At 34.7% G+C, this 60,948-nt stretch overlaps 4 protein-coding genes across 8 annotated transcripts in view; 2 read left to right on the top strand and 2 right to left on the bottom strand.

Moving 5' to 3' along the window:
* Nucleotides 1-914: 914 nt before the first annotated feature.
* LOC132111290 (protein-tyrosine kinase 2-beta-like) lies at nucleotides 915-22,930 on the top strand. 5 transcript variants are annotated; one of them, XM_059518454.1, is made up of 32 exons: nucleotides 915-1,065; nucleotides 1,773-1,860; nucleotides 2,661-2,886; nucleotides 3,240-3,418; nucleotides 4,609-4,696; nucleotides 4,881-4,960; nucleotides 5,605-5,667; nucleotides 5,748-5,802; nucleotides 6,410-6,550; nucleotides 7,549-7,623; nucleotides 8,047-8,148; nucleotides 8,276-8,390; nucleotides 8,606-8,645; nucleotides 11,373-11,410; nucleotides 11,524-11,568; nucleotides 11,657-11,754; nucleotides 11,895-11,973; nucleotides 12,051-12,151; nucleotides 12,948-13,063; nucleotides 14,071-14,171; nucleotides 14,285-14,374; nucleotides 14,720-14,924; nucleotides 15,907-16,003; nucleotides 16,102-16,158; nucleotides 16,667-16,756; nucleotides 18,444-18,590; nucleotides 18,951-18,986; nucleotides 19,114-19,138; nucleotides 19,636-19,685; nucleotides 20,840-20,974; nucleotides 21,063-21,143; nucleotides 22,471-22,930. In XM_059518454.1, exons 3-32 carry the CDS (start codon nucleotides 2,689-2,691, stop codon nucleotides 22,684-22,686), a joined length of 2,943 nt encoding a protein of 980 aa, XP_059374437.1. In that variant the 5' UTR covers nucleotides 915-1,065; nucleotides 1,773-1,860; nucleotides 2,661-2,688; the 3' UTR covers nucleotides 22,687-22,930. The 5 variants fall into 5 exon arrangements, with proteins under 5 accessions (XP_059374437.1, XP_059374434.1, XP_059374435.1 ...); XM_059518451.1 differs by having other exon boundaries at nucleotides 11,892-11,973; XM_059518452.1 differs by having other exon boundaries at nucleotides 916-1,065; nucleotides 11,376-11,410; nucleotides 11,892-11,973.
* Nucleotides 22,931-24,529: 1,599 nt separating this feature from the next.
* chrna2a (cholinergic receptor, nicotinic, alpha 2a (neuronal)) lies at nucleotides 24,530-31,518 on the bottom strand. Its single transcript, XM_059518450.1, has 6 exons — nucleotides 31,389-31,518; nucleotides 29,593-29,747; nucleotides 29,302-29,346; nucleotides 28,882-28,991; nucleotides 25,682-26,720; nucleotides 24,530-24,655 (listed from the first exon to the last, which is right to left on the bottom strand). Exons 1-6 carry the CDS (start codon nucleotides 31,456-31,458, stop codon nucleotides 24,530-24,532), a joined length of 1,545 nt encoding a protein of 514 aa, XP_059374433.1. The 5' UTR covers nucleotides 31,459-31,518.
* A 1,267-nt stretch (nucleotides 31,519-32,785) lies between these two features.
* Nucleotides 32,786-50,708, top strand: LOC132111288 (bifunctional epoxide hydrolase 2-like). The gene is made up of 20 exons (XM_059518449.1): nucleotides 32,786-32,918; nucleotides 33,064-33,204; nucleotides 33,454-33,538; nucleotides 33,659-33,815; nucleotides 34,584-34,774; nucleotides 34,872-34,994; nucleotides 35,457-35,525; nucleotides 35,627-35,722; nucleotides 36,445-36,523; nucleotides 38,427-38,461; nucleotides 38,552-38,578; nucleotides 40,621-40,706; nucleotides 40,850-40,961; nucleotides 41,601-41,675; nucleotides 43,466-43,502; nucleotides 43,747-43,849; nucleotides 44,602-44,671; nucleotides 44,915-44,995; nucleotides 45,525-45,583; nucleotides 50,331-50,708. The coding sequence occupies exons 2-20, from the start codon at nucleotides 33,107-33,109 to the stop codon at nucleotides 50,413-50,415; spliced, it is 1,668 nt and encodes a 555-aa protein (XP_059374432.1). The 5' UTR covers nucleotides 32,786-32,918; nucleotides 33,064-33,106; the 3' UTR covers nucleotides 50,416-50,708.
* Nucleotides 50,709-59,307: 8,599 nt separating this feature from the next.
* LOC132111988 (phospholipase A and acyltransferase 3-like) overlaps nucleotides 59,308-60,948 on the bottom strand; it is a 1,890-nt gene continuing 249 nt past the window's right edge. The window contains exons 2-4 of the mRNA XM_059519587.1: nucleotides 60,845-60,948; nucleotides 59,984-60,237; nucleotides 59,308-59,869 (exon numbers count right to left, since the gene is read on the bottom strand). The exon at nucleotides 60,845-60,948 is cut by the window's right edge and continues 26 nt beyond it. Of these exons, the coding sequence (XP_059375570.1) occupies nucleotides 59,804-59,869; nucleotides 59,984-60,237; nucleotides 60,845-60,948 (424 nt within the window). The 3' untranslated portion in view covers nucleotides 59,308-59,803. The remainder of the gene's footprint in view (nucleotides 59,870-59,983; nucleotides 60,238-60,844) is intronic.

Genomic DNA, 60,948 nt, shown 5'->3' with positions numbered 1-60,948 from the left:
ATGCTCTGACAATTATAGTAAAATGTTGACAGACAACTTTTGAGGACATCCAGAAGGAAAAAGTAATAATAAAAAATATAGTAAAATGTCAAAAAACAGCTTTTGAATACATTAATCTGAAAAAATATCACAAATATAGTAAAATGTTGAAAACCAACTTTTGAGGACATTCATAGGGAAACAGTCATCACAAATATAGTAAAGTGTTGAAAGCCATATTTTGAAGACATTAATTGGGAAAGAATATCACAAATATAGTAAAATGTTGAAAATCATCTTTTGAAGACAATCATAAAGAAAAAAATATCCTCACAAATTATAGTTAAATGACAAAAATCTGCTTTTGAGGACATTAATTGTGAAAAAAATATTACAAATGTTGAAAACCAGCTTTTGAGGGCATTATAAAAACATTCATAAAAAAAGGGGGAAGTTGTGGCCTAGTGGTTAGACCGTTTGACTCCTAACCCTAAGGTTGTGGATTTGAGTCTCGGGCCGGCAATACCACGACTGAGGTGCTCTTGAGCAAGGCACCGAACTCCCCGGGTGCCGCAACATAAACGGCTGCCCACTGCTCCGGGTGTGTGTCCACTGTGTGAGTGTGTTCACTGCTGTGTGTGTGCACTTTGGATGGGTTAAATGCAGAGCACGAATTCTGAGTTTGGGTCACCATACTTGGCTGTATGATACATCACTTTCACTTTAATTGGGGAAAAGAAATATCACAAATATAGCTAAATGCTGAAAACCAACTTTTGAGGACATTCATAAGGAAAACAATCATCACAAATATAGTAAAATATTGCAAACCAACTTTTGAGGACATTCATAAGGAAAACAATCATCACAAATATGTGTGTGTGTGTGTGTGTGCAGCAGCAGCTGCTCTGATGAAGTGGTGTGAAGTTTGAGGAAGTCAGTGACACGCGTGGGGTGTGTCCAAAACACTCACGTCAGGTCTTCAGCTCTCTCTCTTTCAGTTTGGATTCGTTTGAATTAAACAATCACCGGACGAGAGACAGTGAGAGTGAGAGAAAGCTGCACTGAACATCAGCTCATGCTCAGGTCTGTGACACATTTACATTTTCTTATTTCAGAAAGAGATTCGGACCATTTCAAAACCATGAAGACACAGTGTAACATTAAAAAGGAAGTTCAGTAGATGCTGATGTGTTGCAAATATCATTATGTTTCCATTTTTCGCTTGACTTTATTTTAATTGTTGTGTGGGCAAAAAGAGACAAAAATATGAGGCATGTCTGATCAAGTGATGATTGTTTGTATGGATTTTGTGGGATGATCGTTGTTATCATGATTTATGAATATTCAGCTGATGCATTAAAAATATGGTAACAATATTTTGCCATTTGACTACCGTTTTAGTAGTTTAATAGTAAAGCAATGCTCAGGATTAAAACAGTGCATTTCATTTAAAAAGAAACTTTCAGTAACACTTCTATTTGAGGTACTGTACACAACAGTTTATGTCATGGCAAAGCCTGAATGCTTAACACTTTTGCAATTTCCAACACTTCAACATCTCTGAATCTAAAACCACATGACAGGAAACCAAAGTTGAGGTAGAAGGTTTTGATGAGTTTAGGAGACTTAAAGTTAAGATAGTTGATAATATAAAAATCAAACATTTTCTAGTAGAAGTCTCTCAGTGGAGCTTAACCAAGCAACATTTCACTTCCTATTTTCTTTGGTATAGTAAAAAAAACTATTGCTTGTGCTTGACAACATTTTTGTGAATTTCATCAATATTTTAGCCTGTCAGGTTGTCTGTCCTGTGACTCAGAGATCATATGGTAACGCAGGAATAAACTGGTTCACTCATCAGAGATGGAGCATGAACAGGTAGGATGTTGCATTAGTCTCTCGTGTTCTGACATGTTGAAATCTAATGTGTTTGGTCATGAACATCATGTGCTTTTACTACTGCGCTTTGTAATAGAATTTAAATTTAACAGAATGCTATTTTAGAATAAAACTAAATTTAAGCTGTCCTCAAATATGTTATGCTCAAAATATAATTCTAATAATTTTTTAATAATTATAAAATGTTTTAATGGTCACCAGGCTATAATAATAATAATAATAATTGGATGCATATTGTTATTATTATTATCTTCAATTTATTTACTTCATAACTTTTATTTGTTTTAAGCTTTTTTTGAATCAAACTTGCTGTCAGAGTAGTTCTAGGATTTATACAGTTCTAATAATTATTAATTTAATATAATTATAATTTGAAATGGTCATCACATAATAATAATAGTAGTTATAATATAAGTAATAATAGTCTTCAATAAAACTACATTTAAGCTGTTTTTAAGACAGTTAAGCCTAGTGTCAGATTCTTGGATTTATATAATTTTAATTATTATTAAATATTAATTATTTTATGTTAGCTTCTGATGAGCATTAAAATTTCCTTTAGTTTTTAATCATAACATTTCTTTTTTTTTATGTTCCCAGATTCTGTTCTTTGACTGTGATTATCATATATCAGGACATGAAGCTTAGAATAAAAGGATTCATCTCTTAAAATCACAATTTGTCATGTTCTCATAGTTAATGTATTGAGTCACTTGTTAATTTCCTTTGGCTCCTGCCTGAACTTGAATGGATTATTTCTCCTCCGTCTCATCACACAGCTGATAGTCAGTTGAGGAGATCCATCTCATGACAGCCTATGTAGAGATGTCAGGTGACACCAGTATGTTGTCATGGAAACCGCCTCCCCCCGGTCCACCGCAGGTGTCTGCCGAGAATCAATGCAGGGGGACGGTGAAAATCCTCAAAGTGTGCTTCATAAGCAACAGCGCCAACCTGGGCAAGAACTTCAAACTGGTCAAATGTGAAAGTTCCTGGAATATCAGGGTGAGAAGATTAACATGCATTTTTACACTTCGATCATGAATGCAATATGACACTCATGTTATCATGCCCATCAGAATAGCTTCCTGTTTTTATAACAAAGGATCATGCTGAGCATTGCGATTTTTTGCATGATTATTTTTCATTTACTTCCTGATGAACGTTAAATAAAATCTAAAATGTAAAAAAATTTATTTCATTAGTATGACATTCCTTTTAATGAAAAAAAAAATGGCAAAAAAGCTCTAAATATATAGGCTTAAACATATATTTTCGTCTTTCTTTCTTTTTGGGGGGTGAAATAAATCCACAAATGTTTAAATGTTTGATATCTGAATGATGTTTTCATTGTCCAGAGAATTACTCAGTCCATCTTGGACAGCGGGCGACTCGGTCCTAACATCAAGTTCTCAGAATGCTACGGTCTGCTGCTCAAACACCTCAAATCAGACGAGGTTCACTGGCTGCACCCGAACCTCACCGTAGCAGAGGTGGAGCAGAAATATGAACAGCAGCACGTCGAGGCTGAGTGGAGGTGTGTGTGTGTGTGTGTGTGTGTCTCATATGGCAAAAAAGATAGATAGATAGATAGATAGATAGATAGATAGATAGATAGATAGATAGATAGATAGATAGATAGATAGATAGATAGATAGATAGATAGATAGATAGATTGAATTAAATTAAACTAAATTAAAATTAAATGCATGCATTTAGCAGACCGCTTTTATCCAAAGCAACTTACAGTGCATTCAGGCTATCAATTTTTACATATCATGTGTTCATGATAGATAGATTTTAAACTATATTTGCAGAAATATATTTTCGTTATGTTTATATTTCATTATATTTTCTATTTTTGGCCATTTCTTATTATATTTTCAATCTAAATTTATTTACACTACCTTTCAAAAGTTTGGACTCTGTAAGCTTTTTAAAAGAAGTCTTTTCTGCTCACCGGGGCTGTTTTTATTGGATCAAAAATCTGGTAAAAACAGTAAAATTGGGAAATGTTGTTACAATTTAAAATAACTCTATTTGAATATATTTTAAAATGTAATGTATTCCTGTGACGCAAAGCTGAATCTTCAGCATCATTCCTCCAGTCTTCAGTGTCACATGATCCTTCAGATATCACTCTAAGATGCTGATTTGCTGTTTAAGAAACATTTATTGTTCTTATCAGTGTTAAAAACAGTTGTGCTGCTTCATATAGTTAGAAACTGGATTCTAAGTTTAATAATACATTTTGCATTTACCCAAAATTTATTTTAACACTGGTAATGCATTTTCTTGCCACTTCAAGTACATTTTGTAATATATTTAGGCTTAAATAAAATATATTTAGGTAAAAATAAAATAATTTACCAAAAATGAAAATTCTGTTATCATTTACTTACACTCAAGTTTTTGCAAACCTGTATGAATTACTTTCTTTTGTTGAGCTCAAAAGATGATATTAGCAAAACCCATATGACAAAATATATCTTCTGGGCAAACTATATCTCAGATATTATATTTTCAAAATGAAAACGTTTGGTAAATAAACAGTTGATAGCCATAGTATGAAACCATCATTGGTTACCAAACAGTTTCATTTTGAAAACATCATATTTGAGATATAGTTTGCCTAGAATAAATATTATATATATATATATATATATATATGGAAGTCAGTTTTTGTATATGTTCCTAATCCTGTTTTTGTTCTGCCGTCATGATCAGATATGACTTGAGGATCCGTTACATTCCTCCTTATTTCTTGGAGAAGTTAAAGGATGACAAAACTACAATGCTCTACTTCTACCAGCAGGTCAGTACCTGTCACATGGGGAGTGTTTCTTCACAGTTACCACTCCATATCCTGAGAAGGCACGCAGAATAGTGAAGGAAACATGAGTCACAGGACTTATGAGTGTTTGATGTAGCGCTGAAGTGATGGTGGTTTGCACATCTAAAAAGGTGAATGAAGGTGTGTCATTGCTGCTGTTATGCAGGTTCGAAGTGACTACATGCAGCACAGCGCGAGGAGAGTTAGTGACGGGATGGCGCTGCAGCTGGGATGTCTGGAGATCAGGTGTGTTTATACAGATGAAAATTCATAATAATGATAATAATAACATTTATTTACTGATATAGGCCATACAAGATGTAGATGAGTTTGTTTATTCATCAGATTTGGAGAAATGTAGCATTATATGACTTGCTCACCAATGGGACCTCTGCACTCTGCAGTGAATGGGTGCCGTCAGAATGAGAGTCCAAACAGCTGATAGAAACATGATAGAAACATGATAGAAACACACGATGTTAACTGCTGGACTGGAGTGGTATGGATTACTTGTGGATTATTGTGGTGTTTTTATCAGCTGTTTGGACTCTCATTCTGACGGCACCCATTCACTGCAGCGCATCCATTGGTGAGCAAGTGATATAATGCTACATTTCTCCAAATCTGATGAAGAAACAAACTCATCTACATCTTTGATGACATGAGAATGAGTACATGTTCAGCAAATATTTATTTTTGGGTGTACTGTTCCTTTAAAGGGGAAACCTACTTTATAATGACAATAAAAGATGATAAAATAGGTTGTACACATAAAATGCATAACAAAAGATGTCAATTTAAACCAAGTAATCATAAAAGACAACATAACATGTATGTACATAATACACAGAATGCTTCAAAAATTATTATAATTTTTTCTATTCTAACAGGAGGTTTTATAAAGACATGAATGCCAATGGCTTGGAGAAAAAATCTAACTTTGAGCTGCTGGAGTAAGTAGTTTGTATTATGCTTTAGATAGTTTTACCCAAGATTATGCACAACGCATTGATGGCATTTCTGCTCCTTTCAGGAAAGAAGTTGGTCTGGATTTGTTCTTTCCTCAAGAATTAATCGACAGTATGAAGGTGAAAACATTTTCTTGACTTCTATGAGAATAAGGCAGCAAATACATGCTAAAAGCATTTGTGATTTATGATTAATAATAGTGAAATCAAGGTGTAAAGAGTACCTGAAAACCATTCTTTGATATAAAAGTACAGATACCTTCCAGTGAAAAAGACTCCATTAAAAGTAACCGTTTACAAAACAACTTGAGTAAAAGTCTTAGAGTATCTGAATTGAACAGTACTTAAGAATTTTACTCACACTGAATGTTGTCTCAGAGATACATTATTCTTCAACATCCAAGAGAAATGCAAGTGAAAAACAAGAAACAGTTGAGTTGTGAGGACAGCAATCATGTTTATTGTCTAAAATCAAAATAAAGTATCCCAAAATTCCAAGAAATCAGTGTCAATTCAATCATCTCTTAAACATCTACAGACACTCAAGTCCTCATCTCATATACGTAAAACACCTGCGATTCACAACTACCTGCTAATGCACTCGCATTCACATAAAGAAAACTACAAATAGCCAAAAAGATACTAAAGTACAGTTACTAATTGCATTTACTCAAATACTTTACACCACTGGATGAAATATTGTTCATATGTGTCTGGTGTGAAACAGCCGAAGCAGCTGAGGAAATTGATCCAGCAAACGTTCCTGCAGTTTGCTTTGCTGAAGGAGGAGCAGTGCATCATCAAGTTCTTTGAGACATTATCTGTCTTTTCCAGTTTTGATGAAGAGGTTTTTCCGTGTGAGCTGGTGGTAAGTTGCCCATATTGGTATTTTTTTTATTTGTTATGTTAAAGGAATAGTTCACCCAGAAATTAAAACTTGCTGAAAATGTACTTACACTCAGGTCATCTAAGATGTAGATGAGTTTGTTTATTCACTTGCTCACCAGTGGATCCTTTCCACTGAATGGGTGCCGTCAGAATGAGAGTCCAAACAGCTGATAAAAACAACACAATAATCCACAGCACTCCAGTCCATTAGTTAATGTCTTGTGAAGCCAAAAGCTGCGTGTTTGTAAAAAAAAAAAAAAATTATTATAATCCATAAAACTGCTTTCTCCAGTGAAGAAGTCATCTCACCTGGATCTGGAGAGAAATATGCACATTTCAAGCACCATTTACTGTGCAAGTCAAAATGATGGATTTCTTTCTTACAAACATGCAGCTTTTTGCTTTAAAAGACATTAACTGGGGGACTGGAGCGTGTGGACTACTTGTGGATTATTGTGATGTTTTTATCAGCTGTATGGACTCTTACTCTGATGGCACCCATGCATTTTCTATTATGAGTGAACTATTCCCTCTGAAGTAGTGTGAGAACTAGTTGTGAGTGGATGGTTAAATTCAGTGGCCCCAGAATGTCTTTAGACACCGTGGGTATGTATACAAATGTGTGATAACAGTTTTGAAGCAAATCTCATTAGCAATTAAATCCTGCAAAAACTTCACTTTTGCAATGACTTTGAAGTCAGTTCAGTACTTTTCTTCTTCATTTTCATTACTATGTCTGTTTATTTTCCATTATCTAAAACGTAACAAACGTCTTTTATAAAGTGTTTTATTTGAAATTTGTGCATGTATTATCTTTCTGCGGCATAGATAGTATGTTGCTTTGCTATTTTGTTATCTAGTGCATGGCATTGATATGAATGTGGTTTAAGTGTATACTACAGATATTCACCTAGCAACAGATGTTTTGTAAAATCTGCAGTTGTTGCACAGTGTAACTGAGTAACCGTTCTTCTGTAGCAAGGATGGAGTGTATCTGTTGATATGGTCATTGGGCCCAAAGGTATTCGCCAACGTACAGACAAAAGCTCTGTGGTAAGATGAACATCCCCTCTCGTATGTTTCTCCCACCACTTGACCTGTTCACTGGAAACGCAGCACTCACATTAAAGCGACAATAACCACTTTTATTTGTCAGTTAACCACAATGGAAAATGTTTTTCATCTACCAACGTAGTTGTTGGTGACAAATAGAGTGCTTCAAACACACATTTATCAGACGTTTTTGTAATAATATCTGTTTTTGATCATGCGTCAGTCTTATTTTAGTGTCATTGAGATTGAATACTTATACTATTGAGATACATTATATTTTTTATTAATGTTTTAAATAAGCTTGTATTTTTATATCTTCTATTTTTATTTTTATTTAAGTTTTAGGTTTTTTTTGTTTGTGTGTGTGTGTGTGTGTGTGTTTTTTATGCAAACATGTATTTTTCTTTGATATGTCCTTATTAGCCAGTCTCTCTAGCCACATTTGCACAAATTCGAAGTATTAAATGCATGCCTCAGAATGACGGAAAGACGCTGCTACATATAGATATAGAAGGAGCTAAACAGGTAAATGCATCTACACATATCTTCTTGAAATGAATGCTTGACTACTGTATGAAAATAGTTTACCTTTTCTTATGAAGAGTTTAATTATGCATATTAAAAGATCTGATCTCTTTCTTGTCATTTTCAGCCTTTGTCCATCAGCACAGCCTCTGTGGCCATCGCCGAGAACATGATGGATTTAATTGATGGCTACTATCGTTTGGAGCATGGAAATGAGGCGACTTTAATAGTACGGCCCAAAGGTTTGTGGATTTCATTATTTTGTATTACCAGGTCATGTAACCAACATCATCATGCATCTAAAATTAGTATTCTCTAATAAAAACAATTCAAGCAGTTCCTCTGCCTAAACTATTTCTGACCTGCATAATAAGTGCATTACCCTTAACAGTCTAGAAACACAAAAAGTAGTGTGCACTGTGTTTGCCACCTTAACACTACCAATTATGTTTACCAGACAGAGAAGCTAGAAACTCTCTACCTCCTTTACCTAACAGGTGAGCTGGTTTTTTGCTTTTTCTGTACTTTGTTCTTTTATACAAAGTATGTACTTGTGTATATATACAAATTTATTCTGTTTTATATATTAAAACTCATACACTGCCTATCAGAAGTTGTGTAATGATTCAAAAATGTTTTTTGTTTTAAAGAAGACTTTATGCTCACCAAATTTGCATTTATTTGATAATTTTTTTTGTATTGTTAAATGTTATTACAGTGTAAGATAATTGTTTTCTAATTTAACATATATTCAAATGAATTTATTCATGTGATGCAACACTGAATTTAATGTATAGAATTAATAAATATTAATGCTGTCAAATTATTAATCACGATTAATCGCATCCAAAATAGATGTTTTTGTTTACATAATGTATGTATGTGTACTGTTTATATTTTGTAACGGGGCTGACGAATCGTGCTGATCCATGTGTGAGCTCTTATTAAACAGAGACATGATCATAACAGCATGGGTCAAACACTGGAAAACAGGTATATAGAGGGCAAGACACAAGAATAATCCTAGGGCAAATGTGGGTCTTTGATGAGCGAACAAAATCCAGAGGGTTAGACAAGAGGGGTAATCCACTAACCAGAGCAAACAGGTCAAAACACAAGAAAGATGGCAGGGCCAGGAAAAGACTATACTATGAAAACTATAAACTGAAACAAGACTAAGAAAACTATACACTGAAACGAGACTATGATAACTATAAACTGAAACAAGGCTATGAAAACTATACACTTAAACAAGACTATGATAACTATAAACTGAAACAAGGCTATGAAAACTATAAACTGAAACAAGACTATGAAAGCTATAAACTGAAAAAAGACTATGAAAAACTATAAACTGAAACTAAACTATGAAAACAAACATGGAATGGCTTGATATTGCAGCAATCGCTAGGAGAGGGATATATGCAGAACAATACTCGGCAGTGTGTGAGAAAAAGTCCAACACTTATAAAGTGTGTCTGATGATGTTCTGTGTGTGTGTCAGTGTTGCCAGATTGTAAATGTCCAAGTATCGTACCAGAAGTTCAAAATTATCTTATTTGGAAGAAAATTATCGTACACGAGTCAAAAGAGTTATCTATTCTAAACCAACTACATTTTAACACGGCCTGCAAATTACCAATAAGCGATAAGCCGTATGGTTGGATGGAAACAGTACAACAAAATACTATCCCATTATTTTCAGTGACTGTCTGCGTCGCGGCGCATATTAAAACATATTAAAATGATTTTAACATTTGCTTTGTCGTGTCCAGTGTAGGCGGAATTTAGCTGTTGCAGTGTGGCGCAGTTAACCCATAACTACACATCTGAGCCGCTTTCATTGGAAGACTGCGTGTTGCCAGATGTTGAAGGATTTCTTGCTGTCATGGACCGCAACATAGTGCTCGTTGGCTTTAAAGTAGGGCACCCACCCTCCCTGAGGTGCACACGAACGCATTTAGAGTGTCTGTAATGAGCCGATTTCGTGTATGAGTAAAGAAGCCCTATGGCTGCAACTGTCATCATTTAACTTTCCATAAAATTCTGAAATTATCGTACATTACGGGATTTTTTTCATTATTGATTGTACATCGTACAGAGGTAAAGATTATCGTACAAATACGATAATTATCCTACGTCTGGCAACACTGGTGTGTGTGATTGGTGGCAGCTGTGTTTGATAGTTATCAGGTGAATGTGATTGGTGCAATGGAGCATGGGAAATGTAGTCCAGCGTGTACTGTGTAGTGTGAGAGTCTGTGTTGTGGATGATGACCTCTGGTGGTGAATAAATGGAAGTTCAGTGACCAGATCATGACATATTTATTATGTATTTATAAATACACACACATACAATATATATTTAAAAAAAATATTTACATGTATATACTAAGGGTGGCATGGTTCGCTGAAAAAAACCCCGAACCGTTCGGTTCTCCACACACGGTTCGGCATGCGCAGGGACCGCAGTTCAACTTAAATCTGACATAGCATCTGTAATATGGTTTGCTATAAATAGCACGTAAAACAAACAGGGTTCAGCTAATATATGTTTCTGTTGATGCATGCACATTCTGGATTCCCAGACATTACAACAACAGCGATGAGAGCAAAAAACAAAACAAAAAATCACTCACTGCTCCAGATTAAAAGCTTTTATAACTTTAATGAAGAATAATATTTAATTTATACAGTCCAATATGCAATGCTGTTTTACATTTGATTACTTTATTCAATTTCTGTAACTAAAAACTTATGCTAGACCTACCTACCTAACAAAAAATAACTATTTTTTATTTTTTATTAGAAAGTATAGTTTTTCTATAAACATAGCACATACCGAACTGTACCAAAACCGTGACTCTAAAACCGTTGAACAAACCGAACCATGAAAAAGTTGAACTGTGCCACCCAAAGTATATACATTCAATATTTATATTTTAAATTACATAAAAATATATTTAATATATACAACATAATTTTCTTAAATATATACATGATTGTGTTTGTATTTATATATACATAATAAATATGCACAGTATACACACATATATTGTATAAACGAAAACTTTTATTTTGGATGCGATTAACTGCAAATCATTTGACAGCACTAATAAATAAATTATATGAGTATAACTTACTAAATTGATAATTATTTGATTTATATTTGATTATTGAAATGGTTCTGTCTTACTGACCCTTTCTAATCTTATATTGCAAAGCAGTATGCAAAACACCAGATCTGAAAGGGGAAGCAAAAGTACGTAAAGCAAAATATATATTGCGTTTAGTATATATAATATACACCATTTAATAAAAGATAGATTATTCGATATATAATTTTTATCTTTTCATTATATTAATTGTTCACAGGTTCAGATATTTATGCAGAGATACCAGAGGAACCACCAGTTCAAAGTAAGAACCAAATAATATTTAAAAAGGATAGATTAATTGTAATTTCTTTATTTATTAGACATTTTGACCTCAATTCCTTGTTTTCCAGCATGTAAATTCAGCATCTCACGGAACGATATTGTCCTCGGCCGGATTCTGGGTGAAGGTTTTTTTGGTGAGGTGCATGATGGGATTTATAAAAGCAAGGTTAGTGCATATGTCACACACCTACAGTTCCAAATATTCAGCGAAACGGATCACAAGGATTTAGAAGAAATCACTGGAAACATATTCAAGTTAAGCTTTTAGGACAGAAAGCTTATGAATCTCATGTCTTTATCCAGAAGGGCGAGCGAGTGAATGTGGCTGTAAAGACATGCAAGGACTGCTCAGCTGATGTGAAGGAGAAGTTCATGAGTGAAGCTAGTAAGTAGATTCATCTTCCCACTGTATAATCAGATAAATGCCTGAATAGAATGATAAAAGTCATTGTTTTCATGCAGTGATCATGAAGAATCTGGACCATCCGCACATCGTGAGGCTCATTGGAATTATTGAAGAGGATCCGGTTTGGATTGTCATGGAGCTTTACCAGTATGGAGAGGTGCGATTTATTATTATTATTTTTTAAGATGTAGATGAGTTTGTTTTCTTCATGAGAACAGATTTGTAGAAACATGAAAAATGATTTTTTTCTTGCTCACCAGTGGATGCTCTGAAGTGAATGGGTGCCGTCAGATCATCACAATAATCCACATCATTCCATTGTTGTGAAGCCAAAAGCTGCATGTTAATGCATTTGAACTTTAAACCTTCACTTCTGACCAAACTAGAGTATATAATCCATAATATCGCTTCTTTCAGTGAAAAGGTCCATCTCCTGTTGTCCCCTCACATCAAAATCCACCAAAATATTTGTTTTGAACAGTGTTTGATCCATGCATATTTCTCTACTGATTCAGATGAGATCACTTTATCTCTGGAGAAAGCAGGGTTATGGATTGATGACTCATTTTAGACAGAAGCAACAGTTTGAAATTAAAAAATATATAAATGATGGATTTGTTTCTTACAAACATGCAGCTTTTGGCTTCACCAGATGTTAATTGATGAACTGGAGTGGTGTGGATTACTTGTGGATTATTGTGATGTTTTTATCAGCTGTTTTGGCTCTCATTCTGACGGCACCCATTCACTGCAAAGGATCGATTGGTCAGCAAGTGATGCGATGCTACATTTCTCCAAATCTGTTCCTATGAGGAAACAAACTCATCTACATCTTAATTTTTTGGGTGAACTATTCCTTTAACAATCATGTTTGCCTATGTCACAACAAGGATTAAATCTGACTCATATTACTCAGACTTTATTATCATCCTGGTTTCTCTGTGTTTCTTCAGCTAGGAATTTACCTGATGGAGAACAAGCACAAATTAAGCACTCTCATGAAGATCCTGTACTGTCTTCAGATCAGTAAAGCTCTTGCTTACCTAGAGGGTGTTAACATGGTACACAGGTACATCTTCTGACCAGATTCAGTGTGTCTTTGCTTAAATAGTTCATACAGTTATTGTGAATCATTACCTATATGGTTTAAAAATTTGGGCATTTGGTGTCGCTTGGTTATGGCTTTAAAGTGTGAAGAAACTTTAAGGCTGCTTATAAACATCTCTTCCTCTTGACTTTTCCCTTTACTAACTTTGTTAGCTAGAATAAACTTTTTACTGCTCACTTTGCTTGTTACGTCTAATGGTTCTTCAGTTATTGGCAGTCTTGTTCCTGTAGAGAAATTTATTTTTCTAAACAATAATCTAAATTATAGAGCCTTATACTCAAGTTTTACGCGTTCACTAACAATGTGTAATACAGCTGTACATAATGATAGAAGAATTCTGTTGTCTGTCATGAGTATGCCAACTACATCGCAAATTATATGTTGATTAATAGCATTTTAAATATTTTTGGATTAAAGCGAGTGATGCCTTTTTCTTTTGCAAATTTCATAGCTAAACTTTTAGGAATACTAAATGCATATCATTTTCACTTTTTAATGAGTGATATTTAGCTTTATCATTTTTTTTAGTCACTCCAGTCTTCAGTGTCACATGATCCTTCAGAAACCATTCGAATATGATGATTTGCTGCTCAAGAAATATTTATTATTATTATCAATGCTGAAAACGGTTGAGCTGCTTCACATTTTTGTGGAGACCAAACTCTTTTTTTTCAATGGAATAGCATTTCTTTGAAAAATAAATATTTTATCACATTAAAATATCTTTACTGTCACTTTTACTCAGTTGAATGTATCTTTGCTGGATAAAATGATTAATATAGTATTGACCCCAAAATATGCACACGCCATTCTGTATATTAAATTTAGGACACACAACTCCCACATGCATTTAAAACTAAACCACATCTCCTCGTGGATAATCATGTGTATCTCACACGTGTTGCTGAACAGAACCAATTTTGTTGGTGCATGTGATCAAGTTATTCAGTTCAATGTTTTTCCATCAGGGACATTGCTGTGAGAAACGTGCTGGTCGCCAAACCAGACTGTGTGAAGCTGGGAGACTTCGGCTTGTCCCGATACATAGAAGAGGAGGAGTATTACAAAGGCAAGACTAAGGCTGACTAGTCTGTTTAAACTTATCATGCAGTTTGAGTCTAATATTTCACTCGTTTCTCATGCCTAATGCTGTCAAATGACCTGTTTGTTTTCTCTCTGAAGCCTCTGTGAGTCGATTACCTATCAAATGGATGGCGCCGGAGTCCATCAACTTCAGACGCTTTACCTCGGCGAGTGATGTCTGGATGTTCGGTTAGTGACTTTGAAGCATGACGTGGTGAGATTAATGCGTTTAAACATGCATGATGTGTTATGTCACTTCTACAGAGCGTAATGCTGTCTTTTCAAAGCTGAATCACTGTTTTGACCACATTAGGCAAAAGATCAATTCAATCGTGAGGATTTTTCAAGCTGTCATCATAGTGTGAATTCCTATCTCTTGTTATCAGTCTAGTTGATTCAGTGCCGATTCCTGTGAAGAACCATATCTTTCACAATGCCTTGCATCTTGAAGTTTTGCAATGACCGTCCAAAGCAGTTCAGAAGACTCATTTCTGGTTCCTGATTCTTGGTGGTTTCCTGTGCTTCTGTTTTCAGCTGTGTGCATGTGGGAGATCATGAGTGGAGGTCAGCAGCCGTTCTTCTGGCTGGAGAACAAGGATGTGATAAACCAGCTGGAGCAGGGCGTCCGTCTGCCCAAACCTGAGCAGTGCCCCCCGACCCTCTACTCCCTCATGACCCGCTGCTGGGCCTACAGCCCCCGCGAGAGACCCAGCTTTGCAGAGCTTGTGTGCAAGCTGAAGTACGTTACCTGAAGTATCAGTTTGAACACTTAAAGCAGTCATATGCATGCATTTCAGAGCTAAAAAACAGAGTGCTAAACCCAAACCAAAATAGAGCATTTATTAAAACTAAGCAATTAAAGCTTCTTCTGTATTTACACAAATTACCCACATGTACACATCAGCGGTGCCTATTGGCTCATCAGGAACTCATCATTAAAAAACTAATTATGATACTGTAAGTAGGGGGAAAAAATATTATTACGAAATGATAAATTTAAAATAATTATAAAATAAAAAATATAAAAGCAAAACAAATGTAAATTCTACTAAAAAAAATATATATATATATACTGTATTCAAAAGAAATTAAATTAAATATAAATAAAAAAAATTATAAAGAATATAAACATGGAAATAATAATAATACAAACTGACTGCCTGACTAAAAAAATCTAAATGTAAAATTAATATAAATAAATATTACAAAAGTAAAAAAGTTTTAACAAATTAAAACCGTTATATTAAAACATGTAAAAAGGAATAAAAGTATATGTAAAATATAGTAATATGGTATATTATATAGAAATAAAATAAACTGTAAAAAAAAAATTATTAATTAAATGTAAAAAATAAAAAAGAAAAGAAAATGATAATAAAATAATTATTAAAATAATAAAAAATGTAAATTATATGAAAATGTAAATAAGCATGCATAATAATAATAATAATTAACAGACTAACACTGTTAGTGGACATTGTGGGAAAAATTTATATTTAAAAATAAATTAAAATATAAATGATAAAAATAAGAATTATTGTAAAAATAAAATAAAAATTTGAAATTTATACAAACAAATATTAAAAAAATCTATAATAATCAAAAATACTAAACTTCTATATAAAAAAAATTGAATAAATATAACAATAAAAAGGTAGATGATAATAAACATTAAACAAATCATAAAAACAATAAAATCTGTTTCTGTTTGCTCCCCACAGTGATGTTCATAATATGGAGAAGGAAGTGGAGTCGGAGGAGCAAAGAGGCAGATCTCGCTCTAGAAGTATAACTCCGTTTACTGATGCTCCACCGAAGGTGTCTGTCTTTTCACTCTCTTTTTCTTGTACTGCTATTCTCGTACTATTTATCATTCTTGCTCTTTCTGTTCATCTTTATTCTTCTTTTGTAAAAAGCCGTCAAGAATGATACAATCAGGTTTCAGCACTCTGAATCCACGTCTACATCTCCAGGTATTTTTTCCTCCTATTAAGTCTGTAATTGTTTTAATTGCATAAAATGCAGCCTCTTTGTAGTGATAATATGATCTCAAACCTTTCTCATCAAATTCTCCCAAGATTAGACAATCTGAGCTGTGTGTCCACTTTCATCTCATAGCCTTATTTATGTCTATTTCTGATTCACCAAAGAATATTAAGAGAAACTTGATGACAAAGTTGATGGTTAAATGAAACTTCAGTTATGTCTCCTGTGCAATGAAAGAAAAAGCTATATATTTTACTCAGTTGGTGATGAATTTAAAATTGATAGACCATCACTATACACTATGAAGCAGGTTCATGTTGGTCAGGTCTATCTAGGTCAAGTCACACCATTTCCAGCAGCTGTGGTTTCGGCCTGCTTTTCTGCATTTGCGCTCAGAACCACCATGTTGTGCATATCATTGTGTGAATATGTGTTAGCATGTGGTTTAGTTGTGCTTCTCTGTTTGTGTTCTTGCTTGTACGCCCAACTTTCCAGCTGCCTGAGTCTCTTCGCTTTAGTTCGTCAGTCCTCGTGTCCGGCTGCACGCTGACCCTGCCGCCGTCCCCTCGCCGTGGCAGTATGGGGGTAAGAGCGCCACCTGCCTGCAGTACTGCGAACAAACATGCTCCTCTGTGTTTAAAGGAGTCGTTCACCCAAACATTTACATTTGCTCACAGTTGACTCACCCTCATTTACATTTTGGATGCTTTGAGGGTGTTTCTTCATCAAATTTGAAGAAATGTAGCATTGCATCACTTGCTCACCAGTGGATCCTCTGCAGTGAATGGGTGCCGTCAGAATGAGAGCTGATAAAAACATCACAATAATCCACAAGTGATCCACACCACTCCAGTCCGACACTTAACAACTTGTGAAGTGAAAGATGCATGTTTGTAAGAACCAAATCCACCATTAAGGCATTTATCCTTAAACCATCACTTTTGTTCAAAATTTGAGTGCATACTCCAAAATAACGCTTCCTCCAGTAAAAAAAAAAAAGTCCATCTCCTGTTGTTTCTCACATCCAAATCCAAATCCATATTTTTTTTAGAGCTGTTTTGACAAAACAATGTCAGAAACTACCCAATGAGATGGCTTGATGAGCAGTTTTCTTTCCTGTGTTGATGTTTTTATTATTTTAAGTATCAAAGTGCCATTTGTTAACATCACAGCAACCTGACAAAACAGCTCTCGACAGCTTGTGCCATAGACCAAAAAAAAAAAAAAAACTTTTCGCAATGAATCAATGTCAGCCACTTACTTTGCAACCTTTTTATGGCTGAGAAAGAAAATTATTAATATACATGAAGCGTGATTTGCTTCCTGCTATAATTAAGGATATTCTTATTCACTACATATGCATTTCTTTTTATGCATTCCAAGGTATATCAGTTACATTCCCTGGGAATCGAACCCATGACCTTGATGTTGCTGGTGCTTTGAGCTACAGGTTATTGACAAAATTTGGTGTAGTGCAAAACAGTGGCATTTTAGTATTATGGGTGGGTTAGTGTAATGTTGTACGTCTAAGCTTCAGTGCATTTATCTCTTCTTTTACAACATTTAAAAGAAGACCATTGGTGTTGAATTTAAGCAGAGGTGTCAAGTTATTGAACTAAACTGACTTTCTGGAAATGATGTCATAAATGTGTGTATATTAAAATCATCAACAGGGAAGTTCCTCTTGTGACGTTCAATCAAAGATTTAGACAAAAGCAATGTAAAGGACATAAATCTTGTTCTAAATGTTTTAAATTGTTATCAAATTATATTTGTGGTGTATTTGTGCGTCAAATGTTGCAATAATATTGTTAAAGTGCTATTTTGATCCAATCTTTGTCATCCCACTTTAGAAAAGGAGGTTTCAAAAGTGGGACAGTATGCTTTGACTAATATGGGACAGTCAATATACTGCTATTCAATTGATAAAATGTGCATTAAATGCCATGCATGTATTTTTTTATGAAATGTTAATGCAGGATTTTTTGTTTTAGTAATTTTGTTATTCTTATTAAATATTTCCATTAAGCTGTAATTTATATTCATCTTAGTCATTTTACTACTTGTAAAATGCATCGATAACAATACAAGCTTTTGGCCCGGTTTATTTTTTAAAGACTGTCAGGCGTAAATGCATATATTTTAAGTACTACCAGCATATTTATGGTCGTAATGATGACAAACATGAAATAAAAAACTTGCAAAACTCCTGTTTAATTCATGAGGTCATATTATTTTCTGCCATGAAATATTCTTGTGTGTGTTTGTGAAGGACCGAGGTTTCCCGGAGCCCAACAGTAAGGAGGACGCTCAGCGGCTGTGGGAAATGGAGAGGCAGTGTGTGCAGGACACTTTAAGGAGACAGAAACAGGAAATGCTGGAGGACAATAAGTGGCTGGAGAAAGAAGAGAAGCTTCTGGTTAGTCATCAGTAGCGTGCGTCTCTCGTCAGAGCTGTTTAGCAATCATCTCCAGGAACATTACTATGAGTTTAGAGAAACTATTCAAATGTGTTTGCTCAGCAGAGTGGAGCTTAAAAAGACGAAGATTAAAGTTATTATCAAGTACAAGTTTATCTTATTTACAGTACAGGCTTCTGTTATTCAGAAGAAGACAATATTAGCCTTTCTAATCTTTCATCAAAAAGTAAAGACTTGCTCTTCCCCTAAGGATCTCTGTTTTAAATGATCTTGTTTCTCTTTACATTATGAAACTAAACTGGGTTTCATCTTTCATGTTGACTTCAGACTCATCTTCATGTTGCTCTGGTTCTCTTTCAGGATCCATTTGCCAATGACGACACGAAGGCTAAAGTGGTAAAATACTCCTATATATGAAATATTAAATAATATAATTTTTATATGTTTGTCCCATCGTGACTTTTGTCTTCCCACTGTTATGCACTATTATTAAACAACATTAACATCCTTTTCTTTATTTTAGATGTCAAAAAATGAGACAAGCCAAGGTCAGTTCACTTTAAAAAGGAATATTTCGCCCAAAAGCAGTTACTTACCTACAGTACATCATTAAAACCTGTATGCTGTTATTTGTAGCTTTTCTGAAGTAATACAATTTTTAAATAATTTGTTATTGTTTCTATTTTATTTTTGATTCACATTATTAATTTGTATTAATATATATCTTTTTTATAATAATGATTTTATAAGATATTATGTTTTTATTTTTATTTATTCAGTTGTAGTATTTCATATTAAACTTAATTTATTCAGTTAATTCCCAATTTAACATTTTCATTTAAGTTTTTCATCTTATTTATTTTATTTCAGTTATGAAGTTATTTCAGTCATTTGTAGTTAATAATAACAACACTGGCGCTGATGCACTTACTTCTGAACTATTCTTTTACTCTTTCTTATTTCAGTCAGTAGCGATCTTGATGATCACATCCATATTCTATTCTCTGCTGTGTTTTGACTTTGTGTTTTGCTGTGTTTTTCTCAGCTTCTTCCCATACTGCTCCTCCGGAGAAGCCCCCGCGGCTGTCTGCTCAGGTAATTGCAGTTTTAATGTGGTTAGGGACGGGCTGAATGCCAGCAGAGACTTCTGATCTCTTTTTGAAGCCGCTCAGTAAAGGAGTCAGCCATCCTTTGGATGTTTCCAGACGAGCAGATGGAGGTTTTACTGGGAGCTCTGTGACTAAAACCTGATGAGCTTTGAGTCTTGTGAGCTCACCTTCATAATGGCTCAGTAGAACGAGGATGAGCAAGGGTTGTTTCTGAGATTCCCTCATCACCAATCTTCAGTCTCTGTGAAGCTGAAATGAAACAGTCTCCCATCTCCGAGCTGCTGCATGCAGTGGCACCAAATGAGAGTAAAAATGGCTTAAATAAAATAGAGAGACTGCTTTTTGACTGACTTTTCAACATACATAGTTCAGAGTTATTACAGTAAAAAAAAGTTTTACTTATAATTTACTTATAAATATAAACATTAACCGAAATAAAGCCAAATACTAAAATGTAACCTTATTTTATTTCAGCCAGTTGCCAAGGCAAAAGTTCTAATTTTCATTTATGTTCTAAAACAACCCAAAATAAAAACAAAACGACAATAAAATGAATATAAAATATTTTTATTAATTAAATAAGACCCCACATAACCTATGAAGAATATTTTATTCCATGTCTGTTATCATTAAGGCTATTAAAATGCTAATAATACTCCTAAAAGTTGAAATTGTCTTCAAATAATTGGAATTATTTCTACATTTACAGCTTATGAAAAGGAGAATGGGACAAAAATGTATCTTATTCAAAATGTTAAAATATTTTTTTTCCAAATAAAATGTCAATATTAGATGAAAAACTTCATCTAAAAGAAAAAGAAAATGAGAAATGTTCTCTTGGCAACTAACTGAAATAACTTGAAACTAAAATGCTACAATTACTAAAACGAATACAAATTTAAGCTTAATAAAAATATTTAATAACAATAACATACAAAATGACTAAAGCTTTAACTAAATTTAAAATGAAAACTGAAAATATTAAAGTAAACTGCTTAAGCTATGAAATCTGATTTCAGACCACTTTTTTACATAACAATGCAAGAAAGATTATTATTTCATCTGATAAAATCCATGCATGAACATGAATTGCAATGGTTTACTGCATGCATTAACACAGACTTGTTCTGGCCATCATAGCCAGCGCCCACAGCAGAACTGGACCGCACGGATGACATGGTTTATCATAACGTGATGGAGATGGTGAAGGTCGTGGTGCAGCTGAAGAACGACGTCAACATGTTACCAGCCTCAGAGTACATCACTGTGGTGAAGGTAGGGAGACTTTGAAGCAGTTGGTAATTCTTAATGTTTGGAGGGGAGTTTCTGTGTTCGATGAGGTCATTATTGTCTCATCTGGCAGTCGGTGGGACTGACGTTGCGCAGTCTGATCCACAGTGTGGATGACATCCTCCCGACTCTACACGAGTCCATCAGAACCGAGGTAAAGCATTTCAAAAACTCTGTTTTGAGCTAGAAATGATCAAATCACCATAAAAAGGTAATTTCAACTTTTTGTCTCACAATTCTGATATAAACTCTGAACTAGAACATAACTAGTCAGAATTGTTAGATACTCACAAACTGTGAGATGTTAATGAAACAATGCATGGTAAATTTTATGAGATTTGAATATGCTTTCGCAAAAAAAAAAAAACTAGTTTGTTTCCAAAAATAGAAAAGGGTAAATTGTGAGTTTTTATCTTACAATTTTGCCTATTTCATCTATTCCCTGGCAGAAACAAGATTAACTTATTTCTCACAGTTGTGAGTTAACATCTCGTAATTCTGACATCTTTCTCAGAATTTCAATTAAAAAAAAATCTAATTATAAACAAGATATAAACGCGCAGTTCTAAGAAATACAATCTAATTTTCTTGCGTATTTTGAACTATATATTATGGAAGCTTATTTTCAAAAATTAAAAAGATAATTGCAACTTTTTATCTCACAATTCTGATTTCTTTTGCTCGCGATTCTGATAATTTCTATAAACTAAATTTACAAGATATAAAATCAGAATAGAAATGTTAGATAAAAAGTCTCACTTTACCTTTTCTATTCTCACAAGTTGTGAGGTTAATGATAAATGTTCATTGGAAAATTATTATTTTAAGTTGCAGTTGTAAGAAAACAGTTCTATTTTTCTTGCAGTTTACCTTTTTTTGTGTGTGTGGCAGAAACAGGCTTGACTTTTTCTCGCAATTGTGAGTTAACATGCTATAATTCTGACAACTGTAAGATAAAAAAAGAATTGTGAAATATTAATTCATAACTGCAAGAAAAAAATCAGAAGTTTGACGTAAAAAGTCACAATTAACTTTTCAAATTTTAAAGCTTGAGTTTTGTTCTCACAGTTATGAGTTAACCTCATAATTCTGCTATTTCTTTTAGTCAGGGTTGCGAATAGAAAGTTATTTAAAATAGAAAGATTTAAACACAATCCTGAGAAAACATTTTTTTCAGAATTGTGAGATATTATTCCAAGTCTTGTCATTCTGAGTTTATATCGTACAAATCTGATTTTTTTTAGTTTAAATACTTAAACTCATAATTACAAGACAAACTCAGAATTGCGAGGAATTGTTAGATCATTAGTTAACATTTCATAATTCTCAGACAAAATGTCAGAATTGCGAGATAAAAAGTTCCAATTACTTATTTATCTATTTATTTATTTATTCATGTCCCATGGCAGAAACAAGCTTTAATGACATTTCTGTACATTAGAAAGTATAAAGTGTTGTTCTGGCTGCTCTCTGGTCGTCAGATTGAAGGAACTCAGAAGTTGCTGAATAAGGATCTGGCCGAGCTGATCAGTAAGATGCGTCTGGCTCAGCAGAACGCTGTCACGTCTCTGAAGGACGAGTGTAAGAAACAGATGCTGGCGGCCGCTCACACACTGGCCATGGACTCCAAAAACCTGCTGGACGCTGTGGACCAGGCCCGAGTACGAGCTAACGTGGCCAAACCCACCACACCCTAGATCTGATCCCTGATTGGACGTCAGACAGGCGGTTTCATCCAATGAGAAGGCTGGGGGATGAAATCAGTTGTAAATGACCTTCCTTTATTTATGCTTCCGAATGGTAATGAAAGCAGTGCTTTCGATGGTGAATGTTGTCAGATGGATTTTCACAAATGTCTGCTTGTAATTGTTTTCAAAAAGTTAAAGATGTCTGATCTCAGGAAAGTTTGCGGGAGGAAATAAATACAGACTTCTGAAGTTTTATCATGTCAGAGCATTTTTATTTAATTCTTTAAACGTTACAAGAATGTTGTATAGAAAATAAATGCAACATCAATATAATTTGTATTTCTATACAGTACGATTACTGTATTCAGTATGATACTGATTAAGAATCAGGAAAATACTTTGAATCACTTTGTGTTTTCAGTAAATTATCAGTCTTGAACATTAAAAATTCTGCTAAAATTTATCGAGTTCACCATTTGAGCAACCATGTCTAATTAATTTGGATTACTAAATAAAATTAGCAATATAATTTATTATATGAACTCACAATTCAGAGGAAAAAAAATCATAATTGCAAGATATAAACTTGTCAACAAAAACTTGTCAGACAAAAAGCTGCCATTACCTTATTATTATTATTATTGTTTATTTTTTTAATTTATAAACTTTTTTTTATATAACTTATTTCTGTATCACAATCCTGAGTATAAATCTTGCAATTCTGACTTTTTTCTCAAAATTGTGATTCCGTGAATTGTAAGTTCTTTTCAGCATCTCTATAAATTAGGAATTAAATATATATTTAAAATAAACAAAATATATTGGAAATTCTATTTATTTTGAATATAATCTTTTTGACCTTTTGACCAATGAAATTCCTTTTCCGATCAATTTGAATTACTTGATAAAGTAAGTTCAATTGCTAGCAAATTAAATATTTTTATTAAGATTTTAATTGTCTATTTAATTCGTAAATTGTTATTTTAATTTAATTGCCCATTTGAGTCCTGAAATTTAAATCCGTTGTTTTACACAACCATCAGTAGAGGGAGACATGGCTTACATCGGCTTCATTTATCATTAGTCAGTTAAGGACTTTTTTACACAGCTGTAAAATTGAGCTATTAAGCAATAGACTGGCAGATAGATTCAGTTATATTTAATTAAGAAGTCAACCGACTGAGACATTTTTATGTCCTGATCCATTCTTGATTTCATCAGATAAAGTTCTATCCTAATTGTTCCCAAACATTTTTTCTTTAATTGCTCTTCATGTTTTTGCAAAACAGTGTTTAAGTTCACTGGGTGAGCAGAATTTCAAGTAGTAAATGTCATTGTTCTCTCAGGTCGCATTAAAAAGTCACTGACCCACGTGGTTCACGGACCCGACTTTCATAATTGCACGACCTCCGCAAAATCAAAAGCATTGCGTTTTCAATGACTTGAGAAAGTTATAAATAAATAGGAATTGCCTTCTGACCTTGTAGATAATTGCTGTTGAAAGCAACGCGGAATGAGTGAACTGAATTGAACTGCCACCCGTCAGGGTCACATAAGCTTTGAATCTTTCCCAAAGGTTAATTTTGCATATTGCAGTGCTGACGGTTCTGCTCTTTATGCATGGAAACGATAAGACTCGGGCGCAGTTTGATAGTGGTAAATGTCAGGCATTCAGGGAGTTGTAACAATGAATCACATCGGCAGATAATCCCTGGAAGAAATAAAAAACATTTTTCATATAACAAATGTTTGTAATGGTCTCTGGAAAAGAAGCCTTGGCTTCCATCAGGGAAGTCTTTATAGGAGCTCTAGATGTCGGTCTGTACAGTATCTCAGCTCTTAAAGCGAGAGTTTAGATCATTCCTGATATCCAGGGAGGTAAGAAGAGGCCGACCGTCCCCAACAAGCACACGATGATGAACATCCACAGAAAGATACGGTCAAACACCATTGCCACGTATTTCCAGTCCTCCTTGACCTGTCCAAAAGCAAACACACAGTGTGGATCTAAAGTGGTCAAGCAGGAAAACTGTGCAGTGAAAAATGTCATGAAACAGGATTGTCTGTCAGTCTAGTTGGTGAAGAAACATGATATAACATTCACTCCAAAGGGCTCAGCATTTTATTAATAAGTACATTTCCACTTCACACTTTCTTAAAAGTGTGATTATACTGTCATAATTGTCATAATTTCAACTTTCGCAACTTGTTTTCTATAAATTATGTCTTTGTATCTCACAATTACATGTTTTTATTGGTTTATGTATTTATTACTTTATTTTTCATACATGTGACTTGACACCTTACAATTGCATTGTGTGTGTGGCAGGTTATTTTAGTTCTATATTCACATCTTATTTAATTTTTTTTTTTTTTTTGTAATTTTGTTATGTGTCCTTTTCACTGTAATTTTATTTTTCACAACTACAACTTGATAATTCACACTGTAACTTTATGAAGACAAAGTCATAATTCTAAAATTCATAATTATGACATAAATGTGAAAATTGTGAGATAAATAGGTGGAACCATGATGCAAGTAATAAATGTGAAAATAAATGAAACCTTTTGTCCTAATTTAGTTTTTTAATCTCATAATTTTGACTTTGGATATCAGTTTCTATTTATTTATTTTTTCATCTCAATTTTAACTTTTATGATTTATTATTTTTTTCTCACTTGAATTAGGTATTCATTTTTATTTAGTATGACATGATTTAAACTTTTCTAATAATTTTTTATTGCATTTTATCTCATGATTATGACTTGGTATGTTATACATTTGTATTATCTCATAATTTAGATTTTTTTTATAATTTATGTAATATTTCCACTTATTTAATGATTATGACTTCTGTGTCATAATTTTGACTTTTTAGGTCATATTTACTAATTGAATGTCATCATTAATGGTTTACCGATAATGATGATTTTTTCTTCTTCCTGTTTTGGAATTGAGTTTATATGGTCCCTGAACAATGGGTTGAATGTTTCAGACACTCACTGAGAAGTCTTCATCCTCAGCCCGCAGGTGATCAGCGATGTACTGAACCCCGTCCAGAGCTCGTAGGACACACGGTGAGAAGGTCAGTCTGGGGTCTGACACGAGATATGTAAGCTTTGCTGGATGCTGGTTCATCACATGTCCCACCTGCTGGAGTAAAGGCTCCGAGTCGGACAGATGCAGAGGCGTGGCAGATGGGGGCGAGATGGACGTTGATATTCCCATCCCTAACCCGAACTCCATGTCCTGACATTTCAGCCCATCCACATCCGTCTCCTGCTGAAGCCAGCTTTTGGACGTGCTGGGGTTGGCCGTATTGCGGCGTTTCTGATCAGGTTCCGGGCGTCTCATGAAGAGCCAGCGGGGAATGAGGTCCAGGAACACCGAACGGACCCAGCAGGGCATTTTATGTGTGCTTGGTGAACGATGGTGCACATTAAGCACAAAAACGGTAATGACTATAGAGAGGGTGACGAAGATCATAGTGAAGAGCAGGTACTCTCCAATCAGTGGAATGACCAGAGACGTCGAGGGAATGATTTCGGTGATGAGCAACAGGAAAACTGTGAGGGAAAGGAGGACGGAAATGCACAAGGTGATCTTCTCTCCACAGTCTGACGGCAGGTAGAACACCAACACTGTCAAACATGAAATGAGCAAGCAGGGAATGATGAGGTTGATGGTGTAGAACAGAGGCAGACGGCGGATGATGAAGAAGTAGGTGATGTCCGGGTAGATCTCATGACAACAGTCGTATTTCTTTGTGTTGTAGGTTCCCACGGCATTGACGATGGCCCATTCGCCGCTCTCCCAGTAGTCCTTCAGGTCCACGGTGCTCTCGATCTGCTCCAGGTCAATCTTGGCCTTGTCGTAGGTCCAGGAGCCGAACTTCATCTTGCAATTTTGTTGGTCAAATGGGAAGAAGGTGACATCAATGCTGCAGGAGCTCTTGTAGATGGCTGGAGGAACCCAACTCACTTTTCCTGTGTGGAACAGGTGGGCTTTGGTCATGTGGGTCACCGCAAACTCACCATCTGCACTGCAGACAAAACCACATGTGTTTACAGAACCATTAAATAATTTAGGTTCGGCAAGATTTTTTAATGGTTTTGAAGTTAGAAAGAAGTTACTTAAGCTAAGCATACACTGCGTGATTTCAGCAATGTTTTTGTTAAATACCAACTCTCACTCTATGAGTATATTGCATGTGATGTAAAGCCAAAGGTCAGGATTTATGTTCTCACACTATATGGTCTGATCGTTGAGCTGCAACTTCACTACTCACACTATACGAGTAAAATAAAAACATGAGACCTCCTGAGTCCAGAACTATGTCACCACGGTTTTGTTTCTGTTTTCAAACAGGTGCAATGAGCGTGAAAACACTTGAGTTTAGGACAGTTGGTTTGTTGCTTTGTTTCAACTGTGTGATACCTTCATGAGGGGTGACCAAAATTCAGACAAGTCAGAAATTCCTCTGACCATCAGCAGAGGCTAATCACCTCTCGTTTCCCCCTGTATGCTGCACGTCAAAAGATACATCAAAACTGAAATTTTGTCTGAATCAGAAATCGACTCAAAATCTTATGAAAATCGCACATTGTATGCACAGCTTTATGCACACCAAGGATGCATTATTCATAATTTCTCATAATTATGACTTTATCTCATAATTATAACTCATGTCATAATTTTGACTTAGAATCTCAATTATTACTTAGTATGTCATCATTTTGATATTTTATCTCATTATTTCAACATTTTGTATCATCATTTTGACTTTTTATGTCATAGTTATGACTTAGTATGTCATAATTGTGACTTTTTATCTCATTATTATGACTTCATCTCAATTATTATTTAGTATCATAATTTTGACCTTTTTTCTCATAGTTATGATTTAGTTTCTCATAATTATTACTTTGTATGGCATAATTCTTATTTTTTAATCACGTATGACTTAGCATGTCATAATTTCAACCTTTTGTCTCATAATTATAGTTTTTTTAATCTCATAGTTATGATTTGGTGTGTTGTAATTTTAACATGTTAATCTCATGAATGCAACATCAAAATTAGTAATTACCAAGGGATTTTTTTTTTCATATGTGGTGAAAATTGACATTTATTTTATAATATTGTGGAATATTATATATAAATATATATATAAATCCCTAAATATATTTAAGGCAAAGCTGGATTTTTAACAGCCATTACTCCATCCTTTAGAAATAATTATAATATGCTGATTTGATATTGAATATATATATATATATATATATATATATATATATATATATATATATATATAATTACTTTATCTCTTTATTATTATATATAATATTTATTATATTTATTATACTTATTATCTGCACTGTCAATTATTTATTTATAAAATAAACAAAAGCAACGAGTACTAAAGGGAAAGAAGCAAAAATTCTAAGGGACCATAAAAAACATAATTATGTCTTCTACTTTTTTGCACACACACACACACACACACACACACACACACACACACACACACACACACACACACACACACACACACACACACACACACACACACACACACACACACACACACACAAATTAACTGACTTTATAAATGGATCTCAGAAAGTATTAACCTTTTAAAAAGTGCTTTCTGTAAAAAATATGGATGAATTAGTGTCTTTGATGTTTCTGGGCTACAAACTTTATTTATGCCTCTAGGAAGATGTTACATGACAATTGCATTAATTACTTCAAATATCTACAGCACTTTCAGTTTTTTGCTCCAGGTATCTGATGATGCAAGAGGACCTCAATTTCTCATTTGTGGAGATCAAATATGCCTCCTAGATAAAGACAGACCTGGTGTTTCTGAAAATAGACGAGTCATTTGACATTTTATTAGGAGATTAAAACATGCACCTCTTTTTTAATAAGCTACAGCAGTGCTTAACATCTTATTTCACACCACGTCTGCTTGATTTCACATATTAATGTTACAGAAACCCCAGAGCACTGGATCTATGGCCTTCAGATAATAATAGAGCCATTAAGACTTGGACTGCCCTCTTTCTTCCATAATCTAAACAGGACATTGTGTTTAATCATAGCCTTTAATGTCCAAATAGACAGGACCACCTTGACCAAATATTACTGCAAATGTCATGTGTGACACAACCTTCTTAGAAATATACATCAATACTCACTTATTGTATAAGACAATATCAGGCACCCAAATCATCTCTGACGGGACTCTAATAGATGTCACATTATCAAATTCAGATGGATTCCAGCGCAGTTTATAATCATTCCATTCCTGCAGGGGTCAGATGTCAAAAAGTCACATTTGGTCATATATAGTAATTATATATGGAACATTAAAAAATATATAACATGTATACAATCTGGTAAATGATATATGAACAAAACCCTCTGTAAAAAACTGTTGGTGTACTGTATGTAAGCGCTACTGAGGTTACCCTTGAGGTTTAATGGACATTTTAAAATGTATATGGTATATGGTAAAAAAAAATTTCACCATATGGTTATCTGAATGGTTCATGAATTATATAAGTTGAGCTTTGACTTGTCAATAGATCAATACAATTAAATATAAAGACTGTTACCTGTTTCAGCCAAACGTTTGTTGTCATCATTTGATTTTTCTCATCCTGTAGAATATCAGAGGAGGAAGCAAGTATTCAAAATATTTAAATTTGGTCTGGTAAATAAATAAATCCCACAGATTTACACTAAAGGAGGGATTCAAGCTGAAGCACCACCCACATTCATCAGACATTTTAGGCCAAAAATGAATGCATTCAAGATGATTTATTGCACTGATGCTTTAAATTTAAATTTGTTTTCCACTCTATCATACCAGGACAGCATCAAAAACATGCAAAATATCAACTTACCACATCAATAAGCTGGGCAATCGACAGGCCAAATTTGACGATAACAACATCAGTGATGTTCCGCACCGGTCTGGACCACTTATTATATCCGATGAAGAGTTTTTTAAAGAGTTTGTCTTCTGCATATGCATGCTTCCAGCCGTCTGAGAATACCGCTAGAGATATTTAAAGACAAATAAAGAGTTTCTGACAGGTCTTGATCATGCAGCTTTATTCTACTCTGTGCCATTGCAACTTTCAGAGACATTTAAGATACTAAATCCACACACATTTTTCTACAGTTTGACATGTCTATATAAATGTAAAACCTTATACAATATGATACATAATATGCTTCTCAGTCTTAAGAGTCCTGGAGTTGGTCTGCAATTAATGTATTCTTTATAATTTGTTCAGATTTCCATTTATGTCAGGCATAGTGAAAGCTGTTTTAGCTGTTTTCAACCTCTGAATATTTTCTTCCAACTTCCACGTTCTCTGCTATTTGAGGTTATGGATGATTTTCGTCATATGACTTTATATGCAAAGTCCCTCTGGGAAATAATAATAATAGTAATAATATTTTCCTGGCAACTGAGATATATAGACTAAACTTACAATTGCAAGAAAAAAGTCAGAATTGTGAGAAAAAAAAGTTGAAATTACCTTTTATTTTATTTCATAGTATATGTAGTGTTTATATCTTGTAATTCTGCCTTTTTTTCTCAGAATTGCAAGAAAGAAAGTCAGAACTGTGAGATGGAAGTTTGTTTCCACCATGGGTAAAAAGTTGTCGCAGTAAAGTTGTTTTAGTGTTTGAGATTTTGGAAGAAATTTTTAATTAAAAAAATTAAAATTAAAAAATACACATTTTATGTGAAATACAAGGCTTGAAATTTGTTCAATAGAAATTATGCAGGGAACAAAATTACATTTATAACACAATTCTCATGTAATTCGACGAACTTGCAATTCAAGCCCCACTCACTTCCGATTTGATCCGAATACAGACAGTGATAGTAGAGATACAGACTGACTCCGCTGCACACCCCTAGTGACATCTGATTAATTCAGCATTATAACTGATTACAAAGTGTCTGATAAATGTTTTGGAAATGTATTGAAGAAGATGTACAGCACTGAATAGGTCACAGGTTAGGTCACTCACACTAACTGAGTTATAGCTGGGTAAAATAAGAGCCGCCTCCTCACTGTAATTACTATTTGTTCCTTAATCACTGATGTCAGCTCTAATTAATGCAGCCGTCCAGTGATTTGTGATGTTTTTTCTTAGAGGGTGGAAACTTCAGATTAGAAAGCTGAGTGGAGTCACACTGGAACAGCAGCCAATAAAATGCAAAAACACAAAAGTGTTGAAAACAAAGTGTTATGAAGTGAGGTCAAAAATAAAAGAAGTAAGTTAACGCTTCTATTGTGTATTCTTTTTCAGTTGAATACATAAATTTATATTAATGTCAGAATGTCTTTTTTATTTAAGAATGTTCCAAAGAGCTTTAATGCAATGCTGTCTGAGACTTTTAGATACCACTATAATGTACTGTATATGGACTTAATTTAACATCAAAATATGACATGTATAGACTTTAGTGCAAAAAGCATAATTAAATGTTATTAATATGCATTTCAAGTATCTGATCCACTGATATATGAAGATAAAAACTCTAAACTTTTTGATTATACTTTGCAGGACACTGCAAGTGTTTCATGCACAAATACAGCTGATTTTAACTGAATAATTTGATTTCCACAATTCCATAAAATGTAGTTTCCCTAATTGAAAAGAACTGTGCACTTACCAGGTTTAACGTGTTCCACAAAAATGAATAACAGCGACAGATTCTTCAAAAATAATTTGAAATGATACATATCTGTATGCAGAAGTCTAGAAGACAGTCATGATTGTTGCAGTGCTGCCTTGGCTCTCTGGGACTCTCTGAGCGCGCGGCTCTGACGGACTGTGAGCCAATGATAAAGCTGTGCGTCTCCATCGAGGATCAGTGGGAGGGGTTTACATTGTGAAATAAGTCTTCAGTTTGGTATATAAAGGACCAAACTCTCAAATATGAAACGATTTACTTAAAAAAATATTAATAAATACATATTTACATGATACGATTTGTTTTGGGATTAGCCAATCAACGAAAAGCACCGCCTACTTTGAGTTGAGTGACATTCGAGAACAACGAATTAATAGGCTAGATTATTATTCAATCAAATATACCTAAATAAACCAGGGAAATTAATGACTTATTATATAATTTTTTATGCTTTACATATAATTGCTGTATTTTTATTATACATATTTTTTAATGGTTTTTATGGTGTTGAGTTTATATGGTCCCTGAACAATGGGTTGAATGTTTCAGACACTCACTGAGAAGTCTTCATCCTCAGCCCGCAGGTGATCAGCGATGTACCGAACCCCGTCCAGAGCTCGTAGGACACACGGTGAGAAGGTCAGTCTGGGGTCTGACACGAGATATGTAAGCTTTGCTGGATGCTGGTTCATCACATGTCCCAACTGCTGGAGTAAAGGCTCCGAGTCGGACAGATGCAGAGGCGTGGCAGATGGGGGCGAGATGGACGTTGATATTCCCATCCCTAACCCGAACTCCATGTCCTGACATTTCAGCCCATCCACATCCAATTATTTTTAAAAATATTACTTTAAAAAAATGCATGTTTTTGGTCAATAAAGGATTTCTGTAAATACAGCAAAATAAATAGGTACATTAAATTTTTTACTTAAATTATAATTTGACTAAATTGTTATGCGTTACATACATGTATTTTTATTATATTTCAGTATTAATAATATTATAAATATTAAATAAATTATATATATATATATATACATATATTTATAATATTAATACATATTATATATATATATAATTTATTTAATATTTATAATATTATTAATACTGAAATATAATAAAAAATACATCATAAACACACACACACACACACACACACACACACACACACACACACACACACACACACACACACACACACAACACACATATATACACATACATATATATACATATATATACATACAAACGTATACATGATTACGACGTCATGTTTTTTTAATGGCTCGTAAACGCGCCAACTGATCATAGAGCCAACTGCCTGCCTTTCAGCCAATCAGGTAAGAGTATTTGACGAACGTGACGGCAACGCGATTAATATTCATTAGCTATTACTTTGCACGTCACAGTGGGGTTTATAAACTGTAGCAGAGTCATATTTAAGTAGTTGAATATAACTGGTGCAGCGGTTTTCTTGCGTCCAGACATCATTCAGAATCTGCACATCAGGTAAACATAAAACTTCACCGGACTCAACTTTATGACACTGCGCAATGAACTCTGTACTGCAAACTCTGAATGTTTTTGTCCTGAAGTAGCAAGCAATTATAAAGTTCCGTAATACTTTCTGCCCTGTATTTCTTTTTTTGACCAGAGACTTGTTCGTTTTGAATAAAGGAAATTAAAACTAGTTTCCAATGAAGAAGGCAGTGTTGTTTAGTTTGTGGGGTGGTGTTGTTACTCCCCATCTCACCCAGACATTTCAGAAGTTTGAAGACACTGCTGGTATTTCAGGGTAAGTGAGTTTTATTGGTTCTTTTGTTTATTTCTTAAAATATTTTATATAAAATAATAAATAATACTTTATTCATTTGTTTATGTTGTATTTATAATAAAAAAATATTTGTTTATATATATATATATATATTTTTTTTTTTTTGCCTTTTTAGTGTGTGTGTGTGTGTATATAAATATTCTTTTTTTAAATTTAATATATTTAATTTCCTGTTAAAATAGCAGTTCAAGGGTATGTGTTTTGCTTTAGGGGTTTCATAAAGAATGTGATTGCAAAACTTGGCAGTGAGAATGCACTGTATCGGGTGGAGAAAGGAAAAGTCACTCTAACTCAGGTCATTTTCATTCATTCATAAAATGTGTTCATGCATATGACATTGACAGTTTGTACTGTATGCAGTCTGCTTTAGTGCAACAAAAATATTTTCTTCTGTATCACTGGTTTCACATGTCAGATGATTCCTGAGTTTGAAGCTGAGTGTCAGAAGGTAGCGGCCGATCAGGGACTGTCTTTACCTGCACAGTTCTCAGCTCAGAAGCTTTTCAGTGACATTGGGCAGGTAGAATTCAATAAGCCGGTTCTTGATGCTGCAGCTGTCCTCTGTCGTCATGGTACGTTGCTTTCACATTGCGACTTGAGTGGTTTTAATTAAACCTTTTATCTTTTTCTCAAAGGAATTGTTGATTTATATCTTAAAGAAATAGTTCATAAAAAATGATAATTAGCTGATACTTTACAAACCCTCTGGCTGTCCAAAATGTAGATGAGTTTGTTTCTTCATCAGAACAGATTTGGAGAAATGTAGCATTCCATCACTTGTTCAACAGTGGATCCTTTGTATTGAATGGGTGCCATCAGAATGAGAGTCCAAGCAGCTGATAAAAACATCTCAGTAATCCACAACACTCCAGTCCATCAGTTAATGAGTGAAAAACTGTGAGTCCATAGTCCTTAATTATGCTTCTTCTAGTGAAAAAGTCCATCACCTGTTGTCCTCTCACATCAAAATCCACCAACATTTTTATTAAGAGCTGTTTTGGACAGTTTTCACTTTATCCAGTGCTTGATCTGTTCAGATTTTCTCTTCTCCTCTCGTTTTTGTATTATGGACTCATAAAGACTCATATTTTAGACAGAGGCAATGGTTTGAAATGGTTTGAAGTTGAAAACATCCAAAAGATTAATTTGTTTGTTACAAACATGCAGCTTTTTGCTTCACTAGTCATTACTTGATGTGGATTACTTGTAGATTATTCTGATGTTTTTATCAGCTGTTTGGACTCTCATTCTGACAGCAAACTCATCTACATCTGGGATGGTCTGAGGGGTGTATAAATTCTCAGCAAATAAAACATTTTTGGGTGAATTTTTCCTTTAAGGAATTGCAACCTGTGTCCTGGCCAATATCTGGGTGGATGACACTGATCAGAGAGACGGCATTGCTAGGATTCTCTCTGTATTAGAGAGCCGCTTCGACCTGGTTGTGCGATCTTGCTATGCTGGTGTCAGAATCCCAGAGCCAGATATCTTTACCAGTGCCCTTGAGAAACTTGCAGTTAAACCTCAAGAAGTAAGTGCAGTAAATCATTTCAGAAGCTCACCGATTGGAAATTGACAGCAGATTCAAAAGCTGTAACCAAATGCTCGTATAATTTTTCTTGATTAAGGCAGTCTGGTTGGATGTAGATGAGGAAAGTGTCAAGGCAGCTGAAGTTTTGGGAATGACGGCTGTTCATGTCAAGGACATCACTGAGGCTCTTAAGGAAATCCAGAAGCTTACAGGAATCGAGGTGAGCATTTCTGACCTTTAACCACATGATCCCAAGATTGCATCGATACACTTAAAAAAAATTATTGCAATTTTAATAGTGAAAGACTACAGAAATGTTATCTGTTAAAAGGTTAACAGCAAGTTCCCTTACTATATATACATATATACATAATATATATACAGTACAGACCAAAAGTTTGGAAACTTTACTATTTTTTATGTTTTTGAAAGAAGTTTCTTCTGCTCATCAAGCCTGTTTTTTTTTTGTTTAAAAATACAGAAAAAAACAGTAATATTGGGAAATATTATTACAACTATATACAAATATTATTTTGTTCTGTACTGTAAATATATAGGGTAAAAACCGTAATAAATCAAAAAAATACTTAAATTTACAGTTGTTGAAAGACTTTACAGTGAAAAAACATAACTTGAATTCCCTGTGTGACATTTGTCATTTAATGGTTTTAACTGTTAACAGGTCCCCAGTGATCTCCAGTCACCCTCTTGTGATCCTGAAAAGGTCTCTCATGGATATGTGAATATTAAGGTAATTTATAATGCTTATCTCTGTTTTACTTGTGCCAGAGTTCACTGGCAGTGTGTTATTGATAGAAAGGGTCATTAAAAGGGTGTTCCTCTGGTTTTCAGCCTGGCGTGAGGATCCACTATGTGGAGTTGGGAGACGGACCTCCTGTTCTTTTGTGCCATGGCTTCCCTGAGATTTGGTTTTCCTGGAGATATCAGGTGAGGAACTTCAACTCTTTCAGCTGATGCAGCTGAAATACAAGCCTTTGAAGGTAGTGAGATTATTGTGTAATTATCTGTTAAAGCTTAAAGATCAGGGCTGGTGGCCCATTGGTACTGATCATCCAAAACGGTGATTCATGAGTTTTCACTAATATATATCTTTGATTATGGCTCCGAGGGATTGGTAATAAAATAAGTCGCTTTGGATAATGAAAAAATGTATTGACGCTTGTAACACACTGTGATAATGCAAGTTATATTACATAATCTTACAACTTTTTTGTATTTTTTTTTTTTTAATTGAATGTATATTTTTAACTCTTTACTCCGTTTTATTACCTTAGCATAACATTACAGAAAAATGGTTAAGGGACTGGTGGCAAATTTCACATCTTTTTCTCTTCTGACCATCATAACTGATCTCTCTATATTTGTTCCTCTTTTGGAAAGTCATAGAAACATTAACATGGTTTTTCGTTTGCAATTTGAGCGAATGGGAGTGCAAAAAATGATTAGTTGTAGTTTGCATTTGCCACAAATTGATGTACCCAAATATTACGACTTGTGCATCTGAGAACCCTGGAAATGTGAAAAGATTCCACAGTGTAATGCATTTTTATTTTTATTTTTCAATCACTTTCTGAGGCACTTTACTATTATTTCTCATATTTGGGATTAGAGGTTTGAATTGTTTTTTCGTTTTTTTTGTTTCTCTTCAGATTCCAGCTTTGGCTGATGCTGGATTTAGGGTTCTGGCTCTTGACATGAAAGGCTACGGTGACTCCACTTCTCCAGCAGGTCCGTTATTATTAAATACATTATATACATGCTTTGTCTTTTTCTTCTGTTTTTTTTTTTTTTTTTTTACATTACATTTTACATTAACATGTTTTTATTCAAAGCGATTAACTAAAGAGGAACAAAAGCAAAAAGGAACAAAAGCACTTCATCAAGGAGCCAACAATATGCATATTATACAATACCAGGTTTGTTTTACAGCTAGATTAGGAAGCAAGCTAGAGAAGAAGAGAATTTTTTTGTGATTGTGTAAGTGCATTGGTTTAAGAGTGTGAGGTGGTTAAATGCTTGCAAAAGAGGTCTTCATCTGCTTCATGAAAGATATGCTTGCTTCATCAGTTTGGTTGGATGTTGAGTTGCAGCTCGTTCAACCAGAGGTTTTGGCCAGTGGTTTTTTGCATTATTGTGAAAACGCAAGAAGGCCTTTCGCAGTTTATTCTGTGCCCTTGGTGTGAATGCATTTTGTTTCTGATGAAAATTCACACAAGCTATTTTCTACTCTATGCATACTATAAAAACATATTAAAATCTAAGTACACTTGGATTTACATCACAATATGGCAGAAAAGATCTGTCTACTTCCGTTTTGACACTACTTTCAACACTGCACTTGTTAAAAGCAGTGTTAGTTGACTTTCAAAAAAATACAAGAAAGTTAAAAATGGCCTTAACCTTTTTTAATTGCATGCTATGATCAAGATACAGTAAATAAACAGTTCCGGCTGGAAACTGTATTGCTGTATTGCTTTAATAAGATAAGCAGTTATGTGTAATAGGTTATTTCAGCTAAAGAAACATTTATACATTTTGAAAACAGCTTTTTTGTTTGTTTTGTATACTTTGATGTCAGCTATGTTTTTAAGATGATCAACATTAACTTTCATCAGTGTTGGTAAGTTTGCAGAACAGGATGCTTTGATTTTGTTTGCAGTAGCAATAAAGCTTAAAAGGGGTTTTCAGATCTGTAAATTATACTTAAGTCAATGCATGAGTGAGAGATCCTAAAAACTGCTTCCGAGAGTTTGTTTTAAACGTATGCGTGCGCTACTTGCTCAAATGTCATGCTTTAGCTTTAAAAGCAGCATGAATTTCTAGGTAACTGGAATAAATGCCTGAAGGGATTCTAGCTCTCCAGTTCCTCTGTGATCAACATGCTGAGAATGAAAATAAGAAGCACTGCTCATTAGCATGTGCGTCAGGTCACTTCTGTGATGGGAATTGTTTTTTTTTTTTTTGTGGGGAAGTTTACATAAAGAACTGTGTGTGGAGTGACAGTGTATTTTTTTGAACAATATGGTACGAGAGGCTGTGCTGTTTTTTGAATTTGTTTTCTATTATAGCAAGTTCTCAAGGCCCTATTGCTTTTACAACATTGTTACAATGCAATACAAATATTAACATTGAGATTTTTTGATTAAGCATTTTATCAAATGTCCTTATGCTAAATTATGTGATACCTGTTAATTAAGGTTTACAATTGCGGTTTATTGTTGTTATTATTAAACCGCCCTGCATCACATTTGCTGAATGAATGCCAATACATGTTTCTTATGAATATTGGGGTGCTTCAAACATGAGCTGGATGATTTCTGCTACATTATGCTTTACTGCATCCAAACAGCGATAGAAAATTATAGATTTTGTAAAAAAAAAAAAGCTTATTTTGTAAAGTTATTAAAAATAATAAATTGAGTATTTATGCATTTTCCACTTGTTCCGAATTGTAAATCAAAATAGATTTTGAAAACTTCATTTTCAGACACTTTTGACTCATTTTGATATGTGCATTAAAGCTGATACATCATATTCTGAATATAATTTTAAATATCTTGTTGCTATTATTGCCATGTGAAAATGACAGACCATAGAATAAGCTCTGTTTCATTCCCATCTGTTTATGCAGACATTGAGGAGTACTCTCAAGAACAGATCATGCGGGTAAGTAAGACTAAACCATGTACATTTATAGCAAAACTGAAGTTCTGTTGCACAACACTTATCATTTTGTCTCTTTCTTTTGCCTTTTAGGATCTAGTGACATTTTTGGATAAAATGGTATGTATAGTTTTTACTTTAACACATGCATGTAATTACAGGAAGGCTGATTTATGATATTATATAATATTGAAAAACAAGAAAAAGGGCTGATAGTTTCACCCCTGTCTTGTTAAACATAGGGTTGGTACTTCAGAACCGGTTCTTCTTATTATGAACTGGTTTGCTTTACAAAAATACTGGAATGGAATGATTTTCATAATGTTTCATTAGATTTTTTTGGAGCATCTGCATGCTTCCACATTGTAGACAGAACAAAGTACTCAAATATACTACACAATGGTATTCATCTGGTTTGGTCTTGTCTGAATGTAGAGATCTTGACGTTCATTATCAGACCACTGATCTCTATCTGCTCTTTTGCACGTCTCAAAATAGGACCGTGTGTTTAACTGACAGAATGTGCTGAAGCTAAATGCAACTAAAAAAAAAATTTAGAAGAGCAGTTCCCCTTTTTTCAAGCCCTTTCATATGACTGCAGTGCTTTTTCAAAACTTTTTCCAGGCTATCAGGACATGCCATCATTTGGCAAGTTTAGTATGATAAAAAAGTTATCTCTGTTGTGATTCTCATTGGTACTTCTGCTTGCGTGAATGTTTTAAGTTGTCCTCCGAGCATCACACAACCATGTTTGGCAACAGAACTGAGAGGCTGAGACCTCATAAAACGGATGAGGGACTGTTTTTGAAAGTCTGTTCAACCATGTTTAGTTTGTCCACACCACAGTTAGACCAGCAGATTCTGCGTTGCAGATAACACATGATTTGCTTTTGTTTAGTAGAATAAAACACAAGAGTGTTGCAACCGTTAAGTGCATTTGTTTTACCAGTCTTGACCAGATTAGGTGAACGTGTTTTAGCTCAACTCATTTATATGGCGTGTTCTTAGTCAGTGATATGCAGTGAGATTTCTTCCTGTAGGCCTCATGATGTACATTCATCAAAGTGTCTTGAGGTGGTGGCCTTGGTCTTTCAAAACATGATGCTTTATGACTTCTGACTGATAATATGAAAGGTTATGCTATGTGTTAGTTTAACTATTGTCACAATATTTTTGGCATCACCGTTGCTCTATTCAGCTTTTGTGCAGCCGCTCAAAATGTTTTTTTGGAAAGAAATGAAATTTTTAGTCATCCAGTGTGCTTTTTTTTTTTTTTTTTTTTTTTGGTGGACTGTACAGCTCTTTGATGAGCTCTTTAAAACTTTATGATTGAGAAAGAATTGTATTACTGAATGTAGTTGACAAGCCTGGAAGTGCACTCTGTAGTATATGAATGAATGCCCCCTACTAACTATTTATAAATTATTTATAACTATTTATGTAATGATAATGTCTGTGAGGACAAATCGTAATCCTACATCATGAATTGGCTGGTTCTGTTCTCTTCTATTTCATAGATTTTCAATTTTATCATGGTAATGCCTCTGTGCACAACTGTAGAAATTATTTACCAATTCTGGTGCATGGTTTTTATGCTTAACTAAGAAAAAAACGATTAACAATATTAAGAAAAAAGAAAAGAAAAAAGAAAAATATTATGATATTAGTTGACAAACATAAAAGAAAAAAAGAAAAGTTGATGCACTCAAATTACTAAATGAAAAAAATAAACCAAAATTGAAATAAAAATAAATTAAACCTAAATAGTAATATAATAAATAATAAGAGAAATTGAGAACTTGATTGAAAATAATCATGAAATAAAAATGTTACGATTTAAAAAAAAAAAAAATATTATATATATATACCGGTAATTGTAGTTTTGATGCTTGTTTTATTTGTTTATTGCCTTTAGCATTTTGAATCTGGAGGAAAAATAATTGAAAATAAGATCTTAATAATAATTATGAAAGTACATGCACATTACATTACATAAAAAAAGTATTAATCCTAATATAGTATATATTATTACTTAGGCTTCTTGTGGTTTTGGACTGAATTATGATTTCCCATGTCATGATATTTTCTTGTGAAATTCACCCAACTGAAGTGTGTTCATTAATGCACAGATGTGTTTATGATTTGGTCTTTCTGCTCCGCAGGGCATTCCTCAGGTCACTCTGGTGGGTCATGACTGGGGCGGTTCTCTGGTGTGGAACATGGCACAGTTTCATCCTGAGCGAGTGAGGTATTGCATTTCAGTGAGAATCCCTAACAAAATGATTCAGGAGTGCCATGAGCGTTGGATGTCCTCATATTGTTATGCACAGTGCACAGAAATACACACTTTTTCTTCCCATGCTAATCATTTTGTTTTAATCAATCATGCAGGGCCGTGGCGTCTCTCAACACACCCCTTTTTCCTGTGGATCCAAAAACAAATCCAATGGAGAGACTCAAGGCCATGCCTATCTTTGATTACCAGATATACTTTCAGAAGCCTGTGAGTGGTTATCAATATCAAATTAAGTTGGAAATATATATATATATATATATATATATATATATATATATATATATATATATATATATATTACACACACACACACACACACACACACACACACACACACACACACACACACACTTTTATATAATAATTTATATTATGTATTATTATTAATTGTTTATAATATATAATTTTGTAATATGTTTGTAATATATATATATATATTAATTATAATATTTAAATGTTATATAGATATATAATAATAGTATGTTATAAATATTTCATAATTATACCCTGACTAATTACTAATATTTGACTAATAATAACTTTGTATTATATTAATTATAATATTGAAATATGTTTATTTATATATAAATAAGGTTACAATATCTAAAGTGTATTTCAATATTTACTAATACATTATTAAAATCAAACATAATTTGTTGATATAATTAATGTAATAATAACTATATATATATATATATATATATATATATATACACAAATACAAAAAAGTTATCAGGTAATATTATTTAATAGACCTTAGCTAACATGAACTAACAATAAATTAGTTGTATTTTTATTATTGATTAATTTATGATTTTTTTTGTGCTGTTTTTATTGTTATATCAGGGTGTCGCAGAGGCTGAACTGGAGAAAAACCTTGAGCGAACCTTCAAACTGATGTTCAATGCAAGTAATGAAACTGTAAGTTCTGAGTTTCAGTGACCGTTTATCTTGATCATGTCTCCCAGGCTTAGAATGGGGAAAATACCATTGAAGTGTTTTGGTATACAAAACATTTACACTATATTCCATGTTTTCTAAAGCATTATGATCGCTTTCTGTTAGCTGTATTTTGTTATGTGTTAAATGATTCTTTAAAAGAGGTTAGTGGTCACTTGTGTGTATTTATGAAGTGTGTAAAAATGCATGTATTTTAAAAAGTAGTTCAGTAAAGTAGTTATAATTCATGTTGCACCAGCAAGCATCTGGACTGAGCACGATCCTTGTGCACTTCTTCTGAAGTGACACAGTTATCTGTTAGATATTTACATTGCTTATTGCCGGCATCAGATGGAGATCACGGAGGCGATGTGTGTGCGTTTGGTGGTAAATGACCCGGCATCATAATGAGGGCCACTTAAAGGGCTCCCATCCGGGACTCTGATCCTGGACTAATGAATCACAAATGGTAGGCCGGCCATCGTTCAGGCTCAGGTAGCCACACGCTGCATCTTAATGAGTGTTGAAGCAGACGGAGATCTCTAGACACAACCCCCTTCTGCTGCACCGCGTCCCACCGATAAATCACCCTGGAGGAGGGGAGACACAAATTGCATTCACACGTATCAATGCCATTTATCCAACGAAGAACCACTTTATTTATACAACAGCCATTTGAAGGAAACCTGTGAATATGTTTCATTTTTTTATTTAAATGGGAACATTGAGTATTTTTAACATGTATTTCCTCTGTTGGTGGTTTCTAGGGTGTTGTTATTGATGTTGTTGGTGATATTCTAGTCTTATTATATGTAATTCTGGGATTTTTGTTATGATCCACCAGGTGAAAACTGTAAGTCACTTATTTCCTCAACCAGCTGCACATTTTTTGATGTGTAATTCACATCCTTACTACATAGCAGCACCTTTTAAAGAGGAAAGGACTTGAGGAAAAACACACTCAGAATACATTAGCAGCTGCAGTATTGTTAATTGAAATAAAGCATAAATATTAGATGAAAGCCTAAATGTAAAAAAAATTGCAAAGCGAAATTTCACATTTTTGTTTAAGATGAATAACTTAAATTACTAAAACTGTAATAAATGTTCATAAAATTACTAAAATTAAAAGAAAAACTGAAAATATAAAGATATGCTAATAAAAATGTGCAAAAATATGAATTAACATGAAAACTAAAATTATAGTGTTTATAAATATTTTGAGTTCAAATTTTTTTAGTTAGTTGCCAAGGCAATTTCTAATTTTTAAAACTACTAAAACTGAAATATTTAAATAATATTTTAAAAATAAAATTTTTGAAATAAATAAACAGAAATATTAAAAATATATAAAATTACTAAAACTTAAACTAAAATTTAAACAATAACCGAAAAAAAAACATAAATAATTCTAAATATTAAATAATATTAATGAAAACTTACAAATTTAGTATTTATTAATATTTTGAATAAGATTTAAATTTTATATTTTTAGTTTTATTTTATATTCGGCTAGACACCATAAGGCATAATTTCTATTTCATTTTTGTTTAAGTTGAAGTACTAAAACTGAAATAAAAAAAAATTCTAGATAAAAAGAAATAGTAAAGAACAATTGAATAAAAATGACAACTTACATTTTAAACTAAAGTTTAAATTGAAAACCTTTAAATATACAAATAAAAGTTCATTTAAAATATTAATAAATAGTGTGTAAATAATACTTCAATAATACTGGCAACCACCTAAAACATCTTCTCTATAATCTGCAGAAACCATTTCCTAGCACCGCTGGAGTCTGCAAGAGAGGTAAGAAAGTACATCAAACTATGTGTTTTTATTATTTGATGAAGAATGGCAGAGGATTGGCAGCATCATTAGCTTCTGTTATGCCGTCAGCTTCTGGTTTAGTTCAGTGTTTTTGTATTGAGAAATGAATGCATGTTTAATCTGAGTTGCACTCGAGAAGAACGGTACAAACTGTTCGTGCACCGAGCCTCACAAAGACTGCACTGGCCTTATGGTTTTTCTTGTCTGCTCTTTTGTTTATCAGGTGGATTATTTGTGGGGTCACCTGAAGATCCGCCCCGCAGTGCTATTCTGAGCGAGTCTGCGCTGCAGTACTACGTTCAGCAGTACACCAAGAGTGGCTTCAGGTATACTGAGCAATCAGTCCAAAATGTGCATCATATTAATGTGTGTGTTCATAAGCAAAATGTGATTTAATTAACTACAGTAGGACACGTTGGTTGTCAGACAACATTTTCAATTTTGATAACTTCATAGTAAATCTCATTAACCCCAAAATAAAAATCGTCATCATTTACTCACTGTCAAGTTGACTTTAAACCTGTATGATTTGCATGATGATAAAACATAAAATCCTAAAAAATTTCAATTTTCTTAAAAATATTATTTTATGACATTTTCAAAATTCTAAATGGTTCTTAAATTACTCAAAGACTCATACAGCATACATACATATATATATATATATATATATATATATATATATATATAATGCATATATATATATATATATATATATATATATATATATATATATATATGCATAAATGAGTAGCATGGATTTTCGAGACAGATTCTTTTTTTATGGTGCATATACTTGCATATTTAGTATTTAATATGTGCTATTCATTTGCTATTTTTCTTTTTTATTCTTCGCGTATACAGCATTTATATTTGCTATTGTGTTTATATATTTACTAAGGACTATTTTTATATTCTTGTGATCTATTCTTCCACAGTATGAAGGAAATCATATGTTTTGAAATGACAGAGTGTTTATGTGAGCTAAGCCTTTAAGCGTGAGGCACTGATAATGAATGCATGCTCATGCACATGACATGGATGACTTGTTGTCACTGAGAGTCTGGTTTTGTCCCAGGGGTCCTCTGAACTGGTACCGTAACGGGGAGAGGAACTGGCTGTGGATGTGTTCCAGGCCGAGGGGCAAGGCAAGTGTTCTCACCATGAATATTGATGCAGATTAACTGATTGATGCTGTTATTTCATTCTGCAAATGCAATTAAAACTTGATACTAAAATAACAATTTTGTGACTTTATTTTCAAAAAACTAATATGTTACACACTGTATCTTAAGAAACTGACTTTTAAAAAATGCAATAATTTCATAAGACTTTCAAAACTAATTTGGTTCGTTGAAAGTAGATGAATTAAAATGCTTCTGCCGTCACAGATCATGATGCCAGCTTTAATGGTGACCGCAGGAAAGGACCCTGTTCTTCTGCCAGCCTTTGCCACAGGCATGGAGAACCTGGTGAGACAGCAACTCTGTTATTCTTGTATTATGTTAATGCTGCATTCAGATCATGTTACAGTATAATTACCATAATTAAGACTTGGAGTTATTCACGTCCTCCGACTCACAGATTTATGGAAGCTTATTTACAGCATGGAATAAAAAATAAAAAGCATCTCACAAAATTCTGGATATAATTTTTTCTCTTAAGCGTTAACATCAGAACTCTAGGAATTCTGAGAATTTTTTTTTTCTCCTGAAAAATCATAATTTTGAAATATAAAGTCAGAATTCTTTTTTTTTTTTTTTTTTTATGTATGTATGTCACACAGTTCTGATTTTATATCTTGCAGTCATATCTTGCAACTTATATCTCAATTTATTTATATCTCAAAATTCTAATAAAAAAGTCAGAATCTGTAGCAGGAATAAGCTTCCTTACAAAACATTAGTGTCTATGGTGAGTTTAGGGTTATATCTTATACAGCGTTTATGTAATGTTGTGTTGTCCATGTGAGCTGTCTTGATGTCTTGTTTCGGTCTGAAGGTCCCCAACCTCACCAGAGGACACATTGAGGAGTGTGGCCACTGGACTCAGATGGAGAGGTAAGATTCACTGGAAACTGATGTTTGTGAGACCGTTTTTCCACCAAAAAAATGATGCCACTTCCTGGATGACAGTGACTTTCAGGAACTGGCCTTTGTTAATTTTTACAAACACAATGGTAAGTGATATTAAGAACCGAGAGAAACCATATTCCCAAGCAGATGTTTTATTTATTAAACCAAAATTATCTTTAACCACATCAACTCTGGGGACCCACCGGTGGGTCCAATATTGCATATGCCTAATTCTCAAAAAATCAAAATAACAGCTGAAGTGGTTAACTAAAATGGTGAAATTATTAAATATGCAGCCCTTTGTTCACTTAATTGTGCTATTGTGAAAAAACATGTCATTATAAGTTGACTTTATTTCATCCATCATTTTTTACATGAACATGTACTGCATAACAAGAATGATTCGTTACAGATATATTGACATTAAACTTAATCAAAAACTCGTATAGCAACAGTTTACATGTTTGAATGGCTTTAAAATGACATGGTGCCCCTTAAATGTCAGCAAGGTAGCAGGAATACATGGTTCCAGTTAAATTGGAGAAAAAAAAATAATTGACAGACTGTCTGACCTTTAGTACTTTGGGTGACTGTTGTTATATGGGGAGTGTAATAATTGATAGAATAAAATGGTTATTACGATGTTAGGTTAGCTGGATTAGATGCTCAGACTGAGTGGGATATGGCCTACAATGCTTGTTTGAGTCTTTTATATTCTGAAACGTGTGCATCATTTTTCTTCCCATCATTTCTTGATTTCTCTCAGATCAAATGCTAGACTGATATCATCAGTAAATACTTTGAGTCGTATTAATTCAGCAGCAGTTACCAGGTTATTCTCATGAAAACTCTCAAGGATATATATTCAGGTTGTGTTTCATCCCAAATATGATATTTGTATGATATTTATTAATAGATTTTATGTTTTGTGACTCGGGTTATAATACGTAATAAAAAAAGAAGAAAATAAAGTATAGAATTATATAAGTAAATAATTATTAATAAGCAATACATAATTAAATAATCAAATAAAATAATAAAAAAGTTAAACCGTAAAAAGCTTGCTTTTAATATTAAATAAATTATTAAAATTGACTAAAATAACAAAAAATATAACTTGATGTAAAAAAAATTATATATTATACACATTAAAAAAATAAACACAACAAGAAATGACAAAAACACTTGATATAATTACATAAACTGATAAAAATGGATAACAAAATATAAAAATATAACATTAATAAAAAAATATTAACAAAATATATAATAGTATATTAGTGGTACTAAAAAACACTTTTTCAAACAAATCATGGTGCAAAAATAGGCTTAATTTTCCTTGTGCAAGAAACGTAACTTATAATATTTGTTTGATATATATTTGGTTTATAGGTATTGTTTCTTTTTTATTTGGATGAAAGACATGTTCAACCCAGACCCATGTTCAAATCTCTGAAATGTACATCAGCAACAAATTGCATCGTGCTGAAAGCATTTTCAGGATGCTTGTGTCAAAACAGTCTATTATTCTCTGACAGACCACTGTTCATTGTCATTTATCAGCCTTTTAGAGCAGCAGCACGTGTTACCATCCAGCATTTCTTACGGAGAAGAGCGGTTTTAATGAAGGATTGCTCAGATCCAGGGTTTCCATCATTCAACAGGGTCATCACCAGCCAATCACATAAATAACAGAAACGTGACCAAGACAGAAAGATCCAGCTTATTTCAAGGTTAAACCACCATATAGACAAAAACATTCCTCTTACAGTATGTGTCATTTAAAACATACAAACCCAAAACCACTAGAACTTCCATCCAATAAAACCGGATGAAGAAAGCATCCAGCTCATATTTCACCCAACAGAAAGAAATAATGGTGCATATTTTACTGTAGGCATACATAATAAGAAGCTATAAAATAGGAAGAAAATTAGAAATTGTCCCGTTTCCAATGCTTTTCCAGAAACTTCAGTTGTTAACAATGCTCCACATCTCATGTGCATATTGCAAAATTAACTAAGTTTTTGCAAACTGCTTTTCTAAAAATGACCCACAGTGTTGGCTGAAGGGTGAAATGTACATTACTTGTCCTTTAAAGTGTGAAAGATGGCCTGAAGCTGTTGGCAGATGATGTCAGATAAGTCATAAATGGAAACCAAACCCACCTGCTGTGTATCTCACACCACCAACGGCTCTTTCCGTTCAGGTCATGGGGCATTTCAAAGCTTTATACTGTTAAAACCCGCTGTTTCAGTTAGAGCTGGCAGATTTACTTGACATATAACGTTACTTGGCTTTGCAAAACTTGCCACCACAATCCTAAAGTGTCAGTGCACTGTAAAAAAAAATACTTTCTTCAGGCGTGTTCACACCAAGAACGACAACAATAAAGATATGGAGTCCACACCGCGTCTATATTGATAAAGACACAGAGAAACCATGTCATTGGAATCTCTTTCAGAATTTTTTTTTCCAGCTGATGAGCGATTAAAAACATCGACAGCCAATCAGAATCAATCCTGTTATAAAGAGCTTGAGAATTTAAAGCGGCAGGTGAGCGTGTGCTTGGAATAAACAGATGGGCTAATATCTTTATAGACATCATTCTTAGTGTAAACGGACCTTTACTCTATTTCTTTTCCAGCACAAATATCTAAAAACTCTTAAATCAAGACATTTATTTGAGAAGCCAAATCACATTAGATTTTAATTATCTTAACACAAGAAAAATAAACTTAAGCCTTTTAGAAACAAAAATGTATTATTATTATTATTACTATTATCATAGCTTTGTGTGTGTGTGTGTGTGTGTATATATAATATATATATACACACACACACATACACACATACCACACAAAGCTATAATAATAATAATATATATATATATATATAAAATATAAGATCATGTATATTAAGTTTGCATATAGAAAATGAAGCCTTTTCTAGGACCGTTAAGATATTTAAGATGTACATTTTTATAGAGATTTATATAATGGATAGTTGATACACATTTTAATGATTTAAAATAAAATAAAAATTATGTATTTATAATTAAGTCAACCAAAGTAGGGGTTATTATCTTTTAACTAAAATGAAAATCATAAAAAAATTAAATTGAAATAGAATATGCAAATACACTTAATTTCTGCTATATATATATTTATTTATCTTACCTCTATATATATATATATATATATATATATATAAGAATAAACCTATTTTAAAGGAACAATTCTTTTTCTTGCCTCATTTTTTCAGAAAACAAGACTTGATATCTTATTTCATTTTGCTTCTTTGTACTAGAAAACAAGACAAAAATACTTATCAAGAAAATGATTTGGTCTGTCTTCTCAAGCCTGATCTGTATGACAGTGGTTTCATGGTAATGTCCTTGTCGTGTGGTTAATGCTCCTCTAATGATCCGTCCCTCAATCAGAGCAGAGCGTGATTTTAACCGTCCTCTCCACACTGACCCGAGGGCTCTGTAACGCAACCCCTGCGGCTGTAAATTATTTTAACGTCTCTTGACCTCCATCACCCTCTCAACCCTCCACTGAACTTCAGCAATCAATAGATGAACGCTGATATTCTGAAGCTGTCAGAAAACGCCTGGCTTCATTTTCCAAACAGGCCATGTGACGTGACCTCATGACCCCATAAGACAATGACACCCTGTTAAGAGAACGATGCTTCTCTGAACTTACATCAGGGTCAGAGTGATTTTTTATTTTTTTTTATCTCTTGTGACGCTGGTTTGTGGTTGCTACCTTTATAAGATGGGAAGTGTGTTCACTGGGGCTTGCTAAATGTGATGAGATATATATATATATATATATATATATATATATATATATATATATATATAGCATTCATGGTTTTGAAAAACCAAACACTGCTAAGTATTAAAGTTGAGTATAAGTTCATCATCCTGCAGCATTTAAAGTCTTGTTTAGGTGCTTTACTAACAATGTAAAGCATTCAATATTAAAATGTTATTAAAAACTAAAAGATGCATTAGGGGTGTTGTTAGCCCAGTGGATAAGACACATAGCTTTGGTGTGAGAGACCTGGGTTCGAATCCACTGTGAGACACCAATGTGTCCCTGAGCAAGACACTTAACCGCTAGTTGCTCCAGAGGTGTGCGACCTCTGACATATATAGCAATTGTAAGTCGCTTTGGATAAAAGCGCCAGCTAAATGTAAATTTAATTTTCATTTATTTTAAATCGAAGTACTAAAATAAATAAATCAAATTCTAATTTAAAATGTCATCAAAAACTAGTAAAAAGTAACCCTGAAGTTGCTTCAGTCCAGTACGTGTTTGAAATATTACTGACAATTTAAATGTTATTCTTTAGTTTACTTTAACAAAATCAGAAAAGATTTCACAACAAAAAGGCACATGAACCATCAGCTGAAGGTGAACATTTATACAATGATGCCAAAAGGCCTTTTACTGCTCAAAAAAGTATAAACGATCAATCAGACGACAGAAAGCATGTAGTAGATTGTGTATGAAGTTTTTAATTTTTTTTAGCAAAATTTTGATTTAAGAAACTAGAATTCTAAGAGACTTAGAAATACGTGTATCCTTCATAATACTAATGAATGGTTCAAATGAGCCATATTAATAGAAAGCATCACTAATTATTTTAATGTGGTAGTCATTTGAGGTTATATCACATGATCAGATCAGTTCAATCTCTTCTTCTCTTCTCTCTTCAGGCCTGCAGAGCTCAATCAAATCCTCATCTCCTGGCTGAAGGAAACACACCAGAAAGCCTCGATCCCTGTTCATCCCAAGCTATGAGAGCATGATCTTGATTTAACTATCCATCCGCCAGCTAAAGCGCACTAATGTCCAGACTTGCTGATTACATAATAATTTCAGTAGTCCAGTACTTTCCATATGAAGTCTTCTGTAATACACTGCAATTATGAAGAACTGTTTTTTTAATGCAATGTCTATTTATACTGTGCAAATAGCATAGTATCTTCACATTTCACCTTTAGTTCAATAATCTCTGTTTATATTTCCTGTGAACAGCATCTGTTACTGTTTGCAATCTGCCTTTTTAATCGTTTTATTATGACTTTTTTTTTTTATTAACGGCTTTGCTTTGCAAAAGATAACAAATAAATAATAATTTGCATTTCAATAAAGCAAATCATGACTGCTTTCTTCAAGAATCATCAAAAGTATTGTTTCCTAGTAATATATTGATATTTGTAACCAATATTAGCCAGATCTGTTACTCTAATTGGCAATGTGTGTGTGTATACATACACTGAAAAATTATTTCTCATTTCATATCAGCACTTGTGTACACGTCATCTGCTATCAATATATTTTATTAATGGGTCAGTAAGAATTAGTTAAAAAAAAATATTTGGCATAAAAAATTTAAATTCATCAAAAGTGACAGTAAAGACATTTACAATGCTACCAAAGGTTTCTATTTAAAATAAATGCTGTTCTTTTGAACATTCTATTAAAGAATCATTCAAATTAACATATTAGAACGATTTCTGAAGGATCATGTGACACTGAAGACTGGAGGAAAGATTCTGAAAAATTCAGGTTTGATCACAGGAATAATCTTACATTTTACAATATATTCAAATAGAAAACATTTCCAGTTTTAGTGTTTTGAAGGTATTTTTCATCAAGCCTTGCTGAGCATATTTTTTTCAGTAATGCTCTAACAAAATTCAATAATTGTTTGATTTCCTCCTTTAATACATCAGTTTTTCATCATCAAACCCTGAACTCTTGGAGCGTCCACTATTAACTAGTCTGGTATTTCTCAAAGAGGAGCTGTGATTACAGTCATCACGTCTCGTCCTTAAGAACAGCAGCCGCTCTCTTTGTTAAAGCAGACTGATGAATTATTTTGCATACAAAGGGGTCATTTTCTGCTTTAACAAGCGGTTGCTGTTTTCTAAAGGGACAGTCATTCTTCTTTCATTTAGCCTCCGATTATGCTCTGAGTGTTCTGTTTGATTCAAGATTCAAGATAAATTTCTACTCTGAAAACTCGCTGTAGTCTTGCGAAAGAGATAATACCTTCTGGTTAGTGATTATAGAGTTTAATTATTTACCAGGCAGTTTCAGTAATGATGAAATATATTTTTTTGAAGTTTAAATCCTAATTAGCATGGATGGAAAACATGGAATTTAGGGTGTTAAATTTAGAAGCCAGTTTTTAGAGAAAAAAAACACCTTTGACTCTTGAAATGTCTGAAAAAGCTAACTTAACACCTAAAAGTTGCTTTATTCTGCTATCATGATGCATGCGCATTCTTTCCCTGAATGTAAACAACGCTGCTGAAGGAGAACACACATGCGCTGTGCCTTGTTTACTTTCAGGGAAAGTGCACGCATGCATCATGGTACTCTCCAAAATGGCAAAGGTTTTTATCATCTGTTTAGACTCTAATTCTTACGGCACCCATTCACTGCAGAGTATCCACTGGTGCAAGTGATGTAATGCTACATTTCTCCAAATCTGTTCCAATGAAGAAACAAAGTCCTCTGCATCTTGGACTTGTCACGATCGGTGTTACAGAGAACACAGGAGAGAGAACCAAGTGCAGGTATGTGACTTTATTAAAGGGCAAATCCAAAGGGTTAAACAGTCCAGGCAGGGTCAAAACCGGTAAATCCAAACATAACATAAACAAGAAGGCAAGGCAAGGCAAGGCAAGGGCAAGAACTGACGGACATGAATTAACATTTAACATTAAACAAGGACTCCGTAACACAGACTCAGACAGACCGGGTATAAATACACAGAAGGATAAAGGGGAAACAGGAGACAGGTGGGGAACAATCAATTAACTAAACAAGGAGGAAGGTGACCAAATAAGGGAACAGGAAGTGATAAGGTGACAGACACCGTGAGAAAGGAGGACATCTAGTGGAAACCCAGGGACACAACCCAGACACTGTGACAGAACCCCCCCTCTACGGAGCGGCTCCCAGACGCTCCACGACAGACACAAAACAGACCAGGAGGGAGGCGGACAGGTGGAGGCTCAGGGGGAGGGACGGAGGGCCAGAAAAGAAAAACATGGGGAACAGGCACCAGAATGAAACACAACACAGAAAGACCAGGAGGGAGGAGGACCGGAGGAGGTTCAGGGGGAGGGACGGAGGGCCAGACTAACAGAAAGGGACAGGGACAGACATTAACACAAAAACAAAAGGAAAAAACAACATGAAGCCCCCCAGGGCGGAGCAGAAGACCACCATGTCCGTGTGGTCGGAGCGGAAGCCCCCCAGGGCGGAGCAGAAGACCGCCACGTCCTGACTCTGGAAGGTCATCGGTGACTGGCCCTGACTCTGGAAGGTCATCGGTGACTGGCCCTGACTCCGGAGGACCAGCGGTGACTGGCCCTGACTCCGGAGGACCAGCGGTGACTGGCCCTGACTCTGGAAGGTCATCGGTGACTGGCCCTGACTCTGGAAGGTCATCGGTGACTGGCCCTGACTCCGGAGGACCAGCGGTGACTGGCCCTGACTCCGGAGGACCAGCGGTGACTAGCCCTGACTCCGGAGGATCAGCGGTGACTAGCCCTGACTCCGGAGGATCAGCAGTGACTAGCCCTGACTCTGGAGAGGTCACTGGCACCTGACTCGACTCTGGAGAGTTCACTGGAACCTGACTCGACTCTGGACTGCCTGTGGAGACTTGAGACGCCTCGCTTCGGGCACCGCCTCTGGAACGGACTCGGGCACTGCCTCGGTCACGGCCTCGGGAGCAGTCTCGGGCACCGCATCGGGAGCGGCCTCGGACACCGCATCGGGAACGGCCTCCATCTCGGCATCGGGCACCGCCTCGGCCTCCGGAACAGCATCGGGCACCGCCTCGGCCTCCGGAACAGCATCGGGCACCGCCTCGGCCTCCGGAACAGCATCGGGCACCGCCTCGGCCTCCGGAACCGCATCGGGCACCGCCTCGGTCTCCGGAACCGCATCGGGCACCGCCTCGGCCTCCGGAACAGCATCGGGCACCGCCTCGGCATTGGGCACCGCCTCCGGAACGGCATCGGGCACCGCCTCAGCCTCCGGAACAGCATCGGGCACCGCCTCGGCCTCCGGAACAGCATCGGGCACCGCCTCGGCATCGGGCACCGCCTCGGCCTCCGGAACAGCCTCGGCCTCCGGAACAGCATCGGGCACCGCCTCGGCCTCCGGAACAGCATCGGGCACCGCCTCGGTCTCCGGAACAGCATCGGGCACCGCCTCGGCATCGGGCACCGCCTCGGCCTCCGGAACAGCATCGGGCACCGCCTCGGTCTCCGGAACAGTATCGGGCACCGCCTCGGGAACGTCCTCTGGGCTTTGAGGAACGGTAGACGCCTGTCTCCTCCTCCTCCGCCCTCTATGTTGGCGAGTCGGTGACACCTTGTCTGGAGACTCAGGCGTTGAGTCGGCCATCTTGTGCTGTGGCGCTGGGCTGGCGGCCATCTTGTGCTGAAAAAAAAAAGATCAGACTCAGGTCTTTCAATATAAGAATTTGATTTTTCAAATCAGTATTTTTATCATTTAGTAAAGTAACAACAGCTCTCCTCAACAAGACTTATGATTTAAGGAATCATTCCTGTCTGGAGCATCATGTGTTTGTCAGTATTACTATGGTTTAGTACGTAGTACTATGTTCAAATACAAACATGATGTCTCTTCACAGGGTGACAAGTCCATTTTTATATCCATCCATCTTAAAACATGTCATCATGTCAGTGTATATGACCATTCTACAACCCGAATTCCGGAAAAGTTGGGACGTTTTTTAAATTTTAATAAAATGAAAACTAAAGGAATTTCAAATCACATGAGCCAATATTTTATTCACAATAGAACATAGATAACGTAGCAAATGTTTAAACTGAGAAATTTTACACTTTTATCCACTTAATTAGCTCATTTAAAATTTAATGCCTGCTACAGGTCTCAAAAAAGTTGGCACGGGGGCAACAAATGGCTAAAAAAGCAAGCAGTTTTGAAAAGATTCAGCTGGGAGAACATCTAGTGATTAATTAAGTTAATGGATATCAGGTCTGTAACATGATTAGCTATAAAAGCTTTGTCTTAGAGAAGCAGAGTCTCTCAGAAGTAAAGATGGGCAGAGGCTCTCCAATCTGTGAAAGACTGCGTAAAAAAATTGTGGAAAACTTTAAAAACAATGTTCCTCAACGTCAAATTGCAAAGGCTTTGCAAATCTCATCATCTACAGTGCATAACATCATCAAAAGATTCAGAGAAACTGGAGAAATCTCTGTGCGTAAGGGACAAGGCCGGAGACCTTTATTGGATGCCCGTGGTCTTCGGGCTCTCAGACGACACTGCATCACTCATCGGCATGATTGTGTCAATGACATTACTAAATGGGCCCAGGAATACTTTCAGAAACCACTGTCGGTAAACACAATCCGCTGTGCCATCAGCAGATGCCAACTAAAGCTCTATCATGCAAAAAGGAAGCCATATGTGAACATGGTCCAGAAGCGCCATCGTGTCCTGTGGGCCAAGGCTCATTTAAAATGGACTATTTCAAAGTGGAATAGTGTTTTATGGTCAGACGAGTCCAAATTTGACATTCTTGTTGGAAATCACGGACGCCGTGTCCTCCGGGCTAAAGAGGAGGGAGACCTTCCAGCATGTTATCAGCGTTCAGTTCAAAAGCCAGCATCTCTGATGGTATGGGGGTGCATAAGTGCATACGGTATGGGCAGCTTGCATGTTTTGGAAGGCTCTGTGAATGCTGAAAGGTATATAAAGGTTTTAGAGCAACATATGCTTCCCTCCAAACAACGTCTATTTCAGGGAAGGCCTTGTTTATTTCAGCAGGACAATGCAAAACCACATACTGCAGCTATAACAGCATGGCTTCGTCGTAGAAGAGTCCGGGTGCTAACCTGGCCTGCCTGCAGTCCAGATCTTTCACCTATAGAGAACATTTGGTGCATCATTAAACGAAAAATACGTCAAAGACGACCGCGAACTCTTCAGCAGCTGGAAATCTATATAAGGCAAGAATGGGACCAAATTCCAACAGCAAAACTCCAGCAACTCATAGCCTCAATGCCCAGACGTCTTCAAACTGTTTTGAAAAGAAAAGGAGATGCTACACCATGGTAAACATGCCCCGTCCCAACTATTTTGAGACCTGTAGCAGAAATCAAAATTGAAATGAGCTCATTTTGTGCATAAAATTGTAAACTTTCTCAGTTTAAACATTTGCTATGTTATCTATGTTCTATTGTGAATAAAATATTGGCTCATGTGATTTGAAAGTCTTTTAGTTTTCATTTTATTAAAATTTAAAAAACGTCCCAACTTTTCCGGAATTCGGGTTGTATTAGTCCTCAAGCAGTTAGTGCATTTCCTGTGTATTTCCCTTTGATCTTGGTACAAAGCTGTTTTTTGTCTTTTCTTTTTTTAAATCTGTAATTATTTGTGTTTTTAGGAGCAAGCTTAAGTGATTATTTCTTTTTACATTCGTCCAAAAGACAGTAATGAGCGAGGCGCTTTTTCATTTACTTGTGCTGGTGTAATTATTTCCAGTGATGGAGAGTTTTCTTTGAGCTCTAGCTTTGCTCTTATGTGTTAATGCTGCCTCAATGAATTTATTATGCAATTTAATCTTGCATTCATATTGCAAACAATAGAGACGAAGCTTAACAGAGAAAACTGAGGTTCCGGTTCATTTCCTTTCTATTCCCAAATGGATTTCAGTTATAAAGAACTGATACAAGTACCGGATGAGTATTTGCAAACTGTTTCATCTTTGCTTTTATTTAACTTTAATAATTATAGGGAGGAAAAAGCAAGCTGTGAAAATGGTGATTATGATTAAAACAAAATCCCTACTTTATATATATATATATATATATATATAAATAAATAAATAAATTGGCTAAGTCAATAAACAATTACGTATCCTTTTATATGAATATATGAACTGGAAAGCTTGTGATTAAAGTCCAGCTGAAATATTAAAACATATCAGAGTATCATACTTAATACAATGAGACAGCTAAATTACACAGAACTTATTCTGACAGAGAGTAAATATTTGCTGCCACTTTGACTGTTTAAGTTAATTGACTTTCTTAATGCAAGACATGGTGATAAAATTGAGAATAATGAATTATGCAAATTGTTTTGAAGTGCCTGTTTGACTCTTTCACTGATGTCTTACCAAAGTAACCTGCACATCTCTGTTCACTGCAATGGCTTTGGGTTAAAAAAAGCTTAGAACCAATGAACACCTGATGAGACCAGACTGGACAGGGAAGATTGGTCTGCTAAATCATTATAGTCTCTGCTTTACTTCACAATTTTACATTATTATTTCAGCTGAAACCACCTAACATATAGCTTACATTCATTCAGCAGTTGATTTATTATTATTATTATTATTTTTGTTTAACATTTTGGGAAATGTTTTCGGAATTTTAATTATATTGCCTACTGGTAAATAGTATTACTAGTAATATTAGGCTACTTTTGTTGTATTTATTATTATTATTTTTATTAAATTTATATATAAATTATAATTTTTATATAAAATAAATATAGCCTATACAGTAATAGGTTAAAAAAATGGTTTTAAGTCTGTTATTTCCGTCTTTTGCAGTAGTGTGTCAGTAGGAAATATCAGTTTACATTTTCAGACATTCCTTTTGCCATTAATTTGAATAATTCAGTGAGATTTTTGTATGCACAAGGAGTAGTCACCGCAACACTGACCAGCTGTCACAATGTTTGGCAGGACATATAACCAGGGTATAAAGACTGTCATGATGTCTCATTGTTTTAAATGAATTTGCATGAACAGATTAATGTTTGGAGTGTGATTTGTTGAGGCTAATCCACAGAGTCGACACGTCATCGCTCGTCAACTGTTTTTGGTGCAACTAGCTCAAATCCAAGAACCACATCATAATTTCAAAAGTCTTAAATTTTTATCTTTGTGAAATATGTCTTATTTGTAAATAATAATTCCATCTGTTTAGGGAATTGTCCCTGTCACACCTACACCTCCGTCCTTTCTGTCATGCCACAGTGAACACTAAGATCATCCAAATACAGTAGGGTAAATACTTTCAGTTCTTTTGTTTGATTTCAGTCTTTCTCATGCTTATTATACACCATATACTGGTGTCAAATTGAGCTTACCGCCTTGCTGTTTCTCATTGTATAAAATATTGTCACATATTTAAAGGGATCATATGACGTTGCTAAAAAAACATTATGTTGTGTATTTGGTGTAACGCAATGTGTTTATGCGGTTTAAGGTAAAAAAAATACATAATGTACATTATTGTCGCTCCTCTATGCCTCAGCTTTCTGAAACGCATCGATTTTTACATAGTTCATCGTTCTGGAAAGCGAGGTGTGCTCTGATTGGCCAGCTATCCAGTGCATTGTGATTGGCTGATTACCTCAAGCGTGTGACAGAATTGTTATTCCCCTTAACCGGCATGACAAGACAAAAACAATAAAACCCATTATAAACGAGACATTTGTTGCATCCAGTGGGGACATAATTACTGATTATAATGACTTAAACTGTATTTTTACGCATTGAGTTGCATATCGCGCTGCATGAAACATAAAACCATGTCTGGAGAAACGACAAACAACAAGCTCTACTCTACACTGCTCAAAACTCGACATTTGAATCGTCAGTGGCAAAGGATTGGATCAGCTCTACACATGACGAAGCAGATATCATCCTCTTTTGGAAGGCCAAACAAAGAAGTTTCGCTTTCACAATGAAACACAGCAGCAACAATACTACAGTGAGAATCAAAGTTACACCTCCTTTCTTTGCGTGAACATTTAGGCGGCATTATGCAAATCTTCCCACATTGTGATGTAGACATGTTGGTGCATGTTAGAACGAACTGTTTTAGGGGCGTGGTCTTAACTTTGATAAAGAATATCTCTTAGGATATGAGACTATAGTCTTTGCAACTTTACAGATCTTCTTTATGCACCAAGAGCTTGTAACACGCCAAAGAGAAAGGAAAATTTTATATTGCATAATTTATGACCACTTTAATGAGAATTTTATATACAGTACAGACCAAAAGTTTGGACACACCTTCTCATTCAAAGAGTTTTCTTTATTTTCATGACTATGAAAATTGTAGAGTCACACTGAAGGCATCAAGGGCTATTTGAGCAAGAAGGAGAGTGATGGGGTGCTGCACCAGATGACCTGGCCTCCACAGTCACCGGACCTGAACCCAATCCAGATGGTTTAGGGGTGAGCTGGACCGCTCTTTTTTGTTATGTATATAATTCCACATGTGTTAATTCATAGTTTTGATGCCTTCAGTGTGAATCTACAATTTTCATAGTCATGAAAATAAAGAAAACTTTTTGAATGAGAAGGTGTGTCCAAACTTTTGGTCTGTACTGTATATATAGGTTGATTTTTAACATTTAGCTGACACTTTTATCCAAAGGGACTTACAATTGCTATATATATATATATATGTCAGAGGTCGCACGTCTCTGGAGCAACTAGCGGTTAAGTGTCTTGCTCAGGGACACATTGGTGTCTCACAGTGGATTCGAACCCAGGTCTCTCACACCAAAGCCATGTGTCTTATCCACTGTGTTAACACCACCCACTGACTGGAATCTTTTTTTATAATGCATTGATCAAAAATGACCCATAAGTTTGGGTGAAGTCATTTTAATAAACACTTTCTGAGTTTTACAAATTGTTAGTTAGCAGTGAAACATGGCACATGAAAATCTGCAGATTTATATATCAAATTTACATGAATCTAAAAGTCCAGAGACAATTAATTTCCTCAATTCTATATATTAGCTATGATTCAGAAACACACAAGATAGCATATTTTTCCCTCCAACTACAAAACGTAAAAAAATTATAAAGTCACTTTTTGTGAAAGAGACATTTTGCTAGTTAATGTAGATAAACTGGTTGACTTTTAATTGTTAAAGCAAGTCCAAAGCAAACTTTAACTCTCTGGACACATAGACATATTGAAAATTGAAAATATTCAGATGACAAATACATTTACAAAAAAAAAAAAAATTATGTAGCTAGACTTTTAAGATTGTATTTAACACCAAAGTTGTAAAAAAAAAAAAAAAAAAAGCTTTTGTATGATCTTGAAGTGTTGCGTCTTCATGCAAAAGAAGTGGCTCAAATCGTTTTCTTCTCAAATAAATCTTTCCAGGTGGGAACTATCTTGGAGTAGACTTTTTCAATCTGGAAACAGTTTTCAGAAAAGTTACTAAAATGTTCTTGACTATCAGTGTTTTCCAAAATAGTAATATGCAAAAAAAAATATAAATATATATATTTTATGTCGAATTGTCTTACCTGCTCTGACTTTTTAACCCCGTATCGTAACATTGTGGCCTGATGTTCGCTGTTGTTAAACAGGATGTCAAAGGTGATGGGTTTCGTTATGATTTCATCGATCTCCGGCTTGATGAGAACGTAGAAATCTCGTGGTGGATGCTTGTCATCCAAGTAGTTTCTTACCTTGTATTTCTTCCCAACTACGTCAAGCGGGTCTAGCTTTACAGAGGCGTTTATAGCTCGGCCGAAAAGGAGGAGTTTGGTGTCTGAATCTAGAAAAGAGATGTTATGAGGACAGTAATAAGATTTAATTTGCTGGCTCATGTCATCTAAGATGTAGATGAATTTGTTTCTTCATCAGATTTGGAGAAATGTAGCATTGCATCACTTGCTCACAAGTGGATCCTCTGCAGTGAATGGGTGCCGTCAGAATGAGAGTCCAAACAGCTGATAAAAACATCACAATAATCCACAGCACTCGAGCCCATCAGTTAATGTCTTGTGAAGTGAAAAGATGCGTGTTTCTAACAAACAAATCCATCATCATCATCATTTTTTTTTCTTGTTTCTGTCTAAAATACCAAGTCCTCGATCCATAATAACATTTTCTCCAGTGAAAAAATTATCTCATCTGAATCAGGAGAGAAATTATGGAATACTTGTGGATTATTGCAATGTTTTTATCAGATGTTTGGACTCTCATTCTGACGGCACCCATTCACTGCAGAGCATCCTTTGGTGAGACAGTGATGCAATGTTACATTTCTCAAAAAGTTCTGATAAAAACAAACTCATCTACATCTTAGATGACCTGTAGGTGAATAGAATTTGGTTCATTTTTTGAACAAACCATTCTTTTAAAAGATCACACAAACTCACCTCTGATGGTCAAATGGGCCACATAAGGAACTCCGTCTCTTTCACCATAATAAACGGCAAAATGAGAAAAGTAACTGTTGCCAGGAAACTCAAGTATATCTCCG

This window comes from Carassius carassius, chromosome 31, assembly GCF_963082965.1.
Source record: "Carassius carassius chromosome 31, fCarCar2.1, whole genome shotgun sequence".
Taxonomy (NCBI): Eukaryota; Metazoa; Chordata; class Actinopteri; order Cypriniformes; family Cyprinidae; genus Carassius; species Carassius carassius.
This window is presented reverse-complemented; position numbering and strand designations above follow the sequence as displayed.

Excerpts from the sequence above, each read along its gene's own strand:
- chrna2a (XM_059518450.1), bottom strand. The coding sequence starts at position 31,458 with ATGTATCATTTCAAATTATTTTTGAAGAATCTGTCGCTGTTATTCATT. Across the intron at positions 29,748-31,388 it reads TGTGGAACACGTTAAACCTG|CGGTATTCTCAGACGGCTGG; the intron begins GTAAGTGCACAG and ends AAATATCTCTAG. Across the intron at positions 28,992-29,301 it reads CAAACGTTTGGCTGAAACAG|GAATGGAATGATTATAAACT; the intron begins GTAACAGTCTTT and ends TGACCCCTGCAG.
- LOC132111288 (XM_059518449.1), top strand. The coding sequence starts at position 33,107 with ATGAAGAAGGCAGTGTTGTTTAGTTTGTGGGGTGGTGTTGTTACTCCC. Across the intron at positions 36,524-38,426 it reads TGACTCCACTTCTCCAGCAG|ACATTGAGGAGTACTCTCAA; the intron begins GTCCGTTATTAT and ends CTGTTTATGCAG. Across the intron at positions 43,503-43,746 it reads CGCTGGAGTCTGCAAGAGAG|GTGGATTATTTGTGGGGTCA; the intron begins GTAAGAAAGTAC and ends TTTGTTTATCAG.
- LOC132111290 (XM_059518451.1), top strand. The coding sequence starts at position 2,689 with ATGACAGCCTATGTAGAGATGTCAGGTGACACCAGTATGTTGTCATGG. Across the intron at positions 18,987-19,113 it reads ACGACACGAAGGCTAAAGTG|ATGTCAAAAAATGAGACAAG; the intron begins GTAAAATACTCC and ends TCTTTATTTTAG. Across the intron at positions 19,139-19,635 it reads AAAAAATGAGACAAGCCAAG|CTTCTTCCCATACTGCTCCT; the intron begins GTCAGTTCACTT and ends TGTTTTTCTCAG.